The 72,089-nt window shown below is 34.2% G+C and overlaps 1 protein-coding gene across 1 annotated transcript; it reads left to right on the plus strand.

Annotated features, from left to right (window-relative positions):
* Nucleotides 1-10,157: 10,157 nt before the first annotated feature.
* LOC143257847 (uncharacterized) lies at nt 10,158-56,627 on the plus strand. Its single transcript, XM_076516879.1, has 4 exons — nt 10,158-10,195; nt 10,576-10,589; nt 10,776-11,078; nt 55,913-56,627. The coding sequence occupies exons 1-4, from the start codon at nt 10,158-10,160 to the stop codon at nt 55,996-55,998; spliced, it is 441 nt and encodes a 146-aa protein (XP_076372994.1). The 3' UTR covers nt 55,999-56,627.
* Nucleotides 56,628-72,089: the final 15,462 nt, after the last annotated feature.

Below are 72,089 nucleotides of genomic sequence, written 5' to 3' on the forward strand. Positions count from 1 at the left end.
AATATGGATTTTCAGGGACATCCTGCATCCAATTTTGCCATAGTTCTTCACCAGAGCCTCAACCAGTTCCACACATTTTTTGGCTTTGTGATTGCTCAAGAATCCCCAAACCACTGTAACAAAGCCGCCCCAAGCTTTTTTCCTTCCTACTGAGCTTCTTGGGAAATTCTGTGCACTCCAGAATCTTCTTTATTTGTGGTCCAACGAAGACACCGGCTTTGACTTTGCCTCAGATAGCTTAGGGAAGAAGTCTCGAAAATACTTGAAGGCTGCAGACTTCTTATCAAGAGCTATAACAAATCGTTTCATAAGACCCAATTTTATGTGCAATGGTAGGAACAACACCTTCTGGAGGTCCACTAGTAGTTCACACTTGACATTGTGCCTACCCACAGAGAGCTCGGTCCGTTGTGGCCAGTGCTTCTTGCTGTAGTGTGCTGCTGTGTCCCTGTTGTCTCAAAGGAAATGATAACAGGGAAACTTGGTAAAGTCTCCTTGGAAACCAATCAGGAATGCCAACAGAAAGTTCTTGAAAATTCTTGCAAGTTCAAGAAGATTCTCTGTCAACTACTCAGCACTGAATCTACCAGTTATGTTCTGGAAAATGGGTAAATTTAAAAATTTCATTACCCTAGTCCAAAAGCAAAGTTTGAAGAGAAAAACAGATCTTTTCCATTTACTTTAGGCATAAGCAATTTGGAAATAACACATTCTGTCCAAGAACAAGATAAAGTAAACATTTTTTGCATAGTGTAATAAATGGTTTCCTTCACTATAAGTTGTTGTGTGAAATGAGTAATAAGAAAAAGTATGAATAATATTTTTTAAAAAATCAATGTGTAATTTAACAGAGTCAGGAGTACAGTTCATATTTAATGTGACCTGAAAACAACATTTGTAGAACTCGTAGTGAGACACTGAACGAATAATTTAAACCCAGTCTTTGCTCGTGATCTTATCATACCAGACAGTTATAATTCACGGTAGATATATGTTCGATTTGAAACGTATAATTTGAGTTTTTCCTAGAACTTCCACGAATATTACGGCTGATGATTTCGGGGAAAATTATTATAGAATATCTCTGGGAACGGTTTTAAGAAAAGTAGTTTCTATTATTGGTTTCTTCTGTACGTGCGCTACTATTTCTTTTTAATGGAATCATGTGCGGTACCTAACTTGTTAGTGAAGTTAGTTATTCTAGTTGATGGTAGTTGTCAAGGAAGCGACACCTTTATAATGGACATTCCCAAATATTGTTTCTGATCCTCCTGGATTTGTTATTAAACCCATAAGGGGATCTCATTAAATACTGACTGCATACCTTGCTTTGTAGAAAGTAAAAACTGACTCATATAAATAATTAAACACATTTTCTATAAATTCAAAGTCGATAGGCCATAAACTTAAGAAATTACGTCCTTTCTCAAGATATTTCATTCTCTTGTCGGCAAAAATCCTAAAAACATAATAGTCCACGTACATCTTCGAACAAAGTTACCATACAGGAAATTATTGTAGTCGAATCAACCAGTTCTGTGTGATGGATCATATTTATATTACGAGTCTGACAAGAATGAATAACATTTCACACAGTTCAAGTAAAAACAAAACAAAAACCAAGTGAATGTTTATGTGATATACAATGTTAGTTTTGAATTAAGAACAAGCTACACAAAGGGCTATCTATACCCTATCCACCACGGGTAACAAAACCCAGTTTCTAGAAGTGTGAGTCCGCAGATATACTGCTGTGTCAAGGAGGGGTGGCATACGTGATAAACAATACGTTCTTTTATGTTTTTCCTCTGGAATTGACTATCTGTGCTCGGCCTACCACCGGTATCGAAACCCGCTTTCTAAACTGTGATTTTCCTCTCGAAGTGTAAAGGTAGAAACCTTATATCACTGTCTTCTTAGTTTCGTTCTCACTTCCCAACGTGGTCATTACTTACTCAAACACGGTGCATCTCAACTCAGAGATCCAAGTAGTGCCATATTTTGCCATCACCTAGAGGAGTACTTTCTTTTCGTATAACAGGACCAGCTTGGCCAGATGGTTAAGGCACTGGACTCGTAATCCGAGGGTCGCGGGCTTAAATCCCGATCACACCAAATATGTTCGCCCTTTCAGCCGTTGGGGCGTTATAATGTGACGATCAAAGAGTAGATAAAAGAGTAGCCCAAGAGTTGGCAGTGGGTGGTGATGACTAGCTGCCTTCCCTTTAGTCTTACACTGCTAAATTAGGAACGGCTAGCGCAGATAGCCCCCATGTAGCTTTGCGCGAAATTCAAAACAAACCAAACCCCCATAACACTCTAAAGTAGGAAAGACTGACTTTTGAGAAAGACTAGGACCGAGATTTTATAGACCACTGACCTGCAAAAAAATGTATTTATCGTGACGTTTAATGTCAAGAAGCAGAATAGGTTGTTGTTGTTGTTCTAATTATGAAACAGTTTTAAGCTTTAGCATCTTTATAAGTGATGGATACAATGATAACCGAGATTGTGGCGTCACACTGAATTCGAAAGTTCTGGTTAATGTGATGTAGTTATTTATGTTTCAACATAAATCGATGAACTGTTCCTTTCCAACGATTCTTACATCGCATTGAACTTATAAAAGTGCGGCTAAAATAACGTCTTTGTGAGAGAAATCGGTGAACTTGTTGTCTCTTTCATGTTTCTTAGCAACAATGAAATAACAACCAACACAAAAATTAATAAAATAACACTTATTAATTTGGTTTACTGTAAAACACGCTACGTTCTCTGTTAAGTGGGATTAAGTGAACAGTATGTTAGTTGTTTGTTTGATTTTTGAATTTCGCACAAAGCTACTCGAGGGCTATCTGCGCTAGCCGTCCCTAACTTAGCAGTGTAAGACTAGAGAGAAGGCAGCTAGTCATCACCACCCACCGCCAACTCTTGGGCTACTCTCTTACCAACGAATAGTGGGATTGACCGTAACATTATAACGCCCCCACGGCTGAAAGGGCGAGCAATGTTTGGTGCGAAGGGATGCGAACCCACGACCCTCAGAGTACATGTCGCACGCCTTAACACGCTTGGCCATGCCGAGCCCAGTATGTTAATATCTCTCACTATACAATTAATAAAGTTCTAAGTTAGATATAACTAGTTCTACAGAACCTACCTAATAGTGTATAGCTCGATTCGTTTTATTTTAAGTAGCAGTGTTCACCATATATTAGTATCTAAGATCAAACAACTTGCTTTATTCTCTGTCACTAGTTCAACAGTATGTTAGTATCTGATACCATAATGCTTGCTATAGTTTTTATAAGTGGTACTGATTCAATAGTACGGTCCAGCATGGCCAGGTGGTTAAGTCACTCGACTCGTAATCTGAGGGTCGCGGGTTCGAATCTTCCGTCACACCAAACATACCTGCCCTTTCAACCGTGGGGGCGTTTAAGGTTACGGTAAATCCCACTATTCGGTGGTAAAAGAGTAGCCTAAGAGTTGGCGGTTTAAGCTATTGGCTCATTCTTTGGCACAATTAAAAATATCTACTTGTTCTATTCGTTCATACTTTAATCTCTTACACGTACTCTGTTATGTGACTTATTTAATACATTCTTAAAATTCTATTACAAGTAGGCTATAGCCACTCATAGAATATAAAGGAAAATAAACATTTTTTGAAACAATTGTTAAGATACAGAAATACAATTTCTAGTTTGTTTGTCAGTTTTGTAGAAATGAAAACATTACTTGTATAAAACAGACGTCCGTTAGCACTTAAAAGTAATACAACCTTTAAAACGTACACAAACAATTATTAAAAACATGGACTTGTTTTGAAGACTCTACATATGTTTCGTGTTGGTATGACATCATATTCTGGAGTAACAAATGGTTGGTTGGGACTGATTGCATGTTAAAACGCCATTTAGACACCAAAACATTTGCAGAGTCGTTTAGGGCAAGCACCTGATTTTAATAATTACTTATTGTGTAATGTTTTTAGGTTCTAATGCTTTTAATTGTAAAGTATTACTTGTTTGAGTCGTAGTTAAAAGTTTCTAAACTAGCCATTAGCGGGCAAGCACCAGTAATATGTTGAAATAGACTTTGTACAACACACACACACAAAGCATCTGGTAAGATCATCCGCACACAGAACCTTAGTAACACTATCCGCCTATTGAAGCTTAGCATTACAATCCACTTTGTAAAACGTATGGAAGATGAAACTACAACTTTGATAGCATTAAAATAACAGATTGTATGACTACGTGTTTAGGTGAAGTGTGACTGTAATAACATCTGGCTCTAGAAACAACAAAAATATGTCATGGGAGTTAAGTATTGAATAAAAACTTTAGAACTAAAAAATTAGTGAAGTATCTTGTGCTTAAAATGTTGTTTGTTGCGAAGGACAAACCTACAAACAGGACTTTATTTACCCCACAAACATTCCACTGTGATGAAATATAGTTATAAAAGGCAGATAAGGTAAAATCTATTAACTAATCGATATCTTAGGAATTATGCTAATATTGTTTTAGTGACATCTTTCGCCTATAGTGATACTATCGCTTACAGAAACACCTTCCGCCTTTGTAAAACGTATATAATGTTTCACTTGTAAAACAAAACTCTAAAAAAATGTTACGTAGGTTAGATCAAATTATTGATTCTAAACCTTTGATTGCTACTATAAAATTAACGCTTCCCTCTGGTGGTTCTCTCGTCAACCACCTGCACTCTTATCATACCAAGGCGCTTTTTGGTGTCACTTCATGGCCATAGCAACGTGTTCTTTGGATAGTAGTACTCATACTACAGGTTTTTACATATTGAGTAATAGTTACGTAACCCCATACAACATTGTTTGATAACTCCTCACTTGGCGACCCCATTGAGGCAGCATTCTTTGGACACAGAGATGGGCCAGCATAGCCAGGTGATTAAGGCGCCCGACTCGTAATCTGAGGGTCGAGGGTTCGAATCCCCGTTTCATCAAACATGTTCCCTCTCTTAGCCGTGGGGTCGTCATAAAGTTACGGTCAATCCCACTATTCGTTGGTAAAAGAGTAGCTCAAGAGTTGGTGTTGAGTGATGAATACTAGCTACCTTCCCTCTAGTCTTACACTGCTAACTTAGGGATGGCTAGTGCATATAGCTCTCGTGTAGCTTTGCGTGAATTCAAAAACAAACAAACACAGGGATAACAACTTATCAGAACTCTGTCTTCAAAGGATTTACCTAAAAATTATAACGAACACGATTAGTTCTCTTTACGCCTATTTATCTTGCTATATTTAGAATGTTGTAGCGTAGAGAAAAAGAGTATATTAAATTACTCAAAAAAATGAAAAACAGCACTTTTGTAGATAATTTCTATTATATTATGGATATGTTTTCTTTAAATAACGCAAAAAGTGATTATAACCATCTTATAAAAGTCTGTAAAAGAGGTCTTTATATCTTGATAGTTATGGCATTCTATCCGAAATATTTGGGTCGTGGGTTTGAATTCCCGCCACTGTGGGGATATTATAATATGATCAATATGTAAGTTTTTACTCATCTTTACCTTCATCATAGTTTGATCTTGTAAGTGTACCAATATATATAAGTTGTTGCTAAGCCTTATCTGGATCATAATTTATCTTTTTAAGTGTACCTATAAGCAAGTTCTCATTAATTCTTTACCTGAATCATGGTCTGGTCTTGCGAGTGTACCGATATTTTAAGTTCTCACTAATCCTTGTCTGAATCTTAGGCTGATTTGACGAGTGTACAAATATGTAAGTTCCTTCTAATTTTTACCTGGATTTTAGCCTGTTATTAATTCTTATCTGGATCGTAATTCGATCTTGAGAGTGTACCATCATGTGAGTATTCGTTAATCCTTTTCTGGATCATAATTTGATCTTGGGTATTTATTAATATCAAAAGTTTTCATTAACTCTCACCTGGATCAGTATGATCTTGCGAGTGCACTAATATGTAAGTTCTTGGTGTTACTTGCCTGGATCTTAAGCTGATCTTTTGAATGTAACAATATTTAACCTCTCACTAATTCTTATCTGAGTCATAGTTTTATCTTGGGAGTGTACCAGTATTCACTACTCCTGGATTATCTGGTGTTGTGAGTAATTCGCGAGTTTTTGTTAATCCACAGTGAGAAAGCGTTAAATTCTGCTTAATCACTTATGTTTCCTTTCGGACGAATAGAATGGAAGATGGTATCCTTTGCTTTCTTTTTATCTACCATTGAAGTATACATGAAGGAATACTTGAATTTTAACTTGGCTCAAAGTCACTAGAAGAGAGCTGATGCTAAAATTAATTTTATAGCAATACTTGAGTTATAACTTAGCTCAAAGTGACTAAAAGAAAGATGATGCTAAAATTGTTTAACAAAGTCACTAGCTGCAAGTCCAGCTAAAGTGAGGACTGTATGTAATCTATTTTTTTACTTATTACGTATACGTTCATTGAACTATTACTAGAATTCTTACTTTTACGTTTCATTAATTTTATTTCTACCTATATGGTTCTCTATCCTAAGCCTTACATACACGTTATTTCTCATTACGTATTATTTTGCTATTATAATTATTATTTTACACTTCTTTATTGTAAGCTTTACTGATATAGCCTCTGATGTAAGGATGGTCTTTACTCTATAGTATTATAATGCTGTTGTTTTTATTCTAAGAGTTACCTTAATGGTTCTCTATCTTAATTCTTACTTTGACTATTCATAGTTCTACGTTTTACCTTAATTGTTTTACTTCATATTACAAATCATATCCTATACTTATTAATGTAAACTTTACCTTCACCTTTTATTATTGTAGTCCTAACCTTTGCACTTTATTATTACTATCCGGAGTTCAATTCTCTGTGATGGACAGAGTGTAAATAGCCTATTGTATAGTTTTGCACTATAACAAAAATACCGTAACCCTAATTTCTCTACAGTTCTTTGTCATAGTCGTGGTTGATAATCTTTAGAAATTATAGAAGATTTATGAAACTCCTTAACAGAGCTTCACAGCAAATGGGTTACGTAGCTAAATATCATAATTTGAAGAGGAGGTGATAACACAGGTGTTAAATTAAAAATGTTGTTTACTCATTTTTTTCATTTTTTTTAAAACACAGTTTAACTGAATGAAGCTTGCACTAGTTAATAACTTATCATAAATTCTGAAACCGCTAGAAGAAATTACTGTTTTTTTTATACTTTTAGTGAACTATCGTTCACTATTTTACAAAGGATACGGCTGCATATAATTCATTGTTTTTTATCACAACCAAGGCTATAACACACCCTTCATAATAACATGTTGCTATTAGCCAGAAAATAATGTGTGTGTATCATGAGAGGAGATATTTACATAATGCCAGTCTCTGTCAATGAATAGAAATATCTTGTTCAATAAACAACTGCATTGTAATCAAACAGGTATCTCGTAAATGTTTTATGTATAAGATGTTTATATTGTTACAATATCAGCAAGGTTCTTTTATATATCAGTTCAATCTCTACTCGTGTTCTGTTTGATATTAGGGCAAGCGATGTAAGCTTTAATATGATCTTCGTAATTCTCCCAGTCATTTTTGTTTTTCAACAAAAAAAATGGTAATACAGGGGTTTTATTTACGATACGGTTCTCTGATAATCTATTCTGACAAATAGATGGTTTTTTCCATAGAATTTAAGACTTTTTTCATCACATAAAGTTCGTTGTAGGTTGATTATTACATTATTTTGTTGTTTTTTTTCGTTTGACGCTTTATCCTCGGTGGAAACTGATATTAGTGCATCAGCTTCGTAATAAAAATAATGAAACCGTCTATGCTGTATGACACCCTTAATAAGAAGTAATATCACTCACATATACATATATATGTACGTATATTGTGACTTGCAGATGTCTAAAACAAAGATGTCGTTAAACGTGATAAAATAATCACACCGGACTGCGGATGTTATCTGTACCGTAAAATTAAACGTAATCACACATGAATGTATAAACAAATAATGTGCTGTAAAGGAAATGTGTTTTTATATTATCAAAATTTTTGTTTTTCATACATAATAGATTCTTTGTGTTCTGCTCACAAGAGGGAATCGAATACCGAATTTTAGCGTTGCAAGTCTATAAAATCACGGCTGACCCAACGGAAGCTAATATCACATGTTTGTCATTACAGTTAGCTCATTTTTTATTCATACTACTGATTAAGATAGATTCAAAATTATAATAACAAATCGTAATATCTTAAACAGTTTTGAAAGGATTATTTTTATCACAGATTTGAAAACAGCAACAAACAATTTTATTATTTTAAAAAACGCCCCCTCAGTGACACAGCAATACGTCTGCTGACTTACAACGCTAAAAGCCGGGTGTCGATACCCGTGGTTGACAGAACACAGATAACCCAGTGTGTAGTTTTGCCCTTAATAGCAAACAAACAAACAATGTGTGTTTGTGTGTTTTTCTTACAGCAAATCCGAGACTTAGCTCTGTCCCGGGGGAATCCAAATAAAAAATACAGCAGTGTGATTTTTTTATTAATTATGTTTGGTCAATGAATAAGGAACGATATATAGCATAAAATTAATTGCTACACATTTTCAACATGCAATAGGATGAAAGTTATAAATCTAAATATCTTCACGATATCCCACCTAAGAAACTGATGAGGTGTCGAGTTCTTTATTCTTGTGCACGGAATTTTAAGTTAGAAATGTTGACAGCGTACCATGCGACAAAGTTAAAAAGTACATCAAGTACAAATAGAACCGAGATACATTTTTAGTTTAACGTGAAGAATTTAATGTTGAATTTCTCAGTTTAATATTATAACACCACTTTAGAAAAAATAATATAATCAATTAAACAATAATTTTTTTTTCAAATAAACACTAAGAAATGGCTTGTAAAACTATCATTGAAATTTATTCTTTGCGTTTTGCGAATAAAATAACAAAAAACAAATGGTAATCAATCAGCTTGAAAGATCAGTTTTAAAATTACTTTATAAAACTTTTGACGAGAAAATATTGTTCTATATCCTGTGAATGTATTGTAGTTGGACAATAATAAAAGGTTTAACCTTATGTTGGCCCGACATTGCCAGTTGATTAAGGCGTTCGTCTCGTAATTTGAGGAACGCGGGTTCGAATCTTTGTTACACTAAACATGCTAACCCTTTCAGCAGTGACAGTCAATGCAACTATTCGTTGATAAAAGAGTAGCCCAGGAGTTGGCTGTGGGTGGTGATGAATAACTGCCTTCCCTCTGGTCTTACACTGTTAAATTGGGATGGATTAACGCGAATATAGCTCTGTGTAGTTTTGCGCGAAATTAAAAAATAAAAAATCATTATGTACCATGTTAAACTTTCTATTGAGTTTCCCATCTTTGGATTAAATGTTCTCAAAAACATTTCAATTAGCCTAAACGTAAAATATGTGTGTGTGTGTGAGAGAGAGAGAGAGATAAAAAATGCATGACTTCACTTATAAAAAAAAAGAATAGGAAAAGTGAGTAATTTCACCAGCCCTTTTAGTTTTGTCCTGTATTTTACAAAAGAGGAACGAAGGCTGCCTGAAAGGATAACCTGTTTTAAATACAAACAATAGTGTGTTGTCTGTCAGTCAGTCAGAAGACACTAAAACGACGTCACATAAGGGACGTTTAACATTGCAGTTTGTACTGTCGTAGCGTCATTAAAATGTGCGCATGCCGTTAGTCACAGGAATAATTATTCCCTCTGTAGGCTACAACACAACATGATTTGTTAGCTTCACAAACAAGCAATAAAGATATTTGTTATTCTTAATTTTGGTTTTATTTACTCTTGAAACAGAACACTTTCGGGGACCCTACGGAAGAACATATAGTACCTAAAATTAATCGGTTTCTTACGTGATTATTAAGTGATTTATATAAAAAAAAAGATAAATATAAATTCTCTACGCACCAATAATTAGATTATTAATTAATTAATAGCATATGTGTGTTTACGTAGCAATTATCTCGTAATTGATTAAGAACTCACACCATTGTAGACCTCTCTACGTAGAAATAGTTAAATTATTAATTAATTAATGCAATATACAAACATAACAGGCTCAGTGTAGCAATGGTTAGATTATGAATTCATCATTAAGAGTCAGGAAGAGATTTTTCAGGTATAAATAGCTGTCAGAGTTTGTCAATTAAACAGATTAAAGTGATTTTGTTTTCAAATATCTCAAAACATTCGTCCTAAGATGGATATTATTATATTTGAAAAAAAAAATACACACAACCTTAATTACTACTATTTATCGACTCTAATTAGTTATCAAAATGCTGTCATTTTTATGCTACTCAGTATAACGCTTAAAGCTTAATAATACTGCAATCAGTGATCAGAACTTGGTAGCCTCATTAACGACAAAGCAAAATATAAAGTTAGCATTATAAAATATTAGTTTTTTACATTGAACTTATCACATTAGGTGCTATAATAAATCCAGAATTTTTTAAAGCTAGCTTAAGAAATTTTCATCTTTGTATGTGTGTGTAGATGTGTGGAAGAAGGTAAGTGGTCTTTGAAACGAAGGTTACAGGCTTTGTAGATTGTTTGTTAATTTTTAATTATAAAACAGTTTGTTACGTTATAGAAATGCTTCTGATTATATGAACAGAATTTTGTTGTTTTTTCATATTTAATTTAGCATATAATTATAAATTGTCTTGAAAATTTATAAGTGTGTCCTCTTCCAGTATCTCTCAGCATTCTGAAACACCAGGGAAATGCACCCCTAGTGACAAATTGCTCAACTACCACACTAACTTGCCACGTGGATACGCCCTCTTTAGAATCTGATGTTTGGTGGACATTCAACGGTAGAAATGCTTCGGAATCACCAAATGTTTCTATGGTAACGGAGCACGCGGAAAAAGGGATTTGGAAGCTGCAGCTGGTGTGTCCCACACTAAAGCATGCTGGGAAATATATATGCAACGCCCAGTCAAGGAACGATAGGGGATTAGTTTATCTTAAGAAGACGACTGTCAACGTGTTCGGTAAGTTTTCTGTTTCATATCGGATTTTGTGAATTGAAGAAAACGTTCATGGGGTCTATTTCAGTTTATTGAACTGCAAGCAGTAACTTTAATTGTCTAATAGTTTTCCAAGAACTCATTGGAAAATATTTTTTTATAGCTGATGGTAAACTAAGTTTATCTTATATGTATATATAAAGACTTGAAGGTCGTTCAGAATTGTTTTTCTCCGATCTCGACCAGGTGTGTTACATGGGCTCTGAATTCGGGAATTCACGATCCGTTGCTTCAAAACTCGACTAAATACCTCAGAGCTATCTGCGCGTTATAAGAGCAGCAGTTAAATTGTTTCATTATTTAAGTTTACCATAAGTGCTGTTGACTAACTACCTTACCTCTGTTCTGTCAGATCAAAATTAGGGAAAATAACCCATGAGTGGCTTTGAGGAAAATTCTGAAACAAGTGAACAAATAGGTAGATTAATGTGGAACACCATTTGTTTTCTCAAGTTTGGGGCTATTTTATAGCTATTTTTAACATATAAAATATTTAATCTTATGTACTGAAATACCAGCTTGTTTTACGACAATACGTAATAGTTTTTGTTGTTCTTTTTCAACACCGTGAAGTAATGTCATCATATTATATTTTAATGTAAGGTTATAGAATTCAGCGTAATTCTAAATAGGCTTATCATTCACATTATTCAGTAAAAGTTCTAGCCTCCCTTATTGCTAATTTTCTTTCCTCGATATTTTGGGATGGTAGATATTGTAGAGTAGAGCTTTTAATGGACTGTGCCAGTCTGTATCTTGAGCAGAACAATGTTCTATCTCTACTGTTTACACCACCTCTAAGACGTTCGTGTCAGTCAGTTAATGTGATTGTAATTGGTGTGTGAATAGTGTTTGTTCTTATTGTTTGTGAGAAATATTTAAGTTAAAATCGTATATGCTGTAATGTTCTCAAGTTCTTAACTCATCTTCATGTTGCCCAGTTAAACAGATAGTGAAACAGATAAACGATATAGGCTGAAAGTATCAATTATATTATTATTTTCACACATGTTAGAAGTAATATTAAATATCTTTCTTCCTGTACACTGTTTCATGAAAGAGACTTCACCTCCCATTAGCTAACCGTATCTGGCATAAGAGTTCGAAACAATGTCAAAGTTAGTTTATGCGTGAACACATGTATAAGTTACGTTTGCACATTTAGTAGGACGAAAAGAATCGGATTGATAAGGAGGCTTATACCAAAAACAAAATGTTTGATTACTTTTATTAAGTAATTATTTAATCTTGGATGGTTGACGGTTTTAAATAAGATTAATTTGTCTGAAGTAACTGTATAACCTAAGAAATATGACAGATTTTAAAAGAAATTGTCCCAATTAACTGTAAAACCTACGTAAGATGGCATATTTTAAAGAATGTTAAGTTTTCAAAAGATAACGTTAAAACCTAGCAAAGACGAAAGTTTTTAATTGGAATTAAGTTGTTTAAAATAACAGTTTAATCTAAAATGGAGTGTGGAATGTATGAAATTAATTAACTTTCTGAAGTAACAATATAATATAGGAGGGATGGCGGTTTAAAAAAACAGTAAGTTGTACGTTGAAGTTGGGGAGATTTCTAAAAACCTAATCCATAAACATATAAATAGCTACGACCACACGAGCAGAAGAAGAGTACAGGGTAAGAATAAAGTTAAAAAAAAGAGAAGTTTGGTAAGAAAAAGTTAGTAAACGTAAATTTAACCGTTGTATAATTGAAAGGCTTATTGGTTGATATGTTTGAATGAATAATTTGTCTCGTTAAAGGGTGTTCTAAACTAACTGAACGAACCTGTGTGGTCTTTGACAAAAAGGCAGGCGATTAATGTAAGGTCAGGAAACAACTGCGTAACTCACGAGACAGCATGGATATTATTGCGACACAAATAGAGTTTGTTTGTTTTTTTGTTTTTCGCGCAAAGCTACTCGAGGGCTATCTGCGCTAACCGTCCCTAATTTAACAGTGTAAGACTAGAGGGAAGATAGCTAGTCATCACCACCCACCGCCAACTAACTCTTGGGCTACTCTTTTACAAACGAAAAGTGGGATTGACCGTCACATTATAACGCCCACACGGCTGGGAGGGTGAGCATGTTTGGCGCGACCGGGATTTGAGCCCGCGACCCTCGGATTACGAGTCAAACGCCTTAACACACTTGGCCATGCTGGGCCCAGAGGAATAGAGAAAAATAGTTTATCTTGTCAACTGAATTCTAAAACAATTGAATTGGCCTAAGTGGACTTACGGCAAGAAAATATAACTGTGGTCTCCATAAATTTAATTTGTTTTGAATATATATATATATATTGTTTTAAAATAAGTGGAGTACTTGCTGGTCGGTTTGTTGTCGAATTTACCGCAAGCAAGTCACAGCCACCTACTGTAGAAGAATCCTTAGCCCAACGCACCTATATACTTTCATCATGATGTATACTACTATACACACACACACACACGCACAGTATAATATGTATGTCTGGGAAAGTTGATAGATTTTAAAAAAGATTATGTTAACTGTGGGAGCGGTATAATCTAGGCGAGGTGACAGTTTTTAAAGAATATTAAGTAGCCTAAAGTACGACCTAGGAGAAGTACAACAGTTTTATACCTTGCTTACAATAACAGTAAAATCCAACAGAAATGACAGTTTTGTATTAAATTGTTTTACTTTCTCAATTTTTCCTGTTTAAGTACATTAGCATAAACTGCAATATAAGCACATGGAATGCTATTTATACTATAAAGGAAGTGATTCAAAAAATTGATGGATTTTTACGTGTAAAGATGCGCAATGGCTTGTCTGTGCTGTACTTACTGCAGAAATCGAACCCAGATTTTAAACTTTATAAGCCCTTTGAATGGCTCAATAGAAATTGCTAAGCAAACCCAGTTAATTAAAAAGTACTTTCCTTGTACTGTCCTTCCGGTTACCAAGCTTTAAAATATTATGTCGCTAAAATCGAGGTTCGATCTACGCGATTGGTAGCTTGCCGTCTTTTCTATTTTTGTTTACTTCTAATGGTAAATAATTTATTTCGGATTCTTTGACTAAATATGGAGCCATCCCAAAAGTAAGTATTCGATTTTATAAGCAGTAAAACGATATAGTACAAAAAGCTGGTTCTCATGATTATAACCAAAAGTTGTTTTGTGTTCTTAAAAATATGTGGTACTATTCAATGTGTCCGTCCTCATTTTTATCCTGCACAAAAGCATTCTGGGTGCTTCTCGAGCAATAAAATTCAATATTCAATCCCTGTGATTGGACACAACGCAGTTGGCCGTTATGGAAATGTGCTGTTAACAGCAAACAAAGAAATAGCATCAAGGAAAAAATATTAGTTAAAATAACTATCAGTTATACCACTATAACCTTTTTCACGTTGCTTTCTCTGAACAACAAACTGTTTCCACTGCGCATCATCACGGTACGATTAGAAATACAGTTTGCGTGATAAGAGACTCTTTGTGTTACTGTATCAGAAGTAACATTTGTTCTTATAAAACAATAACGTTTATTATAACTAATGTGTCCAAATTTGGAGATCCGCAAGTTGTTGCGAACTAATGTAAGTTAGATTTTAATAAGCCTGGAAGTGGACAGTTTGTAAATCCACATGATTTACATTGTAATAAAGAACTTTTTAATCAAATCGAGAACTGTTTTGTGTTCTACAAAAATTTAACAAAACCGTTTCATGTGAATTCCGTAATCATTCTACCAGAGGTTAACATTACTCTGGCTAGACAGATCCATATTACACCTGCTAACATTATCCTGACTGAACACATCTGTATAACACCTGCTTACATTTCCATGAATGAACAAATCAGTATAACATCTGCTAAAGCTAACCTGGCTGAACAAACTCATATAACACCTGTTCATATTACCCTAGCTAAGCACGTATGTCTAACACATGCTAACATTACCCTGGTTGAACGATTTCGTATAACACCTGTTAACATTACCTTGGTTGGATAAATCTGTATAACACCTATTAACATTGCCCTGGTTGAACAAGTCCGTATAGCATCTGCTAATATTATCCTGATTAAACACATCTGTATAGCCTACTAATATTACCCTCTCTGAACAAATCCGTATAACACCTGCCAACATTACCCTGGTTGAACACATCTGTGTAACACCTACTAACATTACCTTTGCTTAGCAAATCCGTATAACATATGCTAATATAACCCTAACTGAATAAATCCATATAAAACCTACTAACGTTGTCCTCGTTGAATAAATCCCTATAACAACTACTAACATTAACTAAAGAAACCATTGTATTTTTTGTAATATCTGCTGACGATAATCAGGTTGAAAATAAATATAAATATATAAATAAATATAACACCCCCTAACATTCTATTATTTATTTACTAGCATTATCACTTGATAATATTAATGTGGTTGGACGAGTCAGAGTACTGCCTGCTTGAACAGACCACATATATAGTAAGAAACTGGTTATAAGCTGTACAAGGTCGTAAACAATAAAGTTTTATTATTCACGAAAGGAGGAATAAAAACTATCAAAAATACATTCAGAAACTCTTTTAATTGACATGTCTGCACGATGAATTATCGAACTTGGAAGAATTTCGTCCTTGAGTACTTAAGTTAACTCATGTTGTCAGCTAGAATCAACCTATCATAAACCAGAACAGGCTATCGTGGTAAAACAGAGTCAACTTTTGATAAATTCTCTATAAAAAAAATCAGACAAAATTTCATTTCTCACACAACAATAAATAACAATATAATATTTAATCTTGACAAATTTATTTAAGAACGCATTGGAGTTATCCTCATATGGGGATGTTTGCATAATATACATTAAAGATGCTCCACCATTCACTAAATTACTATTTAAAATTACGCAACTGGTGAGATGAAATAATACGATTCCTTTTCTCAGCTAGAGAGAGATATAGCCAAATTACATATTCACACTTACGGGTTAATTCTTGTCAAAATGAACGTTGTCAGCTCATTAATGTTGGACTAACATATTTCTGTAGTTATATGAACCGATAAATTATGTTGTTATCTATTTTTCTAATTGGCATTTTTTTCCATCTTAACAGTTACATATACTCTTTTCCCTTTTCTACATCTTCAGCCTTCAAACTTTACATCCTTATTGTTTTATATCTTTATACATCTGCCTTTACATCCTTATTCATTCCTTCTGTCCTTACATATCTATCATTCTGACTTTACCCTTCTGGTCTTACATCTTTATCCTTCTTACTTTTCATCCTTAACCCTAGTAGCTTCACATGACTTAAACAATGTTTCTATCATTTTTATCCCAAACCGTGTACATCTAATCTTTTATCATCTTAATAATTATGGATTAAATGATTTGATTTAATATCTAATTCATATCTGTCAGAACATCTCCATTTTAATGGTGATTGGAAGAGAAACCAAAATAATATGTTTTGGCAATATTATTTTATTAGTGTCTTTGTTCATCCAATAAGATGAATAAGGTAAAAATTAGATACGTTTATCACGTTCAAGTTTCACTAAACTCATTATAAAACTCAAAGAAGAAAATAAACCTCACTTTTAAGGAGAATATAATAAAGATACAGGAGTAAATTTAAAAAAACAAAAACGACTCGAAATTCGAATTTCTTTTCTGAAAAATAACCAATTATTCGAAAGTCATTGAGTTTCAGATCTTTTGTTTCTTTTCATTCATTGCACTTTTTGTGTGTTAACTTTTTAATGAGCACAGACACGGAAATAGCCTAACGTTTTATGTAATCACATTTTTATACGCATTTGGTGTTTATTATTGTTCGTTTATACTCATATGGATATCAGCCTTCAGTGTTGTCCATCTTGAACGTTTTATCTTGACAGTTGAACGTGTCAGAAGACAGTTTAAGATTTGCCTATCTAATACCTGATCATTAATGTAGAAAATACGAGCCTACTGATATACAATGCTAGCGAGTTTTAAAAAGAAGCAGTGGTGAGTGCTCGAACCCCGTAGTTATAAGACTACAACAAGTTTTTGAATTACATAGTTCTAACTGGAGTACAGTGCACTTAAATATGAAACGATTTTGCAGTACGAAGAATCTTCCGAAGTTTGTTACTTTCTCAACGTTTCGTTACTATGCTTTCATTACAAACATAAGTTCCCCATACTGTTCTTTATTATTCAACAAATAACGATTGCATTATAATATACAGTGGTACCTCGGTTTTCGAACGACTCCCTTCTCGACAAATTCGGTTTTCGAACATATTGTTTGAGAAATGTCTCGGTTCCCGAACCAAACTGTTGTGGTCCAAACCCCCGAAATAACCGACTGATGACCCGAACGACCCTTCGACCATTTTCGGCCCACGCCAAGCTTGCCCAAAACATTTTACCTGCACCTGTCGCTCAGTCCACACTCCCGATAAAATCTGTTGTGAACGTTCTCGTTTTTTTTCCTTTTTGTTGTTGTTTTCCAAATATTCTGATTAAATAAGCTACCATGGGATCAAGAAAGGATAATAAAACCAGCAAACCAAAAATAAAAGTTTTTAGAGCCACAATATAGGTGAAAAAAGATATCATAGCAAAGTATAAGAGTGGTGTTCACGTGTCTGACCTTGCTACACAGTTTGGTATGGTGTCTGCACCATACTGAAAACTAAAGAGGTCATCAAAGGAGCTGATGTTGCAAAAGGAGTGACAGTGCTTACGAAAAAAACGATCACAAACAATGGAAGAGGTAGAACAACTGTTGTTGATTTGGGTAAACGAAAATCCTTTAGTTGGTGATAGCATTTCTGAGACCATCATTTGTGAGAAAGCAAAGCAGTTGCATGCTGACCTCCTGAAAAACACCCCTGGAACGAGTGCTGATACAAGTGATGCCTTTACAAGTGATGGTTTGAAAAATTTAGGAAGAGAAGTGGCATACATAATGTGGTGAGACATGTGGAGGGTGCCGGTTCTAACAAAGACGCTGCTGATAAATTTGTTAAAGAATTTAAGGACTATGTAGAAGCTAAGGGTTTTATTCCCCAACAATTATTCAACTGTGATGAGACAGGCCTCTTTTGGAAGAAAATGCCAAAGAGGACCTACATCACCAAGAAGGAGAAGTCACTGCTAGGACACAAGCCAATGAAGGACATGCTAACTCTATTGTTATGCAGTAATGCAAGTGGGGACTTAAAACTTAAGCCTTCGCTTATGTACCATTCTGAGAACCCGAGAGTTTTAAGAAAAATAATGTCCTGAAAAGTAAACTAAACGTTATGTGGACGTTCAAGTGTAAAGAATTACCTCACGGAAAACAGTTGGCACTCAAGGCCCTTCTTGTGATGGACAATGCACCTGCTCACCCACCAGGCTTGGAGGACGGGTTGGTGGAGAAGTACAGTTTCATTACGGTGAAGCTCTTGTCCCCTAACACGACTCCTCTCATTCAGCCTATGGACCAGCAGGTCATATCGAACTTTAAAAACTCTACACCAAAGCACTGTTTCAAAGGTGCTTTGAAGTGACCTCTGATACAGAGTTAACCCTCAGAGAGTTCTGGAAAAATCACTTTAATATCCTCCATTGCTTGAGGATCATAGACAAAGCCTGGATGGAAGTGTCTTTGAGGACCATGAACTCAGCCTGGAAGAAATTGTGGCCAGACTCAGTTGCAGATAGAGACTTTGAAGGCTTTGAGGCTGAGCCTGTTGTCGAAGATATTGTCTCACTGGGCAAGTGTATGGGCTTGAATGTGAGTGGTGATGATGTGGAGGAGTTGGTGGAAGACCACAACACTGAGCTCACCACAACAGAACTCCAAGACCTTCAGAAGGAGCAGCAACAGAAGGCAACTAAGGAAGTATCTTCAGATGAGGAGGAGGGAAAGGAGGATGTTTCTAGTTCACTAATCAAGGAAATGTGTGGAAAATGGGGAGAGTTACAAAGTTTTGTGGAAAAATTTCACCCTGACAAAGCTGTAGCAAACCGCAGCATAAACCTTTTCAATGACAATGCCATGTCTTACTTCATAAATATTTTAAAATGCAGGCAGAAACAAACCTCATTAGACAAGTTTTTAGTGAGAAATAGGTCCAGTAAGTCTCAAGCCGGTTGTAGCGATGCAAAGAGACAGAAAAGAGAATGAACCCCAGAAGGAGAGTTACCTGACGTTTTTATGGAAGGTGACTCCCCTTCCAAACAATAATAACCCTTCTTCTCTCCACGTTCCTCACCACCTTTTACTTACGCCATCAGCTCTCCTCAGCACAGGTATAGTGCAGTTAAATTTTTATTTATTGTTTTTTATTGTGTTTACGGTTTTTGTGGTTGACTTTATACATGTAAGTATTATTATACAGGTATAAATAAGCAATATTTTTACTTAAAATGCTTCATAGTGCGTAATTTTTGGAGGTCTGTAACGGATTAATTTAATTTACAGTATTTCTTATGGGAAACGTTGATTCGGTTTTCGAACAGCCTTCTGGAACGGATTAAGTTCGAGAATTAGTATTTGTATTTGACCACTAGTGTGTTGATTAGTATTTGTATTTGACTAGTAGTTTGTTGATTAGTATTTGTATTTGACTAGTAGTTTGTTGATTAGTATTTGTATTTGACTAGTAGTGTGTTGACTAGTATTTGTATTTGACTACTAGTGTGATGACTAGTATTTGTACTTGCTTAGTAGTGTGTTACTGGCAAACACGACTACATTTATGATGATGATAAACCAACTTGATGTAGAAATGTTTTCTTAAGACAGCTGGTATGGGTATTGAAACTTTAATTAAAATAAAGTATAGAACAACGTTTCGATCTTCATGTTAACAAAGAGAGTTTGTAAGTAACCGTTGAGAGCGCCCTAACTATCCTAGGCATTATTCGAATGAATCAAAAAATTAGTTAGCAGGCTATAATTTGTTGTTGTTGTTTTCTATTGTAATGGTTTTCAAACTGTGTGTCACTGCAAGTTTCTAGCGGTTTCGAGAGGGTTTCGCCAAACGAATACTAATTAAGAACAGCACACAAAAACTATGAAAAAATATATTCCACGCAGCAGCAGACAACTCATCATAGTGAGTAGTTAAGGTGTCATCGCTGATAAAAGTTTAGGAACACTGTTCTAGAGTGAAACCACATTAAAACTGGGCTAGCTACTCTGTCCACTGTGTAGAAACAAACGCAGCATAATTAGTTTAAGCTGATCCATTGTCTACTCCACTTGGTATTTTCATTTAAACTGAGAGTCTAACGAGCGAGAACTGGTAGAGATTTCTTTCTACTTGGAGTTTCGTTGACAAACCGAATTCCAGATTATACTCAGCAGGAAAGCAACAAGAATTACATACGTTGAGTTGATAAACTACTGTAAAGGTTTTTATGTTATTTTCAGTCATTTATATTTAACAAGCTCATATCGAGGGGAAAAAGATTAATCTTTCATAAAGACATGGCTGAAAACGATGATCCTAAAAGCAAAATGAAAACTGAGTAAGTCACTAATGATTTAGTAATATATATTATGGAAATAAAATATGTTATATTAACTCAGATTCAGAGCTCTTAACAATCTAAAGAAAAGTGCTTTAGCGTGAGTGCCAAACTCTTAAAAACATATTAAACAGTTTCTTCCTTAACGCTGTATCAAGACTGTAATCACTGATTGTTGGATAAAGCTTCTCAAATTAAGAAGTTTTTTTCTTAACACATTGTTAGCACTGTAATCTCTGATTGATGGATAAAACTACTCAAATTAAGCCATTTCTTCTTCAAAACTTGTAGACATTGCAATCCCTTATTGTTGAAAAAGCTATTAATATTAATAATAGCGTTAAAAGAAACTAGCCGATTATCCATGGTGCCAGTGCTCACTTGGTGTGCCAGTAGATGTCAGTGCGTGGTGACTATGAGCGATTTTCAGACTTTTATAGCAATCTCTTCTCATTTTTTTCTTTTCTTATCTAAAGACAAAAACATGTCAAATAATCCGGAATCGTCGAATCTACGTGTAACCTCTCTACCTTCATTTTGCTTCACAACGTACAGCAAATTCATCTGCCCAATTTTTTTTTCCATACACTCGAATGGAGAAAAATAAAGTTCTTCGTGACAGGAAAATCGTAACCCCTATTACAAATCTACATAAACACAGGAAGTTGCACATCGCGTAATAAAAGTTTTTTTTTCCTCCTAGTATCATATATATGTATAAGCAAAAGCTTTTTTGTTCAATGATTTATAAGCCAGTGATGGACAAATTTCATGAATGACCTCTCTCTAAGAATACAACGGAGAGCTTATTACCAAAAAAAAATTCTACTTGACCCATAAGACCGAAACGTTGAGCAAATAAAAAAAAACCTTTGAAAGATTTTCTGCAGTTGTTTGATATATTTATAATTAGTTCTGTATAAACAATAAATTTCTCTATAAGAATCACTGAAGATATCATTAGTTTTCATAACTGCATTATACGATGGCAATACAGCTCATTATAACTCAAGATGGTGGCATCAGAACACCGAAACATGTGGAGTCATTTTATGGCTAGTGAGTGTTTTAATAAATTACTTATCGTGTTATTATTTTGGTGTTGTACTCCTTTTAACTGTATATATATGCAGTATAACTTCAGCTTTTATGTTTCTGATGCTCGTAAAAAGTTATTCAAAGTGATGGTAGCACAGCTCAGTGTATAACATTCAGGTGTTATTTTTTATGATTTTGGTAAGAGTTATCTATAAAAATGATAACACAAAACAGTATGACATTAAAGTGTTATGTTCATGAAGCTGGCAAGGGTTATTAATAAGATTGATAACACAAATAATTAAAACAGTCACTTGAGGCTAGTTAAAGGTATTGGGAACACAAGTGTCCCTAAAAAGTTGAAAATATTGGGAAGTAAACTCGTGATTAGAAAGTAAGATCCTTGAAATTGTTATGTTGTTATTGTGTGTGTGAAACGATGCCGTTGAAACCCTTAAACCCACGAATTCTTCCTTTTAAACTTGTGTTTACTGCTGGCAAATTATGATATCTGGTGAACGTAATCATTAGATCAATGTTTTAACTTTAAATTGAGAAGTTTATCATAACATTACTTTCAACAAGTATGTTGCATAAGGCATCTTAGATGAAATATCTCTGATAAAGGAAACTACTAAATGGAATATTTTCACTAAAACAAACTCAACAAATACGTATTATAGTATATTTTGAAGGGAATACTTCTAATGTTGAAATCTTTATCAAGTAGACATCAGTGTGTTGCCTATATGATCTTTGTGCTGGTTTTAAATGTTACAACAATGTCCTACTTATCTTGACATAAAATGGCAGTTTATCTTTAATCAGAATATCCCTACAATGTGAAAATATGTTTGAATGAACTAAACATTCATAAAACTTTGTAATTTATGAAAGAGGAACTGCACTTGAAATTTTTATTTAATATGTACACGATTTAATTATTCCTTTATTGGGAAAAAAATGAAATCCGTATCAATCCCGTTTGATTACCCTTCGTCGAGAAAGGCATGAACTCCTTTATAATCCTGTGTGACTACCTCTTCGTCACAACAAACACATGAAATATGTATTGGTCCTGTTTAAGAATCTCTTCGTCAGAAAAGACATAAACCCCACATTGATCGCCAAAGTTAAATGGATCTGCCTCTAATATTTAAGCTCTTAAACTATTTCCATATCTCATTCTTTCCACATGGACCAGAAAAAATACAAACATCGTATAATCTGCAAGCCTGTTTCCCTGTCTCATTAAGCTTTCTGTCTAAATTTAAGTTTTCAGTTTGTAATTGCTTCAGGAAAACTGAGTTTTAGAGGACACACTTGTTATGGATATAAACGGCATAATCTCGTACGGTTTGCAAGATATGCAGTCAGGTGGTTAAGACATCAAAACAAGTCGTTAGCGGAAAGAAGCTTCTCTTTACAGAACTAATGCAAAAGATGCTTTTAAGCCAGATGAAACGTTAGAGCCTCATAATTGTACCCCTAAGACAAGTAATGTATCCGTTTTACGTGAGAGTTTCTCGTTGTACTATTGGAAAACCGTTAATATCTGTTTTTAGTCTTCTATTAGAAGCTGTTGAGTATTTTGAAAGCCTGGTTATACTTTAAGTAGGAATACTACCTTCGAGTACAGCACATTTGAAAATTTTACAGTGCAAAATCATGAATAACACAAATCATGGGCTTTGTGATATAAATGTAACATTGGTATGTACATATAAGCCACAAACAATATACTAACACTGAAACGCAAAGTCATGTTTTCACCCTTAAGTCATAATGGATAATGCCTGTGTTTATGGCATTTATGGGATATTAAATCTATCAGATAGAATCGAAAAGCTGATAGAAAACTCACCAGCAACTAAGGAGAATCTGTTAAGGGTAAGGTGTTGAGCGTTTAAGCCCACAACGTCACAACTCCAACTGTCTTTCGTTGTATGAGGCCAATTGTAGGAAACGAGGGACCTTCAATGATTAGAGGAAACTTTAATATAGATGGAATATCCCTAACACATTTGGGTGCTCTGATCACAGACATTATCTTTTATGACATAAGGATGACAACGAGGAATGATAACACAAATACAATTTTATGTTTCAATTTTTGTATATTGTTTTTGGTTTATATTAAGTTCATAACTGTTTTATAGTTCTGATTTTAATCGCCTACGAACATTTAATGTATTACATACCGTTAGATATATTGATATATATGTATATGTTTATATTTCAGTGAAAACACATTTTAATGAAGTTAAATAAACAAAATCACAAGGAATGTCTGCATTAAAAACAGCAAGTCCAAATCTCTGACTAATAATATTAGTTTGTTATAACTTAAAAAAACAAGCCAAAACAAAAATAAATTGAACAAAAACCCTGCACTAATTGAAAAGATCCCAAGGTACAAGCTATAATGTTGAATTATAAAATGTACCCTAGGTTTTGGAGGTGACTGCGAAAGTAAGACCAACATTGAGGTGGGGATACACCGTCTATTAGTCTTAGCCTCCATTCACCAGTCTCTCATAAAAAAAAAAGAATAGCAATGGATATACAAACTAGGAGAGCAAAATGTGGATGCTCAAGCCCACAAAGTCCCACATCTATATCACCCTTCACTGCCTGTAGACAGTTGTGGGAAGGTGACTACTATTCCAATTAAAGTGAAAAAAATAAAATAAAGAAAAAGTGTACTGCCATTTGCGGGTAAATAAGTTGAAAACTTACCTCTTGAAGTTAGCATTACAGCCCCCAATATGGTAGAAAGGCACTAACTGACAGCACAGCAAACGAACTATATATGTATATGTTTATTTATATATATATATATATACATTACTATGGGACAAATCGTTCCATTCAAGTAGTGTTAAAAACATCAAAAGAACGTATACTATACTGTTGTGGTAAGAAACCTAATATATAAATACACACTCACACACACACAAATATGGTTATGTAAAAATTAAAGTCGTATATACCTAATTCTATAAAATTAATATGAATACAGAGATGGTAATATAATGATATATCGTCGTGACGCTATGAGTGATATTTTCATTATGAGTTAAAGACCATCCGACAGTGCTATTTCGCAATTATATAGCTTTACATCTGGAGGTTGTTTTTTCCTCTCTTTCCAAAAACAAATATTTTGACAGTGCCAAAATAATAGGACAATGTTCATGTATCGCTCACGCAGCAACTGTCTCCTGAACAACATTACAACCTAATATGGAGCAAATCTCTTATATGTAAAGTGACGACTGTGGTTACAAAAGAGAACCCTCCAACCCCAAAAGCCTTTGCGATAAAACTGGACATACCCTATGCTACAATTAATAAGGTTAAAATAAGGATATGAAATTGATAAAGACTCATAAGCTTTAAACTTCAGCGCAAGATCAAAGGGTTGTTTCCTTGAGTGAGGTGAGCAACAAAAGTGGAATAGTAACATTTATATTCCACCACATGTCTGTCACGTTCCTAGACACATCTTATTTGTACTTTAATGCCGTTCGTCTTTATAAACAAGAAGTATATTAGACCTGCTTGATCGACAGACAGAAATGTTTAGATTGCATGCCTACTTGAAATGTAACAAACGGGATTAAACTGTGTTAAGCCTACTTGAACTGTGAAAAACATGATTAAACTGTGTTAGGCCTAGTTGAGCTGTAACAAACATGATTAATTTATGTGAGGCCTACGTGAACTGTAATAAACATGATTGAAAGCTGTCATAAAGCTGTTTATAGGGCTTATTAATAAAAGTTGATGTTTTACATTCTGAAGACAAAATGAATAGAATTAACGGTGTTTGCTTAAAAACAGCATGTTCAAGTACACGAAATAAGACTCTATAATTATAATTGCATTATTAAACATCGATATTGAAGCTTGTTATTGTATAGCTTCTCAGAGAAAATAAGATAAATTTATTTTTTAACTCTGCAAATATCAATAAAACACAAACCCAATATTTTTTTCTATTTTCTCTGTTAGGAATGTGTACTTTTTATCATTCATTCAATAAATATATCGAATTTTTATCTTTAGTGTTATGTTGACAAAACGTTTATTTGAAGTTACTAAATAGAGCAACTCAATTACTGTGCAATTTTGCTTTACCGATAAAAGTTTTGTTCCAAACTGATTTGTTTATTTAACTGATTCGGTTTATGCTGTAGTTCTATCATAATCTGACCCCTCATCATTATGTTAGTACAGATGGCCAATCCTGTTTTTTGCAAACCTCAACAATCGATGTACGTGACCTGTCCACAAGAGAAAACGTCAGTGGTCGTTTGGTGGCGTTCCTTTCAAAACTCTAGCACGCTAACCTCCAAGTGTTATTGCACACCTTATTGTACCAGAAATTCGACTCAATTAAATAAAAATTCGGTGTTTCGTTCTTTCTTTGAAACGTCAAAACAATAAACTTTTACACTAATATGAGAGGTATTCAGGATTCCTGTTCTAACTTTTCTAAAAAATTACAGGTTTTCATCTCTCAATGAAACAAATTTCTAGTCAAGTAACAATCTTTGTTTTCTTCAGTGCCAATAAAGTTTCTTTATTTTCAGAATACTCAAGTAATTCTAGGCGAATATACAGTGGTCTACTTGCATGAAATTATCCGGATTTATGAACCCAGCTGGCCCGTAAAGATTTAAATATTCCAGAAAGATTTCACAGTAAAAATAAATCATCTGTTATCTCAGAAGATAAAGAATTATTAAACTGGTATTTGCTTTCTTGAAATGCAAAATAAATGTCTTTTTTCGCGTCACAGTAGCACGCACATCAACGTTGTTTGTTTTTGATGCTTTCTATACTTTTCACACAAAGGATCACAAGCGTTATCTGGGCACAGCCGTCCCTGATTTTGAATTGATAGACTAGACGAAAGGCAAATAGTCAATAACACCCGCTGCCAACCCTTGACCTGATTTTGTCTGACCAAAGAGTGAGATCTGACTGTCACGTTTATAGTAAATCCAATATTCCGAAGTGCGGAGGGTGTTTTGTACAACCCATAAAGAAACAAATTAAAAGCATAAACAATGCACCTAGAGAGATATAATAAAAAAGCCTTCTTTTTGTCTCCCAGTGGCACAGTGGCATGTCTGCAGTCTTCCATGCTGAAAACCGGGTTTTTATACCCGTGGTGAGCAGAGTACAGACATCCAGTTGTGTACTTTGAGCTTAACTTTAAAAAACAACCCAGACCATTTTTAATACACATGTATTTCAGAGTTGTGTTCTTAAATCACTTAATGTTTTCTTCAGTTATTGTAAGTGCCCATTAACGTTACTAGTGTTATTAATTAAATATTAAGAAATTTGTATTTAATCTACTCCCATGACGTAACATCTCACATTTATTTATTAAATGACATATTGTATTAGAGCAGGTAACTGACAAGTATAATATGAGAATTGCAATTCTGGCAGTAAACATAAACATTTGAATACGAGGGCTTTTGAGGGTACTAAATCCCATACGATTATAAAATATTCTTTAGGATTAAATTTTCCAATTTAAAAAGTGGTGTAGCCTTTAGGGAGTTCGTAAAATTTAAAATTCGAGAATTGCACATTTATCTCTGCTGACTAGTATAGACTTAAAATATTTCGATAAAAATTGAGAAAAAACGACTTTTCACTCCAGATAAATGTAAAAGGATACATTTCTATTTAAACAAACGTTTCGTCTTTGTGGCGTCTCAAGGATTAATATAGATACATAACTGCTTGATATTAGAATAAACGTTAAGTTATAAAATTGCTTTAAATGATTTATTTCTCGAGTCTGCCGTAACGTGCGTTATAAGGCGAAACTTTGGTTTATATCCTTTTATCAAAATGTGTAAATTCATTCTATATGCACTACAGATTTTGAAAGACTTACAACATAATATTCTAAATGTACAGAACAGGTTTGTTTATTTCATTTTATACATAGTATTCATTTGAACATTTTTCTTATAATCTTCATTGATCTTGAAAAAGGTGAAAATTATTAGTTTTCTATTTCAAATTTTAAAACGAAAAAGTGGCATTATTTTCAGAGCATTTTACACATTTTACGCATTATTTTCAGAGCATTTTACACATTATTTTCAGAGCATTTTACACATTATTTGAAATTTATTTCTATTTCTAGTTTTAAAAGAACTATTCTCTGGAATGCACTAAAAATTAGGTTTCGATACTCGTGGTATGTAGAGCACAGATTGTCAATTGTATAATTTTTGTGCTGAACAACAACCGACCGGCCATTGTTTTGATATAACCGATAGTTATTTGTTCTAATAGTTTGGTTTATTACGTTACACCTTTATCCTGGTTGATTTGATAACACTTGTTGTAATCTACTTTCTAAACCATTTCTATAAGACATGGTTAGACCTACAGAGAAACTTAAAACTTAAACTCAGACTTGGTTAATTTTCTGTTGTTCAGTCAGATAGTCCTCGAGTAGCTTTGCGCGAAATTAAAAAATAAAACAATAAATATAAAATTAATCGTATAGTGAGTATACATAAACGAAGTATCATATTTTGTCGGATAATACAAAGTTTCAAAAACTTTTCATCTTGTTCTGAGAAGAAAGGATAAAATATATATCCGCAAATTTCTCTCTAAATCAACTTAATCCTTAATCACGCCCTTAAGATTTTCTTTGTATATTTTTCAATTCTAACATTATGGCGGTCGTACTTTGTTTACATATTGTCTTGTACACGTTTTAAACAGGTTTACATTTATTCCACGGTACACCTCCTAGCAGTCCGAATAAAATCATATTTCCAAACCGAACCAAGAAAATGTTTCCGGTTTTAACATACAATTCAACAACGTGTTTAAACTCTGCCATAGATACTTTAACATTCTCTTGTCAGCAAATAATCCCCATCGCACTCACCCTAAAAAATGAAACGTTGCATATAAGAGATAGTTTAAGTATACATTTGGAACCAAACCTTCTTCATCTTCCGAAGGGCCCTGCATGGCCAAGCGTGTTAAGGCGTGCGACTCGTAATCTGAGGGTCGCGGGTTCGAATCCCGGTCGCACCAAACATGCTCGCCCTTTCAGCTGCGGAGGCGTTATAATGTGACGGTCAATCCCACTATTCGTTGGTAAAAGAGTAGCCTAAGAGTTGGCGGTGGGTGGTGATGACTAGCTGCCTTCCCTCTAGTCTTACACTGCTAAATTAGGGACGGCTAGCACAGATAGCCCTCGAGTAGCTTTGTGCGAAATTCAAAAACAAACAAACAATCGTCTTCCAAAATATTTTATTCAGAGTACCAGTATTCAAACTATGTATTGTATGATTCATGTGTTCGTTTACTTTTATATGTTTGTGGTGTATTTACACGAAAAATAACTGTTGGTTGGACTACTAACATTAGACTCTAGAGCTAAACAATAACACTATCGTGGCAGTTTGTCTCAAATGTCATGCTTCACTAAAGATACATGGTTTGATCTGTATAATGAGTTTTCATTGGTCGCAAGATGTTTTTAAAGGCGCTTGGTTACACTGATGTGAAGTTACTGAAGGAAGGTTAAGCATACGACAACACTTGTGGGCACGGCATGGCCAGGTGGTTACGGCGCTCTTAATCTGAGTGTCGCGAGTTCAAATCTCCATTACACCAAACATGTTCGTACTTTCAGCCGTGAGGGCGTTATAATGTTAGGTCAATCCCATTATTCGTCGATAAAAGAGCAGCCCAAGAGTTGGGGCGGTGGGTGCTGATTACTACCTGCCTTCCCCCTAGTCTTATACTTTAAATTAGCGACGTCTAGCGCAGATAGTACCCGTTTCAAAACAAAGAGACAGATAACACTTGAAAATAACAACTAGTAATTGTGTTCCATAACAAAGGTAAGCCTATTATTTATAGTGTTACGTAAAAAACAGTAGTACTCGGAACGTTTAATATATCTACTTTTATTAGGTATGAGAAATATCTGTTTTCGCTTCTTTTTAAAATTACAAAAGTTTTCATGTGTTGTACGTAATAAAACCTTTGGTTAGTATATTCACAACGTTTCACTTAGTTTTACCTTGCGTCATCAGTTGGGATACGAAAATGAGTCTAACAGAAGCTAATTTTAAATCAAGGAATCTCGTGAGAACCTACAACAATAATAATGTACAAGCATGCGATTTAGTAATTGCAAACTTAATAACCTAATTTGTCAATGAACCGTCAAACTTAGGAAAAGGTACAAATAAAGCATTTAGACCTGAGTCTGAGTATTAAAATTTGTTCTATGATGTGCACAAGAGGAAAGGGAATGAATGAAATAAATGTAAACGACCAACTTCTAATTTTTGAAGAACGGGGTTATGTTTTTATTAATTGGGCTTCTTGTAGTTTTTGTCTAACAATGATGTGGTCTCTGCTCAGGACTTGCACCTAAGAATCAAAACACTGATTGTTCCCCAGACAGGTGTTTATATTGATAAATTACTTTATTAAGTTTGCAATTACCAAGTCGCATGCTTATTTATTTCTACTGTTATAGCTTCTTACGTGATTCCTTTTTCTTTAAATTAAATTCTGTTAGACTCAGTTCTTGTATCTCATCTGATGATGCCAGGTGAACCTGGTGAAACGTAGTGAATAAAATAAACAAACGTTTCACTACGAACAGCCGATGAAAAAACTTGTGTTAACCCGTGCGGTATTGTCGGATTTGGCCCGACATGGCCAAGCGTGTTAAGGCGTTCGACTCGTAATCTGAGAGTCGCGGTTTCGTATCCCCGTCGCGCCAAACATGCTCGCCCTCCCAGCCGTGGGGGCGTTATAATGTGACAGTCAATTCCACTATTCGTTGGTAAAAGAGTAGCCCAAGAGCTGGAGGTGGGTGGTGATGACTAGTTGCCTTCCCTCTAGTCTTACACTGCTAAATTAGTGACGGCTAGCGCGGATAGACCTCGTGTAGCTTTGTGCGAAATTCAAACCAAATTGTTGGATTTGCGTCCGAAAAATCTTTGACAGCGAGTCTACCTAAATAATGAAATAATATATTATAATCTTTATCCTACGGCCAGTATATTAAATTAACTGTTTTTTACTGGCTTGCTGTCTGATTATCATATTTGGTCTTTATAGGTAGGTTGCTCTAATTGTAAAATAATATTAACTACAATCAGTTTACATTATGGGCAGAACTTTCTTTAGATATTTTACTTCAAAGATATCTTACTTTAACATTATTTACAACACTGCTCTTTAAAAATGTTTCCTTCTAGAACGTAATATATGCTCCAAGAACACTGTCTGAGATAGGTATTTTCTTCAAGGATTCCGTCTCTCAAGTGCACTAACTTTTCATATTCTAAGGACGCTCCTTTCTAAAAACATTATTTCGAAGATTTCAGGGCAATAGTATAGCATATTGTAGCAACATGATCACCTGTATATAGATTATGTATATATAAATATATATTAACTCACGTTTAGTCATCGGTAGCAGATTTTGAAAATTTGTAGTAAATTTTTATTATTAATGACTGAATGTGTTAATAAGTTATTAAATCTGTATTACTAATGAGTGAATGTGTTAATAAATTATTAAATCTGTATTACTAATGAGTGTATGAGTTATAAAATTATTATATCTGTGTTTTTAATGACTGTGCGCGTAAACAAATTACTAAATCTGTATTATTAATAATTGAATAAGTTAATAAATTAGTAAATCATTATTATTAATGACTGAATGTGTTAATAAATAAACATTTCTTAGTTCCCTTCCTCATTATTACGTTTTTCAGTGAATGTTAAGGTTTGTGTCAAGTTTCGTCTTAAGATAAATTATGGCCCCAGGCTACACAAAGATACATCCTCGCCGCCGGGTCACACTTCATCGAAGTGAGCATTTTCACTCTAGGTCAACGTTTCTAGATTATCTTCTATTTCATCAAATATCTTTCCTTTTCATTCACTAACGAACTGAGTTGTTCATTACTATTAATAACTATCAGAGACTGTTCAATAATTGGTTCACGTAGATGTATAAAAAGTATATGGTTGTATCAATATGGCGTTGCTAGAGATCTTATAAAAGAATATAACTGTGAATTGACGACAAAACAGTTAAAGTAAAGGGAAAAAGCAAAGAAACTATAGTAGTGAAATAATATTCATAGGACATCGTGAAACAATCCAATAGACCTTAAGGTATAACTTCTACAACTACATGGAATTAAATTATATTTTTAAATTAATACTTTAAACCTTCCGACAAGAATATATAATAATTTAAAAGGAAAACCATGGAATAAAACATAATCCTACCCGGGATCCACTAGCAACGAAATTATATTTATTTAAAAACAAAGACAGTTTAACATATAAAAGAAAAATATTTCTTCTCTGCAACCATTTTTAAAATTCAACAATAAATAAACGTTTCAATTTCATTGTCTTAGCGGTAAGTGTGAAGACTTATAAGCCTAAAAACTAGGTGTTGATACCCATGGTGCAAAGTACTGGTAGCTTATTGTGTAGCTCTGTGCTGAACAACAACAACAAGAACAAACAAAAACAGATCAATTTCAAATGTCCCCCGCTGGTACAGCGGTAAGTTTACGGATTTACAACGCTAAAATTAGGGGTCCGTTTCCCCACGGTGGACTCAGCTGATAGCCCGATGTGGCTTTGCTATAAGGAAAACACATACAACGCAGCAGTTGGACATAAATGTTAAGTAGCTCACAGCTTCTCAACAATAAGTGATTGCCAGTTCTTAGATTGTGTGGTATTACAACTACTACAGTTGTAGTAGTTTTGTTTTTTATTTTTATTTTGTTTGTATTAAGCACAAATTTACACAATTGGTTATATCTATGCTGTGCTCACCACGGCTATCAAAACCCGGTTTTTAAACTTACGCAAGGCTAACACGGAGCTGTTGGAAGAAATTTAATTTTGGACAAAGTTTTTGATGGCCATGAAGTTATACAGAAACAAAATACTGAACTTCCATATATAATATTACACATTCAAAACCATATTATCGAAAAGTACGTTCCAAAAATATTCACGTACCCCGCCCCCACGTCCCCCTCGAGCACTTAGTGCCACCTTAACTACACGTCTTACTATGGCTTTTGTTTGTGATTCAGATTCAGCTAGTTGATAGGTTCTGTTACCCTATGTAAACTTTCTATAAATCGAGTGATGTTACTCGTTATATCTGTTAGGGCTTGCTTAACGTGTTGTCCGCCTAGTTTTAATAATTACGTGTCCTAAAGGATTCTCTACTTTTGATTGCCTACTGTTGTCATAAATAATATAGGCGTGAACTAAAGTTAGACGGTGATTTTCTTACTCTGTCAGTTCCCTCGTATTATAGCGAACTTTTACTTGTGATGATATTATGACTACGGCCCGTTAGAAGGTTTAAGTAAAGCGATTACAAGTTTTAAACAATATTCATCTAAATCATGAGTACACACGAGTAAGGTACGCGAAATTGTTTAAAAGGCTAAGACGTGTTATTTTGAATTAGAAATGAAGTAGGATAACGAAAAAATTTAGATACTTAATAATAACTAGAAAGTGGCGTTTCGGTCACCATTTTGTTTTGTTTTTTAAATCAACGAATAAATTGTTTGTTTATTGCTAAGTACAAAGCTTCACAATGGGTTGTCCGTGCTCTGCCAAACATGGGTATCGAAATCCGGTTTTTAGCGTTATAAACTTACTGCTGTACAAACAATAGCAACTGTTAGCGAGCTCAGAAGTATTGTTGTTTTCCAGGGCTTTAACCCTTCTATAATGACTTGCTTTTGCCTGCTATAACGTTCAGTTTAAAGAAGTTCCCAAATATTATTGCTGAGCGAAATAATTCGTTTTCTATGAAAAACATATATTACGTAACCACAGTAATTAGTTATCAGTGGAGATAATTATAGTAGTAACGATTATTTATTTGCGTAGTTAACGAGTCTGTAACCGACAAAGTCAGAGATTTATATGTAATGGAGTCCATTATAGTTTATAAAATGGATTTCACAAGTCGTTGAAGCTCATGTGCAGTTAATTTGAAAATTTCAATTCCGTTCTGTGGTGAAAAAACTAATAGAGAAATAGATGAAAATCTGCTCTCGAAATGTCGTCCAAAAGTTCCTTTCTAATATAATCTTCTCAGTCTAAACTTTCTCTCAACAACAAAACAACATAGCATTGCAACCAAATCTACCATGGTTAAGATACACTCTCTCTTTTATACCTATTCATGCAACACTGGACTGAACAGCTAGATCACGGACTCCTAGCGTTCTAACTTTGAAAAAACTACTGATAATAGAAACTTCAGCTATTATGCAGCATGTGCTCCACAATTGATTTATTTTGCATTCAAATCCAAGAATGAATTAGTTGGATTAACTTTCACTTTTTTAACGGGTTCGTAACTAAAAAATGCGAACGGTGTTCAGCGGCATCGGAGATCAGACTTTAAACCTTTTAGTCCGTAGCCCAATACACTAACCACTAGGCAACAGAATGTTTTCAGTTTTGTTCAGATAAACATGTTTTTATTCGCGGTTTTAGCATATAAGAGATTGAATACAGGATTCCTGTATTACTGTATAAGGCATTAAGACATGTGATACTCAGTGTTTGGTTAAGCCTGTACAATTATGTTAACACTTAAAGATATATCAGTCTGTACTACCAAACTTTCAAAGAAACTAAGTTACCGCCAGTGCCAGCACTGAGAACAGTATTAATCACAGAGTAAAAATAAATAAATAAAAAAGAACTTATTTTGCCTCCACAGATTACGCTGTACCTCTGAGCAAGAATTATTGTTTTAGCCTCTGAACGAGTAAAGGAAGATGTTTCCACATTTTCTTTGTTGAAGGGCTCCATTACCTTAGGCAATTTCTTAACTGATAGCCCCTACTCAGTCAATTCATAGAAATGTAATTACTTGCTATCATTCAGCTTGTGTTTGCCCACTTTGTTATTCTTACTATCTTCCCCATTTGTTATAATGGTGCACGCTCTTCTGATCTCAAGGTCACTTTGAAATGACTATTTTTGCACCTACCGCAGCATCGCTGCAACTATATAACCTCTTTCGGGTGATATCGGCTTCCAGTTTCGGAAACCCTCGATTTAAATCTTTTATGGTACGAAGATCCTACTACCTAAGTAATAAATTCATGACATTTGTAAAGTCTAATTGAAGGCTAGATGGTTTGACTCTAAGTCTCTATCATACAAATTAACAATATCTGTGTTTGTAGTTAGGGAACGAGCATAGGCAAATGGGATTGTCATGGCTTGCGTCTCAAATTCGCGCTCCAAGTTTTGAGACTCACATATGAGTGAGCCATAAAATCCAAGGTCGAATCGTATTATTTGATTAGCAATGTATCAACTCAAACTTAGGGTTAGTTTAGCGGTAACAGCTCTCGTTTGGTTTTGGACGAATTTCCAAAATAAATTCAGTTGTTAGTTGATTCTTACCACCTTTTATTTCTTGACCTTCTTAGGACGACTTAAAATATAGTGTTTATCTTTAGACTGTCAAAACGTTATAGACTCTAACTCTTATCAGTCTAGAGTAAAATAATCTACCTCAGAGCGCTGAGAAGAGATTATGTTAACTTGTAAAATAAACTTACTACAGTTCCTTTTTTGTTAAACAAAACTTTAAACTACTAGAATATCTTCGCATGTCGAAATCCGATTACTGTTGTTATAACTTATAAGCCCCTAAATTTATCCATGAACAACCTGGGGATGGGGCGGACGTGTTCGCTCTAACAAGATTAGTAAATTGCAGCTCACAACTTTGTTCAAAGGGTTCTCCAAATGATATATAAACCTGTTTTCAAATTACGTATGAGTATATAAAGTAAAAATAACTAAATTTCTTCAAGTAAAAAAAGTAAAAAAAAATGTTCAAACGTCCATGTTTTATAAGAACAAGAAGTTAATTCAATTAAGATGTTTTTCTGTGAGAAGTACATAATCTACTTATGAAGCTAGTATATATATATCCAGGTTTTAGACTTCTCTGTTACTCATCTAACTTAGCCTTCTCTGATTACCTGGGGATAGAAATGAAGAATTACATGGAATGAATTAATAAACGGTGGAAAGCGTGGGAAATCTCTAGGGGGTGAGGAAGGATAAAACATCCTATATCGTGATAGATTTTCAAATATTTCCACCATATACCACGTGAGCTTTGGCTGGTAATTACTTTTGTTCTGTGTTTGTCGAAACTGAGTGACACGTGATTGCTATAACTTAGTTAATTATACATCGAATAAATTTGTATAACTCGCACAATAATCAAGGCACAAAAACTATTATAGAAGAAAAAAGTATACATGTTTTGTCTGATGTTTTCTTTCTGTTATGCTAGAAAATACAAATCGTTCGTTCGAATAATTTTATTTTTATGTTAAAAAAACTCGTGACTCTTTTAAATGACTTATTTATTTCAATTTTCAAAGTTGGGAAATGTAATAAGGATTTTTAGGTCTAAAATAAACAATTAGATTACAAGGTTGTAATCTGAAACGTGACACATCCCACTCTCAATCAGGAAAGAGTGGTCCAAGAATTGGCGGTGGGTGCTGTTAACTGGGTATCATCCGTCTTAGATTAACAGTTTAAAATTACGAATAACTAAACGTAAACAATGTGCGACTTAAAAGGATGCATAAATACGTCGATGTGTTTGTTTGTTTGTTTTGAATTTCGCACAAAGCTACTCGAGGGCTATCTGTGCTAGCCATCCCTAATTTAGCAGTGTAAGACTAGAGGGAAGGCAGCTAGTCATCACAACCCACAGCCAACTCTTGGGCTACTCTTTTACCAACGAATAGTGGAATTGACCGTCACATTATAACGCCCCACAGCTGAAAGGGCGAGCATGTTTGGTGCGACCGGGATTCGAACCCGCGACCCTCAAATTACGAGTCGAGTGCCTTAACCACGTGGCCATACCGGGCCTAGAAAGTTTGGGAAGCATGGCCTAGAGTATATTCCTCCACTTTATAAATTTAGGTATCTCACTGATTCAAAGGTGTTGTTGGATGAATATATCAACAGTGCGTCATTTACAACTACATTAAGAATATTGTTTCATGAATTTTATTCATGTCTTTTGAATCGCAGTAAAACCAAACACTAAAGGTTCATCCGAAAGTCACGTACACACAAACACATGTAGAAAGAAACACAAACTTGTTCCAGTTAGATTTTTCATTTAGTTAATGTTCTGTGGAGAAACTTCATGTTCAAGTTAAATTTTTATCTGATTATCGTTGTGTGGAGGGATTGTGTGTTCCATTTAGGTTTTCATCTGATTATTGTTGTGTGGAGAAGCTCTATGTCCGATTGGGTGTTCATCTGATCATTGTTGTTTGGAAGGACTTCACGTTCCAGTGAGGTTTTAATTTGATTATTTTTGGGTTGCAGAACTTCATATTCCAATTAGTTTTGCACCTGATTATTGTTGTTTGGAGGATATTTGTGTTCCAGTCAGGTTTTTATCTGATTATTGTTATTTAGAGGAATTTCCTGTTGTTATTTCGAGAGACTTCGTGCTCCTGTTAGGTTTCTTTTTATTATTGTTGTGTGGTGTCAGTTCTTAGTAACATCAGCTTAAACACATTAAGTGTTAACTAAAAATTAATAAAACTAATCATCAACGTTTTTTTTACTCGAACAATATTTTATCAGTAATGTTTAATATATAATTTAATTTTTTAAAAAAACTCTCCGTGTTTCGTAGGACATAATTCCACCATCATCAAGAGGATAAACCACGTGGTACACATAAAGTTACTTATAAACTTAATGCGCGTTTATAATTAGCACCTTTACAATGACGTCATTTACAGTAATGATTTCCAAAAAATTACTTCCTTGGAACTTAAGCCAAAATTTCTACATTTTTAAGTCTTAAGACTCTCTTATATTACATTCATATTTTTTCGTTACCTGTTTAAGTATTTTTGCCAGTCAATAACATTCGTATAATTCGCCAGTTGTTTTGCTAAAGCCGATCTATCTATTGTTTTAATTTGTCCACCGCAGTTTGATGTTCTTTTACTCTAAAGTTCAAATTCCTACTTGTCTGTCCAATATAACTTAGGCCACAAGTTCATGAAATTTTGTACACATACCACATTTATCTCTTAATTCAATTTTACCTTTCAAAATTTTAAGTCATAGAATTAGGTTTATAAGTAACCTCATGTGTACCACATGATTTATCCTACTGAACATGATGAATTATTTCCAACAAAACATGGAGAATTTTTTAAGTTTTTAACTTATAGTTTTAAACTTTAAGTTTTTAAAGTTTTAACTTATAAAACTTTACAAATAAATTATTGTTCAACTAAAACATGCTGAAGTATGGGTTTGTTAATTTTATTTAAAATATTTTGCACAAAAACTGTCTGTTCTACATATTACACTTCACTTTACTCTTTCAAATTAAGCTTTTGTTAAAAAAAAACTGGCAGTAGAATACAGCAAATTATTCAACATAAAATTAGTTACGATAGAGATGAATTGTATGTCGAATAATTTGCTGTATTCTACTGCCAGTTTTTTTTTAACACCTTGCATAACAAGACTTATGTACAACAAATCGATCAAAGTAGGCTTAAGTACAATCTATTATGACTTGACAAGTAGTGCATCTTCAAACTACGTGTTACAGAGTATTCGGATAACAATTCTGATCGCCTCGCTCCGTTCTCGGAAATACTCTGGCTGTGATGAATAACGGATTCTCGTACAAGAGGATCCAGTTGGTGGTTTTGTTAATGGCCTTTCGTATGTAAGTACCTGAGATCGTTGGGAAGATAAGCAGAGTAAACTAAACAAAAAGGCATTTCTAGCACTGACTTCATCAGTATGTTGGAGTGAGAATCGTGAACCACAGGCTTATGAAACTACACTTATCTCAATAAAAACTTAATTTCGAGAGTAGAAGAAAAAGAAATAATAGTTTATGATAAATCATCGACTTAAAAACAAACTTAGGAAACGAAATCGTACTAAGTTATTTTAGCACCAGTTCCATTAGGTATTTTCTGGCGCCAAGGAATCAGGGTATATTTTCTTTGGTATATATATATATATATAATATTTTTAAGTTAATGATAGTGGCTGTAACAGATACAATGTAATTACATAACTTGGATATTTTCAAGACACTGACATAAATCATACAGTGTTAGCCGTTAAGAGCAAAACAATACTTAAAATGTGATTTAAAAACAAACCTCATCACACGATGAATACCACTGTGAACCGATAAGCTGTTAGACACTTGATAAACGATATCACTCTAATGGAAGTGTTTTTCCACTGTACACGTTCGTTATCCAGATGATGTATGCACATGGCGCAATGAAAATAATGACGGAAAATATAAACCTAAGTACACGTCGACATATATCGTTAAGATTACTCAGTCGTTAGATGTGTAACGTATTAAATACGTTACGAAAACTACAAGTAAGTATGGCTATTAGAAATACTCTAATTACAAGCATAAGCAATTTACTCGAATCTATAGTAGCCCATGTTAAAATCAACAAACGCACTTTTTCTAAGTTTCTTCAGAGAAAAATTAACCCAATCAAAGTTATTTTAGTTGATAATGAAAATTAAACGAAATTGCGTAAGTTATGTCGATCACATAAAGACTATATTTCGCTGCCGTCTTCTCAAGCATTATGACATTAGCTTTGTTATTTGGCAGATTTCTTGGAGAATATTCATTAGAAACTATCTAATTCTGTTAACTTTTCAAACCGATCAGGTTAAGTTTAGTATTTGGCAGATCTATAAACAGAAATTACCTGTTTCTGTGTACTTTTTAAACTGATCAGGTTAGGTTTAATACTTGGCAGGTCTATTAATGGAAATTAATTAATTCTTTTTCCATCTAAAACCTATCAGGCTAGGTTTAGTGCTGGGCAAGTCTATAAACAAAAACTGCCGAACTCTGGTCCTTCTCCAACTGATTCAAGTTAGGTTTAGTACTCGGGAACTCTTTTAAATATAACACTTTATTTATCATTCTGTTGCTATATTTTGTTCTTAACACTGATGTACATATTTGGGTTCATCATGTTCGTGCAACGTTCTCTTCTGGTATCTAAAGATTTTTAAACGATGCTTTCAATGATTGCGTAAATCGTTACACAAAGTATTTTTCTTGGAAAACACGCAAGTGAACCTAGAAGTTTAAAGAAGATATACACCTGGCATAACGTTTCATGTCATGAATGTGAATACCGTGATGCAGTTAAAATATTTAAGTATTAGCAAACAACAAGCGTATGTTTGCTGCAATGTCTAGCTGTTATACCTTTTAAAGTTGCCATAAGAACCTAATTTCGTTTCTGTGTATGACTACTGCCTTATCTACTTATTACATTGTTACTTATTTTGTTATTTTTTAAGAGAATAAAGGTTATGTCCGCCTGAACTCTTATTTTAAATTCTCAGCTTCTTGGAAAATACTCATAAAGTTTCACACTGTTACGTAGAAGATAAAAGTGTCCATTTTCATGTTTTTATCTGTGAATTTTGTCAGATTTCCTTATAAAACGAAGAAAAATTCCTGTGAAATTAGAAACGAAAGATTTCTGTAAGACCTTTATGTGTATACATGTCCGCTGTTAAAGAACATAGACACTTTGATTTATCATTAGTTTAGTGAGTAATAGTGTTTGTTTAAAGATTTCACGTTAACAGCAAAGTTATTAATCCAAATACGTTAGACAGATCTTAATCCTAAAATTTTCTAAAACTTCGAATGAATTATTTATTTCATTAAATGAGTCGCTCTTTAAAGTGATATTAACTTTAAGTCTCAATCTTAACACGAAATTTAGTAGTAATGAAAAAAGAATAACTAACATCACATGTAACAGTCCTGATTCTCTCGTTAAGCGTAACAGTCTTAATTCTCTCGTCAAGCGTGACAGTCCTGATTCTCTCGTCAAGCGTAACAGTCCTGATTCTCTCGTCAAGCGTGACAGTCCTGATTCTCTCGTCAAGCGTAACAGTCCTGATTCTCTCGTCAAGCTTAACAGTCCTGATTCTCTCGTCAAGCTTAACAGTCTTGATTCTCTCGTCAAGCTTAACAGTCTTGATTCTCTCGTCAAGCTTAACAGTCTTGATTTTCTCGTCAAGCTTAAAAGTTTTGATTCTCTCGTCAAGGTTAACAGTCTTGATTCTCTCGTCAAGCTTAACAGTCTTGATTCTCTCGTCAAGCGTAACAGTCCTGATTCTCTCGTCAAGCTTAACAGTCCTGATTCTCTCGTCAAGCTTAACAGTCCTGATCCTCTCGTCAAGCTTAACAGTCCTGATTCTCTCGTCAAGCTTAACAGTCTTGATTCTCTCGTCAAGCAAGACGATATTTGGAATTTATGCTTTAATAAATACGTGACGAAACCTCATTCACGTAATTTCCAAACACATCATGAACAAATGTAACAAGTTGTCAACAAACCAAATATAAACAGGAGTGTAACGATCTATAAACAGCTATATAACAATATATATAAACAAACTAAATATAAACAGCAATGTAACAATCTATAAACAAACCAAATATAAACAGCAATGTATCAATCTATAAACAAACCAAATATAAACAGCAGTGTAACAATGTATAAACAAACCAAACAGAAACAGGAGTGTAACGATCTATAAACAGCTATATAACAATATATATAAACAAACTAAATATAAACAGCAATGTAACAATCTATGAACAAACCAAATATAAACAGCAATGTAACAATGTATAAACAAACCAAATATAAACAGCAGTGTAACAATGTATAAACAAACCAAACATAAACATCATTGTAACATACAGGCTAATAAAGAGTTCACTAAATGCATTCTGATTAAACAATGCTAAAGAGGACCTACACAAACAGTCCTCGTGTTGAAATAATATTATAAAATGATAATCTATACATATGTGATAATAGGAAAACTTACTATTTCCAAAACTATTTAATCTAGAAGTATAAGTTTAAGGGAGGTTCAGCTCAGTCTACACGTTGATCAACGTGTGTTACTGGGTTGTATAAGTTTCAGAGAATTCCACTCCTCATCAGTAGCCCTGAACACAGGTTAACCAAAGAGAGATTAACTAGACCTATATCAGAAAGTATTAAACACACTGTTGATGTGAATGTGCTTTATGGCCACTTTGACTATATCATTGGCCAATGACACTTTTTCTTAACTTCAGCTATCCAGTATACAGGTTCACACCATAAATATGTTTGTTTATATATACGCGTGTATGTGATTGTTTGTAACTTGTACTCTGTTGTTTCTTTAGTTATACTTTCATTAACAGAACTGGCTAAAATGTTTCATATATATCTGTTTTTATTTTCATTCTTATTATGATAAATCTTAGTTTGCATTAAAAGCTTTGTTCGCAGATCTAAGACTAACCTTGATATTGACATTACGAGAGACATCTCTCAACTGATGAAACAATGTAGTATAATTAATACAAATATGATCAGTATATTTAACTAACTATACACATTAACGGTTTGATTTATTACCCTGGTACGTGTAAAGAAATATTATCAATTAATTCAAACTACAAGATAATCTACTCAAAAACCGTCTATCTCCTTCGGCTAGTGTTTAAACTGGTTTGAAGCAACTATATCTTAAGACTATTAAATTGACACGACCGCTTTAACCCTCTATTCAAGGACAAGTTTTGATGACATACAATAAATCATGCCATGGAAAACTCTTTCTCTTGTATCAAGCTGCGCTCTTGAATACAAAGAAACGTCCTTTAACTGAAAACAAAAACATTCATGCATGTACAATATATATTTTTCATTATGTGAACTCACGTTTCGTAGTTGTTTGCTACGTCCCAAACTATTTTGAACTTTAGGCACATAAGCGGATTAATTTGCAAACAGAGCTTACTAACAGAATCGCATTAAATAACAACGTGTTTGGAATAGAGGACATCAACGCATTTAGTTTAATTACGCCAAATATATATTTGTACGTCAAGTTGCTTAGAAGTCAGTTAATGATGCAATGAATTAATATGTTTCCCTAAAATGTTAAAGAAAACAACTAATTTTGTAATACCTAGAATATTTTCACTACTTTGCATGTTTAGTCCTAACTATGAAGTATTATCTCACAATTATGGATTAAGGGTTTTATTATTTAACCAAAAACAAACACGGAGACGTTACTTTAAGGTATTTATTTTTCATTATTCTATCTTTATTTTATTTCAATCTATGTGTGTGTTTTCTTATATATTATAATGAATGCTATTACTCATTTCTAACTAAATAAATGTAACTTTACTTACAGAAAAAGCTCATTCCTTCTAGTTTAAAGTAATTTTATAAAAACATACGTGGTCCTAATGATTAAGGATGAACTGGACATATATCCGTTGTTGAATAAACTAAACTCAATCTAAGCCTCATACTCCAAAACCTAACGTCAATACTGTACAATCTAAACTCAATACCCTACAATTTAAACTCAATAGTATGCAATCTAAACTCACCTGGCAGCCAATAACTATAGTAAACACAGAACTACCCTGTGTACTGTCATTGAGACCGCAGATAAGTTTACAACTTGAATAAGAATCAGGTGAAATGTAGTTAACTAACAGCTAACTTATCTACTGTCAGTATGAAAGCAGACAATTACTTTACCGCCAAAATAAGATTCAGGTGGCCTTTAGTTAAGAACGAATAGTCCTATCTACCGACAATAAGACCACCATCTTAACGAACCACGTGGCCAGTAAGTAACAAACACGAGGGAAACCTCAGTAGCAGCAGCGTTTTAAATTCTCTGAGATTAGAGTAAATTAGTGAATAAGGCTTTTTTACCCCGTACTGTTATATGTGTTCGTGTGCCTAGCCAATACCAAGAGTGCGGCGCTTACAACCGATTCGATTTTATTACTCATCAGGATCTCTACCAGCCTACCTTTAAATTGAAATTCTTTCAGGCAGAAGTGAAACCTTGGGCGTCGTAAAATACATCAATCGAAGGGTTGGGTACCTAGAGTTCAAAACTGTTTTAGGACCTCTAACCAATCAAAAGATGACAGAGCTATAAGCTAAAAGTTTGTACTTGATAAACTCAGAGCCGTTCTATAAGCCGCTATGTCGCGGCTGATTAGCCTATTACTTTTAATAAGACTAGAGACAGCTAACACTATGTACTGTCAGCAAGACGATGAACCAGCAGCCAGTAGTGAATATTTACCTTCTTGTTGTTAGTAATGTACGTGTTTACTTCTCTTCTACTGCTTTATACAAATTCAGGAGGTTATAAAACCGCGATATATGATACACCTGTTTTAATGATGGTATTACAGTACGACTATACACTACCCGTTAGAAATAAACTTGTGGTAATCTCCTTTCAATAAATCCGTACACGGAAAACCAAAGCAACGTTTTATATTTCATTGTAATGGGCAAAATTCAGTATAAAATAGAATATTCTAATTACAGTATGCTATAGTTTATTGTATTGATCAAAATTCAATATATAATAGAGTATTTTTTATCACGGTATATTAGAGTTTATTGTATCGATCAAAATTCAATATAAAATAAAGTATTTTTTATTACGGTATGTTATAGTTTGCTGTGTCGATTTCTTTCGAAAAGTCTCGTAACAGGACAAACTATACTTTCCAATCTACCAATACTACATGCTATATTTTCATACAAATATTGTAACTTAATGAACATTTAGTTTGGAGGAAAATTAAATAATCTTAAGAGTCTTAACACTAAAATTAGAGAAAATATTTAAACACATTTACATACCAACATATTATGACGCAACAGATGACGTAAATTGCTGATAAATTGAGGTTAAACGTTCACATATGTTAAAATCATTGTCTAAAAGACATGTGAAAAATGAGTCTAGTGTGAGTCCGTATTTGATAAAAAAAATGTTTTTCGTTTCAAAAGTGTAATAAAAATGTTAACGTTAAGAGTTTTGCCATTTCTTTATTATTGTTTATTCCGGTAGAGGTCACTATTCCTACTGTGCAATTAAGACAACATACTAATACCAATTCTGAAACCGGGTTACGATACCCGTGATGGATAAAGCATAGATAGTCCATTGCGTAGCTTTGTGTTCAATTGCAGACAGACAAAGAATGATTATATAAATATATATATAGAGAGAAGTAATATTATTTTTATTTCTCTTTCTCACAGTAGAAACATTTGATGTATTGCTAAATAGATGTTTCTAGATAGGTAATTAGGTATATAGATAGATATGTAAGTTGACTGGTAGTTAGATAGGTAGGTAGGTATGATTTGTATATATTTTCAGAATATAATCAAATATTTCAAACAATAGACTGAAATATAAGACATATGCACCTACACCTTAGGGCATAAAAATAACTTTTTAATATAAGTGATTTGTCCTTTCTATAAAGAAATCGTGTTCATTGTGTTCAAAGACTGATTTATTTTCAAATAATATTTAATAGGTTTAATACTTAAGACATAATATACATGTGTACTCCTCATAACCAAACATAATTACTTAGCCTTAAAAGAACAAAAAGTAAAACTTCCAGAAATGTAGAACTTTTATAATATATTTTTCTATAAAAACACTTCAGTTTTGTGGCTGAACAACGGGTATAAAACGGCCCCCACATCAATATAATAACGTTTTAAACCGCAATATATTCTTTTAACCCGTTGTTTAAAAGAACAAATAAAAGAGACATCGAAAGGAAACTGTCTCGTTTCCTAATGGATGTTTTTATTGTTTACAATATTTTCTTCTGGAATTATGATTGTCGTTCTTAGTCAAAAAAGTCACTGTATAAAATTTCGTGTGGAGAAATTAAAAGTCGGTGCCTATGAAGAATAGAAAGTTTTTGCCTATGGAGAGAAAGGGAATGTTGATTCGCACGTGGTATTTATAGACAGAAACTGAAAGCCGGTAACTATGGAAAACGCGCTAATTGTTAACTATGAAAAGAAACTGAAAGTTGATTGCCATGGGAATCTATACATAAAGACTGAAATTTTATATGGTTACACAGTAGCTTTTCTCGCAGATTTAAGGACTATCCATTATTAACTATTTATGTGATCTGTTTTTACCGCTTTATTTTATGTTTCTAAGGGAGTTACTATGTTTAATCCTTATATCAGTTTGTTAATCTTCCTCCCCTAGAGAAAATGTATATAACTTTCAGCTTAGAAATATCTCTTACTGTTGAAGAAGTAGTTAGTTGTTTTTAGTTTTAATTTTTTATTACATGGCTTCGTTTGAAATTTCATAATTTGTCAGGGTATATGTTTCCTTATAGCAAAGCCACATCGGACTATCTACGGAATTCACAGAGGGGAATCAAACCCCTGATTTTAGCGTTGTAAATCTGTAGACTTACTTCTCTACCAGCGTGGAACATGATTTGTCCATCAATATTAAGTTATTTAGAATAAAAATGTGTAATTATTTATCTACTGATTTTCTCAATGTTTGTTTTAGCGAATGTGTAAATGATTTCTCTTTTATGAATACTTACCCCACCTGGTTCCAACTTTATCAATGAATTTAAAAACGACAGTTACTAACTAAGAGAGTAGATTGGAAATTGTATAAGTGTTCCGTATTTTTAGCTTAAGTTACATACTGTGTGTCGTCACATGAACTAAGCGACCGGGTTCGGTTACAGTTCATCCTAATTTAGAACTGCAAACAAGTAGGGGCAAAAAATCGTACCCTATTTATAAGAATTACCCTTAACGGAAAATTGCTATTGTTACGGTTATAACACCTCCACAGCTAGAAGTGTGGTATTGTCACGGTTATAACATCTCCACAGCTAGAAGTGTGGTATTGTCACGGTTATAACACCTCCACAGCTAGAAGTGTGGTATTGTCACAGTTAAAACACCTCTACAGCTAGAAGTGTGGTATTGTCACAGTTAAAACACCTCTACAGCTAGAAGTGCAGTACTGTCACGGTTATAGTATCCTCACAACTTGATATGTGGTATTTTCATGGTTATAACACTTCTACAGCTATAAGTTTGAATCGTGTTTAATTATATATCGCGACTCGAACCTTCGACTTCCAATCTTCAGTCATTATTTGGTCACGTGTAGTAGATATCTATAAGGAATGACTAAATCTGAGCTATTATGAAATATTTTAGAAAAGTTTGGCCATAAGGTTTTGGTTTTTTGTTTCGGGTATATACTTTACGTTTAAAACGGAATATAACTTAATAAAGTATCTCGCGCATAAGCTAGATGCAGTAGTAATTTTCTATCATTTTTCATTCAAATCATAACTGGCATACGTTAACGGATCTTATTTCTGGTATTTCCTTAACGAACAAATAGCATTCTTTAGAGAGAGAAAAACTTTTACATATGAAAAACCCAATCAATAGTCTATTGTGTTTTCAGGTGCCATAGAAGCAACGAATTATCAGTTGACATTAATATATCTTATAATGTTATTCTACTGAGCTTCTTTTGTTGCCTAGGTTAATTTAGTGATATGTATCTCTAGTATGAATATCGAGTACAGACTTTCAACCCTCACATCACACGCAGTATGCTTCTCACGTTCCAGCGACTAACAGTATTGATTTCGCAGAAAATATAATAGAACGAAATTCTACAAGGCATTTTGGTTCATTAAAGTTAGAGTAATAGCTGCTTACGTTAATTTAGTACACACTATGGAAACCGAGTGGTTAGTGTGGAAACGTCTAACCAACATTAGTATCTCCAAAACAACTAGGTGGCAAACATGGCTGTTCACATTACGAGAACAGTCGTTTATTTTTACACTACTTTAAATTTCACATTGAAACTCTAAATTTAACTAAAAACAAACAAACAATTTTATCATCCGCCTTTATGTTTAGGCACATAAGTGAAGGGGACGTCGTTCCCTAAAGATGACATTTTTATATATGCAGAGTTTAGTGTTTGATTAATAGAAATATGGCCTAAAACTATTATAACACTAAAATTACTAGGAAAGCAAAGAACACGAAATAGAATTATACAGACTTTATAAACACGAAAATCCTACGCTGTAGCATTGCGCGACCACTCCAAATTACTTAACGGAAACGATATTAAGTGCAACCGACATTAAGTACCAGATTTATTATTAAGTCTATCTTAGATCGTCAAACAATATTGTACGACTTAACACTAATACCAAATAACTAGGCTGAACAGCTTAAATATATACATATATTACTTTAATATCCCTTTTACTTTGGTTCATATTGTTGAACAAAGGTAACGGATTGTTGTGTCATAACTTATAACAGTTAAATACATTGTTTTGAATGAGTTTCATCGTATAGATAAAAAAGTAACCAATTTCAAACGCGACGAGAAAATCTTGGAATTTTTAATTCATTGTTTTGGTTTCTTTAAACTCTCTGGAATGTTTAACATTATTTAGCCAAAATCTCAAAACATTTTAAATGTCCCCAAAATGAAAGTAAAGAATAAAAGAACTCCACTTTTCTGGTCAGTCTCGACGTATGTAATCGTGCTTCTAAGAACTGAGAACAGATGGCGGTTTACTATGAATCTTATATTGAAATTCTAAGTATGACTCAACCATTTTTATGCTAATAATTGTTGTATAACCATCGACTAGAACTTCAAACTTCAGTAATTAGCCGCAACCTACAGAGTATTATGCAAGTGACAAATTTGTTTGTATGTTTGTTACTAAGCATAAAACTACACTATGGGCTATCTTTGTTCTGCCCACCAGGGGTATCGGAACCAGATTTCTATCGTCTTCAAACGCACCGCTGTGCTACCGTGGGTACCTGTACCCCCCCCAAAAAAAAAAACAACAACAAAAACACAACAACATTATTTGCAAGAGGTAAACGATTAAAACCTATGAAAACAATTTAAAATTAAACTGTAAAATTCTGTGTTTACGGATTCATGTTTTTCTGCTTTGTTGAAGGGCGTGAGCCAACAGGTCGAAACTTTCAAATGTTTTACTTAGTTCTTTTTAGAAGTACCTTTAAATGATTTACAGTGGAATTAAAATGTGTCGGTTGTGAAATGTGAGTAACAGTTATGCACAACCACAAACTGCTATTCTATAGACCTGAATAATATTTTGTTTCATGCCTCGAATGTTCTATAAACAATTCCATATATTTCTTGTTTATAAATTCGTATTTAGGTATTTCAACACTAGAATTGCAATTTTTATTTCTAATGTCTTCTTTATCTTATTTTTAATAACTATACTTGCTTAACTATTAAATATATAACGTTTAATCCTTCAAGATTAGATTCAGATTCATGGTCAAATTATCCAAGCCTTCTATTGCTCTGTGTCAATATATAAATCGGTTCTATGTTATGTAACAGCTGTTCACTGTGATGTAGATATAGTGTATTTTAAAGCTCAGTGATATCTTCTGCGACATGTGTATTAGATATGCAGGCCAGAAAACCCAAGGTATAAGCACAGCTGTTCCAGATTTAGAATTACCAATCAGAGGGAGCAGAACAAGTCAGCAGCACCCAACACCTATCTGCACTATTACTTTTAACTGAATAAGAACTGGACATGGCCTAGTAGCTACTTTGCCGGGCTGTGAATTTGAGGGTTCCTGGTTCGCATCCCACTGCCGCGTAAAATGAGTTTCACACTCTAGAGCAGTGAGTGCGTTATAAGCGTAATAGTTAAACTTCACTCTTCGATTACAATGATCCAAGGGTTGATTAATTGACTTTCCTCTAGTATATTAGTTCAAAATTAGGGATAGATAACTTTCGTGTAGTATTGCGAGAATTTTTAAAACAAACGAGCGCAACCGAACAGTGGGAGTAAATGTAAATGAAAGTGGGTAACTTGTTCTGCTGCATATCGCGGTCTCGAACTTTGAATCCGGTTAGAAGCCCAACAACACACTAAAGCTTTGGCCACTCTCTACTCGTTCAATGTAATCAGATGAAACACAAGGTTCCCAATTGTAAAGTATCCAGCAGATGGAAGGGAAACAGGCAACACAACCATACAACCCTTCACCAGCGTTCAAGAATTTATTCTCACTTTTATAACGCACATGAAGCTTCAAATGAGGGGAACATTTCATGGTATCGAGCAGATTCGAACTCTGTTCGCGGTTCAGAAATCCAGACCCCTACACAGACGAATCCGTGCGATAAACTTTTAAGTGGGCGAGTGCTAGTTATATTATTTTTCGTTTGATAGTTAGCTTATCTTTTATTATATCCAAAATGATATTTATAAAATATCAATTATAGAGGAATGTTCCAGAAGTACCAGAGCGGGACTAACAACCGTTATAGAGATTCACCAGATATACCGTAAGAGGGCGTTCCGCACTTTAGTCTATTCTGTTATAAATACCAGTTTATTCATAATTACCTAGTTTTTAAACTAATTTATCAACGAAGCGCCAATTTTCAGTTTCATTTTACCTACACCAAAGATATCAAATACTAGAAACAGCACTGAACGATTTATTTAGTGTAAAGTATAATCTTGTCAGCGAGTAATTCAAGTGCTAAATATAACATTTCACACATTCGAATTAGCATGTTTAAAGCATAACGTACAACCTTTATGAAACGTGTGAAGCGAGTCGTGAGTAAGATATTAATTTTCTACGGAACAGCGCGTAAGTTGAGATGGCACAAATGTTTGAAGTTGTAAACACACCACAATAAAATCTCTTTTGAGTGCGAACGCATCACAACCTTTTCTAACAAAGAAAACCACCAATTTGCTGGTGAAAAGACCAGAAATTCTATGGCGTAGCAACATGACATTTGTTTGTTTGTAATTTCGCGCAAAGCTACACGAGGCTATCTGCTTTAGCTGTCCCTACTTTAGCAGTATAAGACTAGAGGAAAAGACGCTAGTCATCACCACCCACCGCCAACTCTTGAGCTACTCTTTTACGAACGAATAGTGGGATTGACCGTCACATTACAACGCTCCCACGGCTGAAAGGGTGAGCATATTTGGTATGATGGGGATTCAAACCCACGCCCTTCAGTCGAGCGTCCTAACCACCTGGTCATGCCAGGCCCGACACATTACATTGATATTTTAGTAGATTTCTTGAGTGGTAAGTTTCTATGTGCTTCACGGACCTCGTGTTGAGGGCTTTTCGTCAACTCAGAACAAGAGACAGACAAAGTTTCTGTCATGAATATATTTCTATCAGGAGTTGATTTAATCACATTTTTTTGATATTCACGTGTTATAATATCATTTTAAGTACATGATAATCATCATATCCTCTTGTCCTTTTATATCTTTAGATATAATACTCTAAATATACAGTATTTTTTTTTCTCAGGTTTTCAATACTTTTTCAAAGCCTCTTCCAACTCCATAATAATTTCCAATTAAAAAAAAACTTTAATGTCTCTTATGATCTTCGAAATATTTAATCATTTTCAAGTTTTTCCAGTTCTTTAATATCGGTTTGTTTTGTACTGAAGCACAAAGCGACACACTTGGATATATATGCTCCGCCCACTAGGGGCATCGAAGCACAGTTTCTAACGTTATAAGTTCATATACTTTAATATCGGGCTCAAACGAGTTGTTTAACTTTTGGAAAAAACTCCACCGTTTTTAATATGCCTATGTATTGTGTTTAGTGTTTCTTATATCTGAACAGTACACTTTGTGTTTAGTGTTTTTCATATCTGAACAGTACAATCGTGTTTAGTGTTTCTCATATGTGAACAGTACGCTTCGTGTTTAGTGTTTCTCATATGTGAACAGTACGCTTCGTGTTTAGTGTTTCTCATATCTGAACAGTACACTTCTTGTTTAGTGTTTCTCATATTTGAACAGTACACTTCGTGCTTAGTGTTTCTCATATCTGAACAGTACACTTCGTGTTTAGTGTTTCTCGTATCTGAACAGTACACTTCGTGTTTAGTGTTTCTCATATTTGAACAGTACACTTCGTGTTTAGTGTTTCTCATATCTGAACAGTACACTTCGTGTTTTTCGAATCTTGCTCATTGTTCGTGCACTCTTTTTATTATCCAAATCCCCTTTATTTGTATATAATTTCTATGACTACAATTAATAATAAGATATTAATTAGGAGTGATTGTTACCTGTCGATTTGCCTTTTTGGTAAACGGTTCTGGAATAGGGATAGCTACCTCTACTGCTCCCTGACAAACGTCTTCAATATGATTCCACAACTGGAGAGAAGACAGTGCGTGCCAAAACTTCTCTAACGTACAAATAAAAAGACGATAATAAATTGTATTTCCGTTAAATAGTAACTCTTCGATTTCTCTATCTCATAACATCATTACACGTTTTCCTTTTCTTAAAAGAATCTGATATGGTCTGGCGGCTAGGACGCTGGATTCGCAATCTGCGGGTTGCGAGTACGAGTTTCTTCAACACTCTGGGAAGTTATAAGTTATGGACAATTTGTTGTTATCAAGGAAAACCCAGAAGTTGTCAGTAGGTAGTATCTTCCTTCTTGTCTATTGCTGCCATATTAGAGTACATATAGTCTTGCAATACCTTTGCGTGAAGTTGAGAAATCGAAAAACGTTTACGGAAAGCATTTCTACTTTACCAGTTTTAAAGGGTTGGGCTAATGAACTGACAACGTGATCATGTTATTCTGATAAGTGCGAACTCTATTTTGATAAGTTTTTTTTTTGTTTTTTAATGTGAGCTCCGTGAGCACGAGAAGCAATATTTCGTGACGGCCAGAATGCGTTTGGGTAACGATAAGTAACATAACCCGTATATTTGTTTTGAAACAAAGCAACTTTGGGCTATCTGCTATTTGTATCGCGAAGAATCGAACTCCGGCTTTTAGCATGGTAAGTCTGCAAACTTATTGTCACAGTAGCAAAACTAACGCGGTGTTTGTGTTTCTGTTTGGAGGGTTAAGTTTCAGAAGGGGCAGTTATTTTGACTTTAAAAATGGAAAAAAATAAATAACAAATTAAAACTTCGAAACTATTATTTCTCCAGAACAAAATTCACAAGTCTTCTAAGCATGATTTAGCAAGCGCATCTTAAATATGAATAGCCCTGTCATCACGATAACGCACCAAAGAAAATACCCCTCTCTTCAGGGTGACGTTTGTGTTTGATCCATTCATGTATGCGAAATTGGTGTAGTTATCTAAAGTTGTTCATGTAAACAGTACTATATAAAGATATATTAACATATTATCTTCTCGTGGTTCACAAACAGTGGTGACCCCAACAGTAATTCAAGTTTAAAACAAATTAAACGTTCGAAAACAAGCCCTAAAACCACTAAAAATATTAATTTACTTATTGCATTAGGGCAAACAAATGTATAAATTTTGGCATCTAGTGAGACGAGTTAAATATAAGGATCTGATTAAGAACCGTACCAACAGATTTTGAGAGTATATTATTTCCTGCCAACATCAACAAATTTAATTATGTGTTGTTGTTTTTTTTGCGGTCTATAAAGTGTTTGAAAGTGTTTCTGAATTTCGCGCAAAACTACTCGAGGGCTATCTGCGCTAGTCGTTCCTAATTTAGCAGTGTAAGACTAGAGGGAAGGCAGCTAATCATCACCACCCACCACCAACTTTTAGGCTACTATTATACCAAGTCAAGCATGTTTGGTGCAACGGGGATGCGAAGCCGCGACCCTCAGATTACGATAGCACGCCTTAACCCACTCGCCCATGCCAAGCCGTTTGAGAGAGAAACAAAAACACTAGTTATAACGATTGAACAATTTTTTTTAATTAATGTATTTTTAGTGATTCATCCACACGATGTATCATCCGTAATGGTTTTGTTTTCCGTCCTGCATGGTTGAAAGTATGAAATTTATGTTACTAATTAAGTGAATAATTTCTTTTTAATCACTAATAATTATTTTTATGAACTGTTATTTTGATTTCTTTGTTTCTTGTTTCGATTTTGTTAGAAACAAAGAAAGTTTTTGCAGTGATTTTTATTTTAGAAAATAAAACAAAATTCATTTTTTCTGACGTCTGAACTCTTTGTTTCAAACACGATTGTAAAAGAATAGTTCTTACAGCTTCTATACAATAGATCTGATTAAACAGTGGTCCTTTATTTTAATTTTGTCTTTTCAAACCTACGTTTTTATTAATGAATTATTTTATAAAATACCTTTTCTTTTTCAATCGAAGTATTTATTCCTTGTCTCAATTCTCCATTTTCTGTTTCGTTTTATATAACGTAGGGTTATGGCAATGAATATACATAATTCACACACTATTTATCCAGATACAACTCTCTGTTTTAATGTCCACTGCCAAAGTTAACGCGTATAGAGTTGTATATTTCACGTGAATATTTTTCCTTTTGTTATATCTTTCCATTGTGTCTTATTCTTTAACGTCAGTGGTTAATTAACAAAAGGTGCTAAAAACATTGGGCGAAAATAATTTCCTTCTGTTGTAAAAATATCAAACAGTAAAGTAAAGTGTTGATAGTTCCTGTGTTAACTAAAAGAATGGTAGTTCATGTTTTCACTAAACGGTTTATCGTTTTTTTTGTTAACTAAAAGGTTTATTTGTTTCTTTGTTTTTGAATTTCGCGCAAAGCTACACGAGGGCTATTTGCTTTAGCCGTCTCTAATTCAGCAGTGTAAGACTCGATAGAAGACATATCAACATCCACCGCCAACCCTTAGGCTACTCTTTTACCAACGAATAGTAGAATTGACCGTAACATTATAACGCTGAAATGGCAAACATGTTTAGTGTGGATTCAAATCCGCGCTCGCTTAGATTACGAGTCGAGCGCCCTAAATACTGGCCATGCCGGACTCACTAAAGAGTTAATAGTTTCTGTGATAACTGACAAATTGATCGTTCTCGAGTTAGCTGAAGGATTATCGATTCCATGTTAACCAAAGGACTTATTGTTTCTGTGTTAACTGAATGAATGAACGTTTCTATGAAGTATGTGTCCTTGGAGATGTAAGATTCCTTTATGTTTTTAATGATAGACTTAACTAAAAACTGTCAGATAATCTTGATACTTTGGAAACGGATTTGATTCTTCTACATGACCATTGATTCAGTTACAACTTTACATGTAGGTTTGGTACAAAATAAGTTTACCGCGGAGAATCGAACCCCGGATTTTAGCCTTGCAAATCCTTGAATTACAGCTGATCCATTGATATATTTTTTCTATGTAGGAATTCTTAACAGTTGAATAGAGGTAAAGAGACAGAGTTAAAGTAGTTTAGTAAAATGTATGCTAGGAATTCTCTTCACTATTTTACTGTAAAACATTTGTGAACGCAATAGAAATGTTCTCGCTGTCTCAAACTTTGATTCCGTGGTGTCCTCCGCTGGACCAGCGTTAAATGTACTAAATGTACAGACTTACAACCCTAAAGTCATTAGTTCGATACCCTCAGTGGCAGACACAGCGCAGATATCTCGTTGTATAGGTTTGCACTGCAAGAATAAATAAACTTAGCATAAAGAACTCTTACCGTACTTATGTGAAATCGTTTTGGTCAATCCGATTACTACATAGTTGAGTAACTGCAAGCTCTAGTAAAAATATCCTGATACTAAATTTTAAGTCATAAATTGTTTATTTGTTTGTTTCAAGTTAAGCACAGAGCAACACAATGGACTATCTGTGCTCTGCCCACCATGGATATCAAAACCTGGTTTTCAGCGTTGTAAGTCCACAGATACACCACTGTTTCTCATCAGGTGAAACACGTTTGTATTGTGATAAGATATTATTAGAAAACAGCGCAATTGGTCTTACTAGAAAGTGTAGCTTTTATGTAATTTCACTTGATATACCAAAATAAAAATAAATCCAGCTGAACTGGTTGATTAACTTTTATTAGCATATTGTACGAGGTGTTAGCTGTAGGATCTGATGTCTCAGCATATGACGTCAAGACATTGGTGCAATTCTAATTTTACTTATAATTAGTTTTTTTTTATATTGCATTGTAGAATACATATATGAATAAACCTAGATATTTTTATTTTAATTTATTAATAAGTGCTACACGAGCCATCCAGGCACCTTGGTGTGGATACAAAAATGTGTTATTCCGGGGTTTGTTTTCATTAAACAGAAAGAAGTTTGGCACCGTGTTCGAGATCGAGGTCACTGGATCAAACCCAAGACCATGAGAACCAACATGGAGAAGTTACCTTGTAAATGCGAAGACAGATAATGTTGCAACGAAACATGCTTGAAATGTTCTAGATGTGATTGTGAACGTAATGGATCAAGTGTAGCGATTGAGCTAAACCGTGGATCCACATCGGATAAGGGAAGAACTTATTCAAAGATATTCCAATCGATTTGACGTACCAGCTGAATTGGAAGAATTTAAGAATTTAAAAGAAAACTGCTTCTTAATTCATGAGTCCAGTAACTAAAATTCTACTGTTTGAAGGAACACTTATACTAATTTCACAAGTCCAGTAACTAAAACCTCGTGGTTTAAAGTAAACTTGAAATTAATTCATGACTTCAGTAACTGAAACCTTACAGTTTAAAATAAAAATTCTACTTAATTCAAGAATCCAATAACTGAAATCTTATGTTTATTTAACGATATAATAAATATAAATGTGACACGTGAACCGGAATCGTGGGTTTAGTCGTTTTAAAAATATCAGTATTTACAATTATTTATATTGATTTGCTTTTATAACCCGGATTATTCTTCTTTGTCCAGATTTATTTTTTCCAACTGACGTTTAGGGGAGTTATTGTGCAATGGTTGTAAGCAGTTAGAACTTGTAAGCCTACAGTCGATATGCTAATTAAGTTTAATAAAAGTTGAACATTAAAGGAAGGGAGAAAACTTAAGAATTTTATGTCTTGTTAGGTCTAATGCTTATCGATTGCTCTGTACTTAATTTTACAATTTTTACCAGTAGTAAGGTCTTTGTTTAAAAAACTTTAAGTACTTAATGTCAAAAAATAACGACCCTTTAAAGTTTCCATCACATTTTGCTTACAAATCAATTTGTCATTTAATTAAAACTCCTTAATTTGTTATTCGTAACCAAAAAAGAAACACGATAAATTACCATAAACCGATATGAATATTAAGATACTTGGATAGCTCGGAAACGCATGGGAAATGTTAGAAAGAGCAAAGTCTGGTCTTAGATTTGATATGAAGAGCCATTATAAATTCATCTATGTTCTCTCAGCTATAGTTCATCTGTCACTTGTTCAAATTTATGCATAATATTATAAATGGTCGATTTTGAAAATACTTTGCTGGTTTTACTTATTTTCTGAAGCTCAATTGGTTCCAGCCACCCAATGGCTCAGCGGTACGTTTGTGGACTTACAACGCTAGAACCGTGTTTCAATCCCCTTGGTGGGCAGAGCACACAGCGCCCATTGTGCTTAAATGCAAACAATTAATTCCATTTAGTTTGATACTGAGTTTCATACGCTTCGCTACAACCCCATTTATTACTATTTTTTCAGCAATGCTATGCCTTTTTAATTTGTCACGTGTCTTATAGTTTAGTTTCATTTGTTTCAGCGGATTATAATCTTTAGGAACTATTCGACCTATTTATACGGCCATTTTTTATCCAAGTTGATCCTGTTAAGTCTATTTAAGGCACTACATTTTTTCTTTAAAAGTTATATCTTAGGACAGTCCTAGTGTTAAAATTTGTTGACTTATTTCTAGGCATCACATTAGCAATTATCAAACAATGTCGAATTTATAATCAGCTCGACTCACTATATTAAAACTCACTAATAATAAATTGCCTCTTGTTGTTTAGTATTACATCCTTGAAATTGAATATGCCTCTTATTGTTTGGAATTAGGCACATAGCTAAATAATGAGCTGTCCGTGCTCTGCTCACCACGGGTATCGAAACCCAGTTTTCAGCGGTGTAAGTTCGCAGACATACCGCTGTGCCAATTAAGGAGCTATTGGTTTCTATTACATCCTTGAAATGGAACATGCCTCTTATTGTTTGGTATTACATCCTTGAAATGGAACATTTTTTTTATTTTGACAAAATACTTAAAAATACATTTAATTTCAGTATGGGAATTAAATGTATTTAACATTATACCTACCTTCTTTTTCAATATATTGAAAACGATGTCCTAAATACTGTAAACCTATTACTATTAGTTTCCTTGGAGGCCCGGCATGACCAGGCGGTTAAGGCACTCAACTCCTAATCCAAGTGTCGCGGGTTCGAATACTCCTCACACCAAACATGCTCGCTCTTTCAGCTGTGGAGACGTTATAATGTTACAGGCAATCCCACTATTCGTTAATAAAAGAGTATCCCAAAAGTTGACGATGGGTGGTGATGACCAACTGCCTTCCCTCTAGTCTTACACTGCTAAATTAGGGACGGATAACGCAGATAGCTCTCGCGTAGCTTTGCGTGAAATTCAAAACAAACCAGATGACGAATACGGCATTCTGTCTTCCAATAAAATGAAATAGTAAGAAGTGTAATTCACTTTCCAGACATTCCATGAGTGTTTGTTATCACTTGTGTGTAAGAAAATTCTCTTTATTTAATAAATAAATGTAGAATTAAAAATTACTTAAATTTAAAGGTAGAAACTCACCGTCCTTAGGTGGATCAGCGGTGAATTTACGGGTTTAAAACGTTAAAATCCGGGGTTGAATTCCCAGCGGTAGGCACGACGGATAGTCTAGTGAAATTCTGCTATAAAACAAACAAAAGGAAAACAAAGAAGTTTCCTCAAAATTAATACACTTGAAGAACTCTTAGCGAAACACTAATCTACCAATAACTACTTTTTAACCTGGAATTAAGATGGATAAACATCGCTAAATCTGATAAAACCAGATTCAATCGAAGATCAGAAAACATTTCCTGGAGCTAAACTCGACGTGCATTTAAATGAACTAACCAATCATACCTCAATCTTTAAACAGTTTTGTGCACTGTTGATGAAAAACACACTTTCCTTAAACCTTGCTTTATGATTGAATGTTCATTTTTACATAGAACAGAAACCTTGCAATTAATTCTGTCCAACAGAAATGTAAAGTTTTCTTTAATAGTGCCCTCTAGCTGGCGGTAGTTTATTGTCCAACATTCCAGACATGGTACCGCTTCGCAATTTTACATATGACAGCATTAAAAATGTAGCAGTCATTCCCGATATCTCGTTCGAAGCTCAGGACCCGGCATGGCCAGGTCGCGAGCTCGAATCTCCGTTACACCAAACATGTTCGCTCTCTTAATCGTTGGGGCGTTATAATGTGACGGTCAAAGAGTTGATAAAAGAGTAGCCCAGAAATTAGCGGTGGGTGATGACGACTAGATGTCCTCTCTCTAGTTTTACACTGCAAATTTGGGAACGGCTAGCGCAGATAGCCCCCATGTAGCTTTGCGCAAAATTCAAAAACAAAACAAACAATCGAAGACCAGGAAAAAGTCCTTGGGATAGTGTGGGTTACTTTGAGGCTGCACTGCCTGTGGTTACTATTCAAGATTCGAGACTAGTTATGGACCTTAGTTTCGAATCTCCCTATTTCACTAAATGCTCGCTCTTTCAACCATGAGGATGTTATAACGTTACGGTCAATCCCACTTTTCGTTGGTAAAAGAGTAGCCCAAGAGTTGGCGGTTGGTGGTGAGGATTAACTGCATACTCTGTATTCTTTCATTGTAGATGTATTGAAGGCTAGCGCAGATAGCTTTCGTGTAGCTGTGTGTGAAATTATTATGAAAGACCTGAACATTAGGGTCTCTGATTCTGCCATTTAGGTCAACTTGCGCAATGTATTGTTCAGTTTGTAGATTCCAGTTCTAAACACACATATTTATATTTTTAAAGGGGTTGGGGTTGAAATCGATTGTGTAAACAAAAAGAAATGAATGTTGTCAGGCATTTACCTACTGTTGTTGTTGTTTTTCTAACATTTAACGCAAAAACTAAGAAAGATTATAAACGCGAAGGAACAAACGAAGTTATTACATTCAAGATGATTCGTGATTTTAGACGTTGTGGGAATTGAATATATTTTCTCTAAGACCAGTTGGTGTGTTCGTATGGGAAATTCTAAAAACAGAAATAAAGTTGAATAACGTTCCTTCGTTATCAGAAACGTTTTGTTAATTTTGGTTTCTACTGCATAATTTTTGTTAGTACAAAATGCTGTCAGTAATTTCTTGTATATATATGTATATGCTCATAGTGAACTTGTACATAAATAAATATATATATATATACAGAGAGAAAGAGAGAGATGAATCAAAAAAATCCATAATTATTTTTAGGTTTGATTCAACATATCAAGAGACATCGTGTCTTCTCTATCTCTCTCTAGCGTGCTTTACATACTTCTGGAAATTGTTCCCCAAATAAAAAGCAAAACACAAAACTAGTGGATAGTTTTTGTTTTGTTTTATAATATTTCGTATTTGTAACGGTACTAATTTGTTATACTTTAAATATTTGGCAACCGGGAACTGTGTAAATATGTAAACAATACTACATCCCCTCCAGTGATATGTCTGCAGAATTACACCGCTAGAATCTAGATTTTCATACCTGTGGTGGGCAGAGCACAGGTAGCCCGTTGCGTAGCTGTGTGCTTAATTATAAACAGCAACAACTACAACGTTTAAAATGTTATATCGTAATTTTTATTAAAGTATATATCGTCACTAGGAGAACTTGGATTAACCTCAATTACTTTAGTTATAGTATAGGTTTAGCATAAGACGAAATTTGAAAATGATCTGAAAATTATATCTGAAATTGTTTGGATATATATATCCTTCTTAAGACCCTTAATTAACAAACGCACTTTAATTCAAAGTAAATATTAATTTGTGTTAATGTTCACAAGTTTTGTTTAACATTCCGTGCTTGGTTAGGTACGCGTAAATGAAACAGACTTCATCAAAATCATTAACCAGCTGATATTAACAACGAAACGAATCTACATTGAAATCTTTCAAGTAACAGTATGTTGAATACAGTATATAATACATTAAATCAAGTTTATTTGAACTTAACACTTAGTATTCATCACTTAAGTTTCAGTGTTTTGAAAACGTATTCAAATGTAATTGATCCAACATTACCATAGATCACTTGCAATAGAACATGTTTTATTTTTATTATTTCACTTGATATTATTATAAAATGATACTTCTAGTCTTCATTGGTTATCAGTCCAGCTTTAAAACATACTAAATACTGGTAGTTCCGAGGGATTGTTTGTTTGTTTGTTTGAAATTCGCACAAAGCTACTCGAGGGCTATCTGTGCTAGCCGTCCCTAATTTAGTAGTGTAAGACCCACCGCCAACTCTTGAACTACTCTTTTACCAACGGATAGTGGGATTGACCGTCAACATTATAACGCCTCCACGGCTGAGAGGACGAGCATGTTTGGCGCGACCGGGATGCGAACCCGAGACCCTCAGACTACGAGTCGCACGCCTCAACACGCTTGGCCATGCCGGGCCATTCCGAGAGATAAATTCTAGATATACAGAAAAACATCAGTTGTGGTGTAACTTACTTAATGCTTCACTTGGGCCATGTTGAAAAACAATGAAAGTTATAACTTTATAAGTTTGGTCAAGAGTAACAACGTTGTTACAATAGCAAATAAGCCTAAAGGTTTTCCTTGTTAGTGTTTAAGCGCATAGATAGACAACTTGGCTACCTACGTTGTGCCCACTTCAAATATAGAACCTCCAACAGTTAGTATATAAGATTATATCAGAAAGAGCGTAGTTAGGAATTTTGTATAGGATTATACCATAAACATTACAATTAGCATTATATTGTAATTAACACAGTTAGAATAGAGGATTATACCAGATGTACCGTAGTTAAGTGGTGTGTATGCGATTTTTCTGTTATTTATTTCAAATTCCGTATATTTTGAGAAACTCCCCTTATTCTAACAAAATTTAAACTTTTGTACTGAGAACTAGCTAGTTAATCGAGTTCATCTGATGAAAGAATTATTCTAATTTACAAAGTCCAAATAACACTTTCATTCTGATTCGTAAACACTTTTTAAAAATTGCTAAATATTATTCTTTTTTTTCCATTTGAAAATATCTGTTAGTGGAATCACTTCGAATTTTCCCCGGCGTGTAGATTTAGCGCACCAACCTCGCAGTTGAATTGAACTGCTATGAAAATAAAAAAAAAACATTATATTCAAAGGCACGCTAACAACTAATCTAACAATAATCAAGTCAAATAATTCAGGTGGAAGTATCTTTCGAAATCTTTTGTTCGCTGTATGTAGAAGCTAGGATCATCTCATTGGTATAATCGTTTCTAAGAACCACTACATATGTGACATACTCGTTACTACGAACCACTACTATTGTGACATACTCGTTACCACTAACCACTATATTGTGACAAACTCGTTGTTAAGAACCATTACTATTATGACAAACTCATTGTTAAGAACTTCTAATATTATGAGAAACTCGTTGTTGAAAATAATGACTATTGTGCTAACTCGTTGTTAAGAACCACTATTATTGTCACAAAGTCGTTGTTTAGAAGTACTATTATTGTCACAAACTTGTGTCTACTAATGAGGGACGTTGTCTTCTATAGTTGAAGACACTAGTATTCTAATAAATGGTAAATTTTAATTAAACACAGTGCTTCCTATAGTACAGGGCAATCATAGTGAACGTAAGAATCCCAAGTGACAACCTTTATAGATATATGTGTTTATACTACTATACTGACTATCATTGTGTTGTATGACCAAAGTCTCTGCTACATAAACTGTCACTATGTTATATGACAAGAACTACTAATATAATTACTACCACTATATTATATGACAAGAACTAACGGTGTAGTGACTACACTGTGTTAGATGACAACTACAGCTATAGTAACTGCCACTGTGTTATATTACAACTAAAGGCGTAGTGTCTGTCACTGTGTTATATTATAACTACTAATGTAGTGACTGCCACTGTGTTATATGACAAGAACTACTGGTGTAGTGATTGTCACTGTGTTATGTGACAAGAACTACAGCTAATAGTATATGACAAAATTACTGTTGCAGTGACTATCACTGGGTTATATTGCAACTACTGGTGTAGTGGCTGTTACTGTGTTATATTACAACTATAGGTGTAGTAACTGTCACTGGGTTATACGTTAAGAACTACAGGTGTATTGATTACCACTGTGTTATATGACAAGAACTACAGGTGAAGTGAATACCACTGTATTATACGACAAGAACTAGTGGTGTAGTGATTATCACTGTGTTATATTACAACTACTGATGTGGCGACTGCCATTGTGTTTTATGACAAGAACTACTGGTCTAGTGACTGTTACTAGGTTATATAACCAGAAATACTGAGTAACATGACTTGTACTTATCATTGCTCCGTGTGTTTTGAACTAATGTGACCTGACCTTTAATGTGTTCTAAATGGTTAAATATCCATCTTGTCTAACAAACAATGTCCTTATCACCCCTAAGTCATGCGTTAGTTATGTGTCTTAAAGATTCGAACTAAATCAGCTAAAAACCGGATTTCGATATTTGTGGTGGGGTAGGGCACAAATAGCCCACTGATTATTCTTGTGTTTAATTGTAAACAAACAAACAAATTAAATAACTGAAAAACAAACAGTTTGTGAACTGTAATTTGATTCTCACCATTATAATTTGAATGTTAATTCTCACCATTATAGATGCTCAACTGTACTCTAATGGTTCAGAGGACAAACAGCAATGAATCATACCAGGAGACCACTGTCTGTTCATTAGTTCCTCAACAACTTGTTGTCGTAATAAGCAATTCTTGGCATTCTCCTGGACAAATTTCATCCTATGAAGAAATATCATAATCGGCATATAGGTCTAAGTTTCAAGTTACCACAGCGAACAAACTCGATGTTATCAGACTTCATTATTTGTATCAACTTAATTTCATAGTTCTCAGGTTATAGTTAAAAATAGTTTTTTTTGCTTAATTATTTCAAAGCTTTATAATCAAAGGAAAGTTAGCAGTCAGTATTCTCACACGTAAGGTACGAAAAGTTGATAGAAAAACCTTTTTGTTGTTTTAAATACTTACTTAATTTAAAACATTTTCCAGAAATTTATGAGTTATTGCATTCCGTATCATATCATAAGCAGCCAGAAAATGTTTTATTTGAAGTGCACGTTCACATTTCTTCCAGCAGTTGCTCAGAACTCTAGAACTTACAACTACAATACTAGAATTAAGAGTTCGGTCTGTACGAACGAAAAGTTTTGAAGTTTGTTTGTTTGTTGCTAAGTGCAAATCTACACAATCCATCTGTGCTCTTTTCATCAGAGGTATCTAAACCCAGTTTCTAGAGTTGTAAGCCAAAACATATTCGGTAAAAATTATTCTGTATAAGGTCACAAAGAACATCAGATATTCACTTCTGTGTTGAGCGAGTTAAACTGAAACATGCACGAAGTAACTTCACAGTCAAGTAGCCTCTAATCTCGCATATCAAGGGAACTATTTTTGTAATCTTTCTGATAAACCACCATGTGTATTGCAAGAAGTATCTGGTGCATCATACATTGGTTTTCTAAGTAACATACATATATTATCACTTAGATGTTCGAACAATGAACATCTACATACTTTTATTTAATAACGTTTCAAGAAAAGTGCTCAGCGTTTGTAATTTTACTTCGCATTTAGAAGGATTCTCAGTCTGAGAGTCGCGGTCTCGAATCCCTGTCACATCATACATACTCGCCCTTTCAGCCGTGGGGGCATTATAATGTGACGGTCAATCCCACTATTCATTGGTAAAAGAGTAGCCCAAGAGTTGGCGGTAGGTGGTGATAACAAGTTGCATTCCCTCTAGTCTTACACTATTAAATTAGGAACGGCTAGGGCAAATAGTCCTCGTGTAGCTTTGTGCGACATTCAAATCAAACCACTTGTTAATAATAAAACTCTTCTTAGTGTCAATACAAAATTATTTTTCTTGTTTATAATCTTTGAATTTTGATGGAATTCTGAAAGAAAATTTAGTTCACCTAAGTACATGAGTTTTTTTGTTTTTTAATTTCGCGCAAAGTTACACGAGGGTTATCTGCGCTAGCCGTCCCTAATTTAGCAGTATAAAGCTCGTGGGAAAACACTTAGTCATCACCACCCACCGCCATCTGTTGGACTACTATTTTACCAACGAATAGTGCATTGTCCGTTACGGTATAACGCTCCCACGGCTGAAAGAGCGAGCATGTTTGGTGTGACGGGGATTTGAATCCGCAATCCTCAGATTACGAGTCGAGCTCTCTAGCCACCAAGCCATGCCGGGCCAAGTATATGAGTAAATGTTTTCATTGTAGGCTAAGTAGAAAATGGTAAAAATAAGACTTTTATTCACGTGTATTGTATTGATTTTTAATAATCATCTTTGAATTATATACATATATAATGTATATTAAACTAGTATTTTCAGAATGCTCGTTTCCAGAATAAATCGAAACCGAAACTCCCGTGACACGTAGTTCAATGATCAAGTTAGAAATATCTACAGTTCAAGTATAATTTCCCTATACCAGAAACAACTTCTAGTCCGTTGTACCTAAATTTACTGCCACGAGAGTTTAATGTACCGAGTGACAAGACTGTCACTTTTATAACGCACTCATGTCTGGATCGTGTTAAGCAGCATCGTTCCTCGCACCTTAGATCCTGCAGGCCTGGCATGGCCAGGTGGGTTAAGGCGTTCGACTCGTAATCTGAGGGTCGCCGGTTCGAATCCCCGTTCCACTAAACATGCTCGCCCTTTCAGCCGTGGGAATGTTATAATGTGACGGCTAATCCCACTATTCGTTAGTAAAGAGTAGCCCAAGAGTTGGCGGTGGGTGGTGATGACCAGCTGCCTTCCATCTACTCTTACACTTCTAAATTAGGGACGGCTAGCGCAAATAGCCCTCGAGTAGTTTTGTGCGAAATTCAAAAAACAAACAGATCCTGCAGCCCATCATTCTAGCCACTAAGCCATACGTGACATCGTTTTAAATGGACCATTAAATGAGAAAAGTAGGTCCCATTGTTATTTCCAAAATTACGTTTAACATTTGATCGCTGAAAATACTGCAATTTAAAAACATAGTATTAAAACTATGTCATGTTAAAGAATTACTCGTTAATTTCAGCCAAGCACGTGAGCACCTTTAAAGGTACAAAATTCCAGTATTTTTTGACATTTATTTACTTAAAGACGTCATAAATTCCTTCATCCATCCTATTATTTAAAATACGCATTTTTGCTTTGGGAATCGATTTGTTAAATCAAGCACCCAGGTCGGCGTTATAAATGTTGCTTAGAGACGGTAGCTCGTTTGTTAGTTCACGGAACGCAACATGAAGTGCCTAGGGAAGTTCAGGAAAGTCCAGTGTTAAGAGACCAATATCTTACTTTTATCTTGGAATATAAATAGAGAATAGAAAATTCTTACTTAAATAAGTAATCACAATGTATTGTTTTCTCTCTCGAGAGGTGATGAAAAAATGGCGAACAAAAACAAAAATCTTTTCGATCATCTGGAGTTTCAAAGTTAAAACCGTGTGTGTAGAGTAAGGAAGAATATTGCTATTTTCAATCTGAATGACTTGTTCGATTATTTTGAAGGAAGTTTAGGATTGAATCTTTGAGATACTTGTTACTTTTTTAAGTCCATGAATAATGAGCAGATACTGGAGGATTGGATGTCAGTTTATCTTACTCATCTCTTCATCGGAGGTGATAAAAGATTGTCCTAATAAGTATAGGATTGTTAGTTTTCATCAATTGTGGGTTAATTTTTGGAAAATCTTTTAAAAGTGATTTGCAAAGCTACTTAACAATGTTCAAAATTTTATTCGATAGTCAACATGGTTTCACTAAGAGGAAATTCTTGCCTTAAACATCCTTTGACATTCTTTAACAACGTTAGTGCTCACGTAGGTGAGGATAAAGCTGCGTGTAAATTTAGTATAACTGAATTTTCAGGAAGCATTTGACAAGATACCATATTAAAGGCTTGTAGAAAATTATCTCTATATGTGTGGGAGATAAGTTAACTAATTGGACGGACGAGTGGCTTGATGGAAGAAAGCGGAGGGTTGTTACAAACAGAGTTCAGTCAAACTGGATTAATGTCACAGACGGCATAGATGAAAGAACGGTTAATAAATAACTTAAAGTTGCAGATGATATTAAGGTCTTGGCTGTTGCCAGCAGTGAAGAGGATGCTACTGGTTTACAAAAGGATTTAGATCATTTAGTGAGTTGGGCAAATAAACAGCAGATTGATTTTTAATTATGATAAATGCATGTGGGTTATCATAATTCGAATTATAAATATATTTTGGATTGGAATAACCATAACAGTATCATGAAATAAAGAGATCTTTTTGTAATAGTCTAACAGTCTCCAAAGCTAACCAAGCAGTATGGTGTTACTAGAAGTAAGACAAATAGGATTTTAGGTTGTATTTATAGAAGTACTGAATACAAGTCAAAAGAGGTTGTAATGTCATTGTGTAGGTCACTGGTTATGTCACATTTGGAGTTTTGTATTCAGTATTGAGCTCCTTATCTTAGGAAAAAAAAGATATCAACATGTTGTAAAAGGTTCAGAGAAGGGTTACTAGAATCGCGACCGATACAGAGTGGTTCTCATACGAGAAGAGGCTGAAATCTCTTAAATTATTTTTCTCTTTTAAGAAAAAGAGTTAGGAGGGAACTGATGGAGGTGTTTAAGATTGTATAAAGAATTGATAATGTTGATGCATCATCTTTTTTTCATATTTAACAGTAAGAATAGTAGAACTAGGGGACACAAATATAAATTTGGGCGGGATAAGAATCATCTTCAGCTAAGCTAATTTTATTTTTCTAACCTTGGAAACGGGTTACCTTCGGATGTTGTGGGGGTAGTAAGTTTAACAGAAAACGTGAAAAGTATATAAATAATAAGGACTGGCTTTAAGACTTTTTAACTTTTATTTATAATAGTTTTAGTTGAACTAAGGTGATGGGACAGTTGAGATGGACGAATAAGTCCCATGTTATCCCAACACATTATATGTTATGTTATATCAGAGCTACATTAGTTTATCTGCTATGTTCACCACAGGAAATCGAACCCTGATTTTAGCGCTGCAAGTCTGTAGACTTACTGTTGTCAGACACCGTATAAGATTCAGAAGTATCCACCCATAATTTATGTAGGTGGATGACATCTAGACAAGTCTAATAGACTGATTGACCATCATAATTCTAACGTTCTCGCAGCAGAAAGTATGCGGAAAGTCCTTCAGCATATCTTGATTCGAGCCTTAGCTCAACGATTCTAGTCTGACAAGTTAAATACTAGGTTAACTACTGGTTTTGCAGCGTTTGTTTAAGGCTTATTTTGTACTATAACTATGTTTTATATTATAATAGGTTTGTTTGTTTGTTTATTTTGAATTTTGCGCTAAGCTATAGGAGGTCTATCTGCACTGACCGTCCCTAATTTAGGAGTGTAAGACTATAGGGAAAACAGCTAGTCATCACCAACCACCCCCAACTCTTGGGCTACCCTACTACCAACAAATAGTGGAATTGAAAGTCACATTATAACGCCTATTACGGCTAAAAGGGCAAGAATATTTGATAGTACGGAGATTCAAACCTGCGACCCTCAGATTACGAGTCGAGCGCCCTAAAAAAACCCATGCCAAAACCTATCCTATTCGAGAAATTTCGATGAGTCTAGAAACGGCTAAAGTGAGTAATATAAATTTTCAATTCCAGAATATAAATATATACAAATATTAATTTCTGGTATTTTAAAGTCGCTATCATGCTAGGACTAAACAGAACGTTCGAGCAATTTACTTGTGGTCTTTTGTAAATACCCGTGTCACTAATCTCCTCAGCGAACAGTTTAACTGCTAATAATCTGTAAGTATATTCTTCTGTAACAGGAAAAAAAAAGATTGTTCATAACATAAGAAGTAAATACGTTTACGTGATCAGTTCTGTAAGCAGGTTAATTTTTTATTAGTTGGCTTACGTCATCATAGGATAATTGATTTTCACTCCTTCTACAGAACAACAACATCAAAGAAAATTAAATACAGGGGTGGTCAAAAGCAATCATACAGTAGGCTTATCCGTTGTTGGTTCAACATTAAGTGTATAGACTTCTAGTGATGAAATTATTAGTTCGGTCCTTGTGGTGAATGCGTTGAGGATAGTCCATTATATTGCTTAGCGTTTAAAGTAACCAAAATGGACAGTATGACAATATTTTGTTTTTACTTTTTAAACGTATCCCCCTCAAAAGGTTATTAAATAATCAAAAACAGCAAGGTTAACTAAAGGTTAAACGAACCCTATATAACATTTTAATAATTTTTCCATGGGTTTTAATTGTTTATCCAGTTTTCGTTCTTTTTTTAATGTTGTATTCATTGTGAATTGAGCGAAGATAACAATGAAGACAAACATTATCTGCACAGAATATTCTCTATCCATTTAACTCTGCAACTTAACCCACTGATACCGAACTTGTCTTAGTTCACTTATGATTCATCATAATCAATCACAATCTAATTAAATCAGATTTAACATTGATACTGGTGTGTAAGTGTGTCGAGAAGCATGTTGTAGTTTCTGCCACGTGTCCATATCGATGACGAGATTTTAGGTCAAGCTTTGTAACCGGAGTGACGCAAAATTTGTTTCTTTGTTTGGAATTTCGCGCAAGGCTACAAAAGGTCTGTGAACCTCGCAGCCAAAGATAATGAAAATAAAGACTTTATGAAAAATGTGATTCTTTAAGATATTTTTCTTCTAAGGTTCTTTCAAATAGTACACATCTAAAAGTCCCCCGCTGGTACAGCGGCAAGTCTACGGATTTACAATGCTAAAATCAGGGGCTCGATTCCCCTCGGTGGACTCAGCAGATAGCCTGATGAGGCTTTGCTATATGAAAATACACACGTCTAAACCTTTTTTTCAAATAGTAACTTTTTAAACTCATTTATTTAAACTAACCTTTTAATATATTTTTTCAAATATTTATCCCCCTGGCCTTTTTTTAAACATTTTTTTCAATTATTATTCATCTGGACTTTATTTTTGTATATTACCGATCTAAGTCTATTTTTCAAATATTACCCATCCACACACTGTACATATTGACTTTATAAACTTATTTTTTGAAATATTATACATTTGAGTTTATTTTCCGTAAATATTAACCTTCAAAGTTTCTTTTTCAAATACTATCTGTCTAAATCTCTTGAATACTAACCTTTCATTCTGGACATAGCGGTTTCGATATCCGTGGTGGGGATAACACAGATAGTCCATTGTGTAACTTTATGCTTAATTAAAAACAAACAAAATTAACCATTTAAACTTATATTTTAAATATCGCCCGTTTAAACATATTTTTAAAGGTCCTCCAGTGGAACAGCGGTAAGTCTTCGGTTATGCAACGCTAAAATCAGAGGTTCGATTCTTATTTGTAGATACACTAGAAAGACTGATGCGGTTTTACCACAAAATAAAATCATATTCTCAAATATTCACTTTCCTCGCTTGTTTCTTCAAGTATTCTCTATTTAAACTTTCTTTTTAACCTTTAAGGAACTAAAATTCTTGACCTACTATACTTTATTTTCATTACAATCCCTTTAAAACAAAAATTAAAGAGAAAGGATGTCAAATTTTGCGAGTGAAGAACATTTATTTTGAACCATTAAATGCCACGAAGAAAAATGAAACAACTTATCAGTTGACCTGCAATATATCATCGAATGCCCAAAAAGTTTTAAAAAGAAACAACAAAACTGAAAAAACGAAGTAAAAAAAACGTTACTAACAAATACTGTGGTAAAACATCTATAAACAACTGTAACAGAAAGTGTAAATTGTATTCTTAGGAGTAAATACAAACAAAGAAGTAATCCAAAGAAACTTCAAACGTGCATAACAGTAGTAACAATGTGTTAATATATAATCTTGTTACGCACAGCAGTGCTAAAGTTACTTTACCACACCTAAATCTCTACCATGAATAAACAGTGGACTTGTACCACCCACAATATATTAGATTTCTGTCAGTTTCTGTTATGCTTATTGCATGGTGGCTGTTAGAGAGCTGGAATCGCAAATTTCGGGTCGCGAGATCAAACCCATTTACTGGCTTTTCAGCTTTTGGGACGTTATAATGTGACAACAATATCATTCGTTGGCAAAGAGTACTTTTAAGAGTTGGCGGCTGCCGGTTGGTTGCCTTCAAAAGTATGGACGGCTACAGACAGCCATAGTAGCTTTGCCGTAAAACAACACAACTGTCAAGCTTGTACTCCCATTAATCTCAAAATGGTTAATTAAACTAATTAATATACCACTCGGAAGCAACTTGTTTTTGGGCAACCCTGTACTTTACACTTCTACATGTTATAATAATAATATCGTTCACGTTGTCATAGCACATAATTGCACACAAGCAAAGACGAACAATAACCGAATGAACACAGGATTGAGGATGGAAGAAAACATAATTTAATGTTTGTTAAATCGTTAATAACTCTTGTTGATAAAATGACGGTTATTTCATTATGTAACGTCATTTCGAAAGCGATGTTAGCTTCTTCCGTACGTCATAAATCATACCTTATATCTCATATTCTGAAAGCTAGTCATCGTCACGTGAAAATATTAAGGAAATAATTCAGCATGTTATGTTTTCAAGTTTTCCAAATCTTATTACTATGAAAATAACTTTGTTGTCAAGGGTTCAATCTGAAACGATGTGTTCCTTCTGAAAAAAAAAACAACACACAAAAACGTATTTTTAGTTACATCTACTCATAGATAGACAAAAATGAATCTAATATTTGTTAACATTCGTTAATAGCTCTTGTTGATAAATGACGGTCATTTCGCTATACAACATTACTTCCCAAATGATGTTCTACATATATCAGTCAGTGAAATGTTTTTGTTGGGTTGATTTCCAAACAAATTTTTCCACTAGTGTTTTTTTGTTTAATTCTTTAGTTTGATTTACTTGCCCTACAGTGTGGACAAATACGAGGGCTGTTCAAAAAATACGCGGACTGTTTGAATTGCGCGGCTCCAGTTGATTTCAGGGGAATCCGCTTGGTGTCGCTAGGTTCGCACAGATTAGCTGATTACGACGTCATTTCCCGATTGCAGGAATCTTCATTTGTGTATTAACTACGCGGTTTTAAG

The sequence above is a fragment of the Tachypleus tridentatus genome, chromosome 7 (genome assembly GCF_004210375.1).
Source record: "Tachypleus tridentatus isolate NWPU-2018 chromosome 7, ASM421037v1, whole genome shotgun sequence".
NCBI lineage: Eukaryota > Metazoa > Arthropoda > Merostomata > Xiphosura > Limulidae > Tachypleus > Tachypleus tridentatus.

What these genes read in the sequence shown, in the direction of transcription:
- LOC143257847 (XM_076516879.1), top strand. Translation starts at nt 10,158, where the DNA reads ATGAATTCATCATTAAGAGTCAGGAAGAGATTTTTCAG. An exon ending in GACGACTGTCAACGTGTTCG is followed by an intron (nt 11,079 to 55,912) that starts GTAAGTTTTCTG and finishes TTCATTAAACAG; the next exon opens with AAAGAAGTTTGGCACCGTGT.